Source organism: Struthio camelus, chromosome 3 (assembly GCF_040807025.1).
Source record: "Struthio camelus isolate bStrCam1 chromosome 3, bStrCam1.hap1, whole genome shotgun sequence".
Taxonomy (NCBI): domain Eukaryota; kingdom Metazoa; phylum Chordata; class Aves; order Struthioniformes; family Struthionidae; genus Struthio; species Struthio camelus.
The window spans coordinates 47,532,968-47,605,056 of record NC_090944.1 but is presented as its reverse complement, the minus strand read 5'-3'; the positions used below and the strand labels follow the sequence as shown (position 1 = coordinate 47,605,056).

Here is a 72,089-nt window from a genome sequence, read left to right as displayed (position 1 = left end):
CAAATAAAAAGTCAAAAACTACTTAGCTTCCCAAGTAAGAGCTAATAATGATATACGTGAACACTAGCACCTGCTTAGCAGTTCAACTCATAGGGACTATCCAGCAGTTACGCAGAAACTGCATCATGTTGTACTATGAGTTCACTTCCCACAGACAGCTATATAGATTTGAAAAGCCACAATCAGAGCAGACATGGCATCGGCAGAGAAAAATGCTGAATTATACCTCCTGTGACTTCACACGAGCAATGCATTCCTTATGCTCTCAAAAAGTTTCAATCTTGCACTGACAATAAAGAGAAAGCCCCCATGGGAAGTTCAGTTCCCACTTCGGATAAAGCTGCTGGGGCTTGCTCCCAGAACACACTGAAGAACATAGCTTGGTATAACTCCAGTACTTAGCTTGGTATAACTCCAGTACTAAAGACCTTAAAAATTACAACCAGACATACTGTCTTAAGACAGCATTATCTATAAATAATTAAGAAATATTAGCAATAATTCTATTTATTTCCTGCAGCTAGGACAGGATTACACAATCTATCCATCCTCAGGCTCTGTTGTATAAAGTTGAGCTTCAGCTGAGCTCGGAAAATATTTCATTTTGGATGGCAAACTGACATACTGCAAGCATTTACACTTCCACCCAAATACATATCTACAGAAGTGTCCTGTGGCTCTGGACAATCAAGCTCTTCGAGCATGACAGTTATTATAGTCGTAGCAGAAAACGACATGAAATGTCTTCTTTGAAAAATACATTTTTCTGCAGACAAATACATAAAACTACATCTGAACAACAGCTTCTTTTTAAATGGGAAGATTATCCTTTTAACAATCATTCCCAGACACACCACAGCATTTTACTGTGCTAAAATGCTTCTGGAGGCCTGTATGCTAGGAGACACAGCAAGGCTGTAGTCAGAAGGCAGCTCTGGGTACATCTGAGCCCATCTTCTTCTCCCCACTAAAAGTCACCTTCCTCCCACATGTGCATGCAAGGCAGCGTCATCACCCCAGTTCATTCAAGATCACGTTACATAACCATATTCAACACTTTCTAATAAAAAGGTTTGCCTTTCCCTCTAAAAAATCTTTCAGAAAATCACAGCTGTGTGTCTCTGGTTGATTTATTATAGAAAGTCTCAAGTGAAAGAGCAGAAAGAATGCAGCCCAAAAGCAGATACGTTATTTCCCTCAAATTTCAGAATTGAAAACTGGCACAGCGGCTTGGCAAGGCGGCCTTCATTTTTCTTTTATTTAATGTTTCTTTTATCAGATAGCTCAGTGATGAAACAGAGATGTTTTGGATTCCTTGCTAACCTTTAAGCCTGTCAATCCAATGTCCTATTCTGACTAGGAAGAAAGAAGAGCTTTCCCCCTTCTACACCCTTACCGACCACCCCACCTCAGGCTGGTCACTAATGGAACTGTAACGGTTCCGTCGTAAGATGAGCTAGCCTTAAGAGTTTATTTTCAAATACCCTGGATACGTGTTACGACAGAAGAAGCTATTAAAAAAAGCAATCTCCGTAGCAGGGGTGAAATGAACATTGTAACTTTTGTAACGAAAAGATGACATAAAATTTAATAGAAAGAAATCTGTTTGTGAAGAGAATTTCTGTCAATACATGTACAGGGTTATCAGAATATAGATTTACCCAAATCAGCTAGTCTGCAAATCATAAAGAAACACTGAAAACTTAATGTTGAGAGTAGCCAACAGAACAACTGAATCCAAGAAAAGAATTCCCAGGGAGTGCTTCAAATAACCACATCTAAACGGACTATTTAAAACACGGACAAGCCTTAAAGAAGCCACTATGCTTGTGTGATTGCTTCCGGAAACTCAGCTCTGAAAATAGCTGAAATGACCAGGGCTCCCTTCGTGTTAGTGACCTGAGCCTGAACACGCTCCAGGTCACAGAGCAGAGGAGGTGGTGCTACACAAGCCACCCTTAGCTAATCTGCATAGCAGCTCTCTGCAATTTGCTCTTCCCGATGTTTATACGCAGTGCAGCTGTTTGTAGAGTTGCACATTCAAGAAAACGGATGACTGCATTCAAGCCTCATTTCATAGCTCTGCTTTGGCTTTGCATCATTTAAAAATAAATAAACAAACAAACAAGAGACCCAAAGCTCGAGACTGACAGGCAGAGTCAAAACTGAGTACATGTTTTTCCCTCTCATTACAAGACTAATCCTGACATGATGTCCACCTGGTTTGAAAGAGAGGTCATAGCACATCTCCCAGAGCACCTCTTGACTTCTCAAGAAGATTCTGACCACAGAAACAGTTTTGTTGTTCCTAGTTATTCTGAAGCCAGCGGAAAATAAACTAACACAGGTTTACAAAAATGGCATACGTACACGTAAGTGATCTGCTTAGATTTTCATTCGCGCTTGGACATCTCACAGCCATGGCTTGAGCGTGTTCAAGGTGGAAAAATCTATGGTTTAAGCTCTCGCTGTAAAGCCACAGTCTCTCTTGATGCTAATTAACGCTTGAACTTTCCAATTTGAAGAGTCAGTTATGCATTACACTTCCTCGATGCTCAAGGAAAAAAAAGCAAAATACATTTTTTTCCTCAAGAGCTTCTAAGCATGTACGTCAAACTTTTTCTGAACTTTTATAGTTAGTGTACAATATGATGCAGAAATTTTGCTCTAATCAATTAAGATTTCAAATAGCCACTGAAACAAAGCCGTTTATTGAAAGGCAAAATTGGTTTGGGATTTTCCCAAACCAGAACTGCCAGGGTAACTAATCTGTGTTTTCCCATCTTTAGAGCTGATTCTTCCCTCTAGTGCTGCTGAAGAGGCAAACAATTTATTGCAGCACCTCAAATACAAATTTTGGGTAAACCGTACCGCAATATACCACTCACAAGCACACATCTGAATTCTCTCACGTCTCTACACTATACTAGGCTTTAAACGAGTAACTAGAGGCTGAGGAAACAGCAATACCAACAGTACACTTGCAACCCACTCCTACCCCAAGGCCCATCATGCAGAAGGCATCCTTCATTTATTTGCACTAAAATTTTGCCAGTAACAGCTTGTACTGTTGGTTCAAAGACTGGAAATCTGATTTAAGTTGTTGGCCAAGCTGCAGGAATATCACCTGTGCTTCACCTTACAATATTTTCTACCACAAACTCTACATAGGGAAATAGTAAAAAAATAAAAAATAAAAAAAGAGAAGAGAGAGAGTAGTAAACTATTTCACCCAACTCCTCGCATTACGGGATGTTTTTGTGAAAGACAAGTTCTCTTGTAAAAGCTTGACTTTGAACATTTTTTTGCTCATGACCAGCATGCCCAGAACATCCCACTACTTTAGGCAAGAACGGAGCCAGACCGTCATCAATCGCTAGAGAGCTGCCATTCCCCCAGCTTTTTTCTAAGCATTTACTCCTGCGCTGAAAACTTATCTTTGACTGTCTGATTAGGCATCTGAATAGAAAATCAGAAACAGACATGAAAAACAAGCAGCACTTGAGGCAATTACCTGATTACCGCAGCGGAAAAAATCGAAACAGCTATTCCTTTCCACAGCAGTTACACAAACCTGCATCTCCCTATATACTATCTCTAAGGAGCTCAAAGGAGAATAACAGATGGGAACAGAGGGAACAGTGAGCCAAAATTGAGCAGTAGGTAGGGAAACACAACCAGAAAGAAAAGTGCCTTAGGCATCAACCAAACTCTGACTGGCCTTGCTGAAGCAGTTTGAGGCAGTTTTGCCACTGCTGTCCGATTCCTCTAACTGGCTCGTCTGTCCACCCGTACGCAGCCAAAGTAGCAAGCTCATGGTGTGCCTACACTCACCGTCACCACCCAGCAGTTAAACACAGACCAAACAAATAGGTTGGGATGGGAAAGGCACAGGTGAGGGAAGGGATACTGTTTGGAGGACAGCTTTTGCCAGCCTGGTCGCCAGGGCGGACACCTCCGGCAAAAAGACGGGCAGTCAGCTCAGGGTAAGGACCTGCTCTACTGCTCCAGCTGTTTTCAGCAGGCACTGCTCACCGGCACCCTGAGCAGGGAGGAGAGAGGGCGCTAAGGTGCAGGGAGAAAAACGAACAGCGTGGGGGCCAAGACAGGACTACGGAAGAGCACACAGGGAAAGGGGACTAGGCAAGACCGGGAAGGGGCAGGCTACTGTAAGGCTGCGGGGGGGAGGGGGGAAGCCCTCCCTCCCCTCACTCAGAGGGCATAAAGAGAGATTTCCTCTGAAAAGGAAAAGCTACTCTGCGTTTTTCACAAACGCTTTAGCTTAAATTTTAGCAATCATCCAAATGCTCAGCAACCAGAGTTTAAAAAAAAAAAAAGAAATGATGGGGTGGGGTTTAAAAACAACGTTAACGCTTTCTTCGCAAGTTACCTGTTTTCCAGAGCTGTTTGTTTTGCTTTGGGGCACATGGATCTAGCACCATCAGGAGGAGTCGCTCACTCACAAATTCAGAAACGCGACGCCGTACCTTGCCGCAGGTAACAATTCCCGAGTCATCCAAACAAACTCCGCAGTCTAAAGCCTTTTTAAATAAATAAACAGATAAATAAACGAACACAAACATATATATATATATACATATGAACACACGCACTCGTACACACAGATTACAGAAGCACGTCGTAGCTTCAGGCTCGGGAAAGCCCGCGGGGTCTCGGTTCGCAAACGCCCCGACGCCCGGCCCGCTCCCCCCGGCCCCGGCAGGACGCCGAGCCGAGCCCCGGCCCCGCAGAGGCAGCTGCCGCCCGCGCCGCCGCGGGACGACACCCAACCGCCGCCCCGCCCTGCGCTCCCCCCTCACCTCCCTCCTACCTGCCGGCGGCGGCCGGGCGGGGCGGGGCGATGCCAGCCGCGCCGCGCCCCGCCACAGCCAATGAATCAGCAGCGGCGGCGGCGGCGGCGCTCGCCAAGCCAGCCCGCCCGCCCGCGCGGCATGGCTCGGGCACGTGACGCGGCCAGGCCAATGGGCGCCGCGGGCGGGAGCGGCTCCGCCGCCGGCGGCCGCAGGTGCGGGCGGTGCGCGGCACCGCGTGTCCGTCCGCCGCGCTGAGAGGGCGCCACCGCCGCCCCGGGTTGCGGCGAGGGGACGCCCCCCCCCCCCTCCTCCCGAGGGTCCCCGTCCTTCTTAGCCCGGCTTGAGCCAGGGCGTCCTGGCGTCGAGGGGAGGAGCGCTGGCCGCGCCAGGGCGGAGTGCCGTTGGGGCGGTTAACGGTAACGCCGCGAGCCGCTTGCCTCAGCCGCGCGCGAGCGGAGCCGTGATAATCGCACAGGCCCCGTCACCCCGGCCGCTGCTTGGAAGTGAGAGAGGGGTGAGAGCAGATGAAATCAATGCAGCGGGACCCCACTGATGAGGGCAGAAGGGGGCACTCCGCACCTCTGGTCCAGACCTCCAGCAGGGTCAGCTAGGGCAGGTTGCCCCCCTCAGGTCCAGGCAGGCGTTGAATATCTTTGAAGACAGAGACTCCACAGCCTCTCTGGGCAACGTGCCCCAATGTTCAACCACCCCTCACCTTAGTAAGGTGTTTCCATACGTTCAGATGGGATTTCCTGTATTTCAGTTTGTGAGCATCTTGTCCTAGGCACCGCAGAGAAGACTCTGGCTCGGTCGTCTTTACTCTCCCACCAGATAGTTATACTCACTGATCACCGCACACCTCCAAGTTAAGCGATCCCAGCTCTCTCACCTTCTCCTTGTATGCAAGATGGTTCAATCCCTTCGTCATCTTCACAACTCTTCGTCATCTTCATCGCGCTCAAGGGCTGTAATGAGTGACATAATCACTTCACTTTTTTTAATCCAGTACTAGGCAACAGTAAGTCTTTGCGCTTTGTCTCAGACGCATATCCAACACAGCCACTGGCCTGCTGCAATACCTACCCTGAACCATTATAGTGAGCTCTCGCTAGTGCTCTGACACTTACTGTTTATCATTAGTATTCTCTCTGTATGTTTTATATTAATTTTGTCTTGTTAGACTTGAATGCAGGTCACATGCAAAGTAGGGCGTCAATGCAAGCACAGTTCTTCATCTCCTCTTTCCTTCCTCTCAAGGCAGGACTGTGACCTCAGGCAGTGCTATCCCCTTGCAGCAGCAGTCATAAAAGCTATAGACCCTATCGGCTTCATAACAAAAATAGGAAAACTTGTGTTTATGCATCATCATGATCAGAAAAGTGAATAAGCTCAATGAAAAGTCAGGAACCTCCCTTTTCCTACTAATTTCTCTGCTGTTGAAAAGGCAGAATGACTCAGGCTTTTTGTTCACGTTTCTTAGCCTTACAAATGATTTAGCATTCAAATTCTCTCTAAATAGGGAAGCTTCATATAGTCGCTACCACATTTCCAACACATCGCCTGCACTTTTGTCTTTTAAGGACGCATTTTACAGCTGCTTTTTATGCCGAATGCCCCAGAGGCCGAACAAAAACAAACCATGCTTAGACTACTGAAACAAAATTGTAGCATTTTTTCTAGGTTCTTAATCTAGTTAGTTTCTAACACTTAGCAGCAAAAATATAGAATTGATGATTATTCAGTTAATAGCAACACGGTTGAGATGGCAACAGAAGGAAAGTAGTGTTCTTTCCTGATGAGAAGGGGAACTCTGCAGGTGCACAAACCCCAAGTGTAGATAAGGGTGTTGCAATAGCTTTCTTCATTCCTCCTGTCATTTCATTTTCTGTCTCTTTACGCACATCCGTAATGTCTCTTTTCCTTGCAGAGCCAACAATGGGAATTTCAAAAAGGCAAAGGAATTCAGCTGCAGAAAGAGAAGAGGCAATGCACTGCGCTCACACTGCAGCTGACCAGGGTGAGGATTGAACTTTATCTGCAGCAGGTGCCCTCTTACAGCTCAGCGTCTGGGGCTTCAGTCCAGGGTTTAGCAACACTCACTAGAGACTGCATTTGCAGTTAAAGCAGAGATTCTGCAGAAATTCATTCTACCAGTCCTTTGCACTTGCCAAATCATGTCTAGATGGCAGCAGCCTGGGATTTAGCAGTCATCTAAAAAGCAATAGCAAAGGAAAAAAACTCTTCACTGTAGCTTAGTTAGAATTGACAAAAAGAAAGCAATATTGAAAGGGAACGTTATTACAGTCAGAGCTAAGAGCCTTGCAGCTCTCCCAGATCTTCAGATGACTTAAATGGAAGGCAGAGGGACTTTCCTGCACCACTTATCACAGCTAGAACTTTATTTACAAGAATAGAAGTTTTTGTTTGCATTAGCATGTTAGTAAAAATGTTGTAACAAAACTGAAGCTTCAGCATACTTACTGGTTTTCCACACCACACTCTTAAAAAACTTCTCAAGATTGCAGATCTATGAAAAGGCTATCCTAATGAGCTTCCAGTGCTGTTTATAGCCAAATAGGCTTATAAATTGAAAGTTCGAAATGGTCAGAAATTGATTTCAATTTTATCTCAAACTATATTGAGTTCCATTATCTGTCATATTTTGAAAGAAGTAGTATTACTAGTGGAAAACATTTTATGCACCTTAAAAATCAAACTTAATATTTATATTAAACCCAAAACTAAAACATCCATGAATGGAGAACGACGTTTAAGACAACCCATCCGTGCAGGTTTGATTTCAGTCAGGTTAGTACAGATTAGATGCAAATCCACAGATATACATAGCACAGCAATAAATGTAATGAGCTATATTCACATCTTGTAGCTGTCTGTATTTTCTATTTTAGATGGAATTAATATTAAGTTGGGGTTACAGAAAACTATTAGGAAACTCCACACAGTGCAAGTGGAATAGCTTTCTGACGGATGCTCCTTGGCCACAGCAGCACTTGGAGGCTCTAGCTTCTTACATTTTAGCTTAGTTCAGTACTCACTCACATTCACTATTGAAAAATGCTCTCATTTCCAGTTTGAGTTTGTTCAACTTCTTTGTGTAAGCTTGTGGTACCTCCTTTCTTCGTTAGAGAGCAAGTCGTCTCTTACAATACTTGTTTAATTATAATTAATGGTCTTTGGATAAGGTGCATAGACTTGAACACTAGCTCTCAGAGTGATTTTTTCCTTTTGGTAACTCCTTCCAATTTTTTAATAAAGGTGGATGAAAAGAGTATGCATTATTCCAGCATCAGCCACACAAGAGGGAAAAATCACTTCTGTACTGATTCTAAGTATTCACTTTTTAAGTAAGGCATAGAGCTAATATAACTCTTTCGTAACATCCACAGTTTTGTCCTTTAGAACTTACTCAGAATCACACATTTCTAGCATACACTCCTTTTTCTTTGTGTGACCTTCATTCGATGTTTCTTTCTCCACCATCTGAATGTTCTACAGTACCTTTTAAAAATTAAAATAAATCAAGTAATATCGTGCCTATTTCAGCTTGCCACTGACAGCTGTTTAGAATTTGAGTCAGCTGACTGCACCTAACATGTGCTAATTTGGCATTTTAATGTGATTAATCTTCTTACCTGAACACAGACAGATATTACATATAACTTTCAGTTATTTTTATCAGTTATTTTTTATGAACCGAACTTGTCATCTAATTTAAAAATTGAATATAATTGTTAGAGAGTGCCTTAAATTATCCAGAATACGTAGAGTCCATGTTTTAATTCTTTTTCACATGGATCATGTGCCAGCCTTTCTACTGTTTTGCACAAGTGTGCCCAGCTACCTAGCCTGTTGCTATCCAGATCATCTCAACTAGTCCTTTTGTTAATGCGTTAGCATAGCATCACTTTTTTGATATTTTGATCACAGAATAGAATCTTTTCAGCCAGCATTTTTCACTCTAATTTATGAAGCATTTTTCCTCATTCCCAGCACAGTTCCATTTTCCAGGAGGAGTAGGGAAAAAAAAACTCAAAACATTTCCAGTTCAGTCCTATATGCAAATAGGGGGAGGGAGGAGAAGACTTCATTCCGGTAAGTTGCATGTACTGTTTTTTAAATATCATGTTGCATATGAAGCAGCTTTATTCCAGCAAAACTACTCACAAGTCACAGGCATTATATCCTAGTTTATTTTACAGATTATGATCCAGTCATGCTTTAGCAAAATAATACGCAGTGCAGAGCACAGCATCACTAAGTAACGACACAGAAATGTGCCGTCACTGAAATTTGATAACCTACAGCATATTTTTTAAAGCCTTATCAGAAAGCCGCGTTCACTCTCTGTATTTGGTATGCCACGGCCACTGGGAGAAATCAAAAGTATGACTAACTGCCCTCAGCAACAGCTCTTCCAGGTGACGTATACTTTATTTTGCAGACTTACAAATAGACAAATGTATTTTTTTTTTTTACGGCACCAATTCTGCTGCACTGTGCAGAGGAGCAGTTCTGCAGTGCAATCTGAGGCAGTTGCGTTTTTCCAGGAGCTCTGTATCAAAAAGGAATCGTGGACCTTAAGTTCGGTTTTGCCTTCAGGCTTCAGCTCAGGCTCACAAGTACTCACAGACCCTTCCACTGAAATTCAAGTGTCCCCGAAGTTGTCTGTAAGGAACTGACTGCTGTGAAGCTGGAGGAGAGGAAGTCTTTCTGCTAGAAGTATCTCCGCATTTCCTAGCAAGGGCAGCTCTTTTTACCAGCTGGGCTCTTCTGTTCTCCTTTCACAGATCCATGTTCTTCACCTTTGATGGGAAGACACGCCTGGAATATTGATATTGGCTTGCCTTACAAATATTAACACAAAAGCTTAGATCATCACAAACTTTACTTCACCCAGCTCCCTGTTCAGTTCATATTCTCCCTGTTGCAGCTAAAGTTGCAATTCAAGCAGGCCTGAGCGCTATGCCTTCTCTCCTTGCAGGATAAACGGTAATGTGCTCAGATAGATGGACCATTGCAAAGACAGTACATGAAAATGCTTCTGCATTCCCTTAGACCTAAGAGAGGACCTTATTCCTACCTTAGTCCTATATAAGAGCTATCTGTCACGTCACGCTCACCTTTTACTCAGAGCAGGTTGTGAAGCTTCAGTTCAGCGTAGAATTTGGAGCAAGTATTTCCCTTCCTGCCCTCCTCTACTAAGGGTTTTTCCCTTAGTAGAGGAAGGCACATAACTTACAGCAGGTATCGCTCTCTGCCAGAAGTGTGTTTGCTTTTAGGAGAAGATTCACAATACCCTGTTCACTGCTGAAAGAGGACCTTTATCAGCCAAGGCTACACCTCTTGAGAAATAGCATCATTGCATCACTACACAATTCACCATACAAAAGTACTACAAAACTTTCAGTGAGGCACCATTAGCTGCAAGAGGCAATTTCTTTTATTGGATAAACTAATAGAACAGACAAGCTATCATGCATAGAAGCCCTTCTTCTCATCTGAAATAGAAGCTACATCCTCCAAGCTAAGTACAAGTGGAACAAGACTTTAACTTGATTTATGTTAATCTACTACATGTTTTGGAAGAGGAGAAACGGGAAGCAGAGATGGATAAGAGAAAGAGATAAGGCGGTAAGGTTGGTAGCTCCACAAGAGAAAGAGAAGTAGTTAATATCTTGTAGATCTGTGAGTGGTAAACCAAGGGCAGAAAGTAGGAAAATCCAGTAGCATGCCACAAAACTAATCTTTCTTTTCCGCTCGTGGTGTTTAGTATGCATCAGTTATCAACTGTACTTGCCAGACTGATCTGGTTAAGCTATTTCCTTTGAGTGTCATGAGAGAGGTGAAAGGAGCACTTCTTTGTGTAACTGTGGATAGTATAACAGTAAGCACGTTTGTCCTGTACTGATTGAAAATTCAGCCTAGAGCACAGGGCAGTTTGATTTCTTCATAATTCATAGACCAATTCACCTTTATCCACAAAAACAGCAGCTAGCCAACATACCAGTACAGATGTTACAGACAGTCACTGTAAAGACAACCTTAGTTTAAGAAGGATGTTCCTCTATGGAAACACATCACATTTGTTGGAAGTCCCTTAAATACAACATTACAGAAACAAACCTGTTTATAATACATCTGCAGTTGTCACATAGCACCTGTACTGGCAGGTGTATGGAAAAAACATACAATCAAAAGGTCTACCATTATACTGAAAGACAAGACCCTTGACAATCTTTCTAAGCATCCTCTCCCCTACTCCTTTTATCCCAATTCTTCAAACAACAGTCCCACTTCACTAAAAGGGCCGTAAGAATTTTTTCTGCAGAGCAATATGTCCTGAGTGAAACCAGATTGTGCTAGAAAAGTAGCAAAACATCCCCCAAGGTACACTGAAAATCCCCCTTTACCACTCCCACAGATTTACATGTTCCAAAATCAAGATCCACAGATCCTACAACTGCACCTTCCAGACTTCCCAGCCAGGACACTTACTGGTATGCTTCACAGACTTGGTACACCTCACAGCCAGGATACGTAATGCCTCTGCAGAAATTGTGCATGTAAAAAGCAAACCTATTTTGCTGTACAGTGGTTTGTCTCACTTAGATGGCCACAAAAGAGCAAAGCAACCAGGTACCCATGAGAGCATTTTCACTGAAAAGCAAACAAACCACCCCCACCGTTCCCCATTCCCTAACTTTCAGATGTGAGCTATAAAGGAAAGTCTATAAAGGTCTTCAGCAGCTGTGCCTTCAACTGAAAACCTGCAACTTTCAGCCTTCAACTCCACTGCGTACTAGAATTCAGACATTTAAAAGCTCTGTAATTCATTTTGTCCCTCACTCACCTCGCACTCCCAGGTAATTCCTCACTGACCCACAATGATCTCTCTTTCCAGTGGTGCTAATCACCTTACTGCCTTCACATCCTAGCCTCCAGATTTGCTCAACAGTTACAAAACACTTTTCATTTCAAACACTTGAATAGGTTAATCTCAATTAAATTTCCAACCTGCACTGAGCTTAAAGGTTGCCACTTCTATTTCAGATGAGGAGAAAGTCTTCTGCGCCTGAAAGTTTCTGTGTTTTTCTTCCTAACTTTATCAGTTGGCCTCTCAAAAAATTACCAGTGCAATACAAACGCAGCTTTGCTTATATCCACAGACCATCCTAGTTACAAAAGTCTCCGTTACCTTTTGGCTGTCTGTCTTGTCCTCAGCTACGCTCATGTTTCCTTGTATCACTGACACTATAGAACTAACACCAACTTCTTGTATTTTCTGTGAATAATATCAAAAGCTAGCAGGGAGGCCTAGGTACTGTTCTCTGTAAGGTTTATCCCCTGACCAACCCTGACTTCTAAGTCAGTTAACAAAGCAGTTAAAATCACTTTATCAGATAAACACTTACTGAAGCACAAGGGGGACCAGACAGTACAGCAGTTGGTAGAGGGGTAGAATCAAATAGAAGGAACGTATCTACAATGAACATATTGCTTGACTCACTACCTCTTGATGATTTCTCTCCTGTAAAATAGCCTCTGTGACAACTCCCTGCCATGTTTCTAATTGGACATATTAATATTAACATAAAAAAGGGAGTCCCAATCTCTTGACATCACGAGGAGTTACCAAATTTGTTTGGCATGAATACAAGGATCATGAACTGAAGGAGATTAAACTGACAAGGAATATAACAAAACTTCTCCCCCAACACAAACTAAAACAGCAGATTATATGAAGAATCTCACATTGGTAGGTCATCTAGTTTAGGTTGCAATCCAAGAACAAATTTTAAAAGCAATCTATTTTTGAATGTCTCTAAAATAGTCTTCCATACTTTCCATATCTAGAAGATGAAGTGCTGAACCTGTCCCCAAGATAAATGTATATAACAGAATATAAACATGCACTGCATCACTGAAGAAAATCTGCTTCCTTTTTTGCCAAATAGCACGGCTATGATAAAAAACATTTCTCTCTCAAATAATACTTTTTTTCCTGCAGCAAAAATTTTAAAGTTCATGAATGTTAATGCAATATTAATATTATGTTAATGATTCACTGTTTGTTTGGGTTTTTTTTTTTTTACTAATTTGTCCAGCTTGTGAATCCTCATGTACTTTTAAGTACCTCAAATCTTTAATAATTAGTCTTAGATGAGAAGAAATTGCCTCTGTCCCTCAAGGCAATTAATAGGGACTCCTAAAATTTTAACAGTTTCCATTTCTGTCCATTACATGACTTTATAACTTAAATCTCATTTAACCTTCAATGAGAATTTTGCTTTTTAACCAGTCTGCTGCTTTAAAAGAATCATTGCAAATCTGCAGGTGGTATTAATACCCTAGCGAACTGAAATCTGAATATAACCTTTTGTCTATCAACCACCTGCAGCTATGAAAAGTTTTCTTTGATAAAACAACTTTAGACATACTTTCACAACGATTAGTTTTTTTTGCCTCTAACTGTAGTGAGTCATATTTCCTCAAAGAAAAAAAAAATCTTCCTGTACTAGGCTAGGTCTCAGAAATAAGTGTTAATATTTAAGTAAATGCTATTTGAATAGCAAAGTACTTTTCATCTGAAGGCTTCAGACTTTTGGCCTGCTTCAAATCTGACTCTAAGTTCAGCAGAGTATTTTTAAGCTGGCTACTGTGTCAGAGATAAGTTTCCAAGATACTGTTTTATCTTCTAAATCATGAGAACTGAATTGCTCCAGAGGTGAAATCTTCTGAGCAGATGTAGAACACGGAGAACAAGGACGATCATCATAGGAATGCTGCTAGCCAGCATAAGGACAGCCGGTCAGAGCTTTTTACCAGCAACTAAGTGAGGAGTATTCGTCCCTGCTCCTTTGAACAGGGCTGGCTCCACCGTAAGAGTGCTTGTTACTATATCAAAAATACGGAATTTGCTAACCTGCAGGCCTTTCTCCAGTAGACTTTGGTACTTGATTCATCCAGATGTTTAAAAAGTACTAAACAGTGTGGAAAAGTTCTGCCCTGCAGCTTTCAAAACCCTGCTGTGCAAGATAGCATGCGACTTTACTTCAGTTAAAGTATCTTTTATGTTAGAGGCTAGACAAGTATACAGGATATAAACCTATACTCACTAAGAAGATTTTGCATCCATCCAAGATCTTACTTTAGCAGGGGTACCTACTGTACACCTCTCTTTAGCTCACTGAAGTCAAATACACAGTCTACTGCCTTTGCCAGAGCTATTAAAAACAACACTTCTGTGTTTCTACGTCAGTACTGTTTCTGAGATGCTCATTGGCAACTTGTCCTACAATGGAACTTAATGGAACAGAAGAGTGGTTCACAGAAGTGGGTGCCATGAGGTTCAAGAACAATTTAGGACTCTGTGTACTCCAGACAAACACATTCACAACCATTCCCAAGAAGGAGTGAAACAAAAACCACCACCGCAGGAATATGCTATAGTCAAGCATATGGTTCAGAAAACTTGTCTAAAAGTTAAAAACTGGGTTTGTTTAGAGTTTCAAACATGAAAAGGCCCTCCAGTGGCAATAGGCATAATATGCTAATTCTCACGCAAGACTGGTCTTTGAGGACGGAAATTTGGAAGTGAGGTTCAAACAACTCAATAATATAAATAATAGGCAGTTTTAAGGAATCATACACCGCAGTAACACAACTAACAGACTTTATGTGTATTCATCAGAAGAAAAACAGATTTTAAATCTTTAAAAGAACATAGCAGTCATAAATTGGCATCAGCTTAACAGCGATACAATTGTGAAACAATTCACAGTAATGGTTTTACGATTAACGTGGACGGAAACGATATGCCTGAAGTCTTTTCACAAGAGACACAATTAATGTTGAGGTGTTTCTCTCCAACAAGAGCTTATTATTAACTTCTTCCCCCTTTTGCGTATCTTTAAGAAAAATAGTTTCTGGATTGCATGGCAGGGAATGAAAATAAAACTAATAATATCCCTAAATCCCACTATGACTCAAGTTCCTGGTGAGCAATAATTTAAAGTGACTGATGTCCTCTACAAGATCTAAGATTACAATATCCATACAAAAGCCTGACATCTATGAAAAAAAAAAAAAGCTATGGAACTCCAAATGAAATTGAAGAATCTCTGTTCTTCATTTCCACTATTATTTTTATTACAGAGACCTTGGCAGTAGCCCCAGATATTTAAGTTTCATTGTGCTAAACATCCTACAAGTCCATGTAAAGGGGCAGGCCCTGTCATGAAGCACTTAGAGGTTAAATGGTGGGAAAGGGGGGAGCAACAGTGTGATGCCCAAGGAGAGAAAGAGAGGCCCAAAGTAGAAAATATAGCCTCACCTTGTGTCCATGGAAAGACAGAGTAACACCCAGATGCGCCAATTATCAGTCCCAAGGGGGAAGGATGAAAAGGCACTATAACGTCTTTTTGTAAATCTGGTACCTTGTGAGTGTGATTGAATCTTCCATCATTAGCAGTGTGAAAGTAAACATTGGTGAGTTACCAGTGGATGTATCCTGTCACTGGTTTCGTTTGGTATCAAGTATTTCTGTGACTTTCCAGGAGAAAAAAAACAAGTCTAATTTAGAAATACAGAATTTAAACTTCATTTTCTTACTATCTTTACAGAAGTAACAAGGGTACAAAAGCAAGATAGATTGGGAGAAAATTAGACTGAAGATACCAGCACAATCCCATGCTTAAGAACATCTCGGATTTTTGGGACATACAGGCCACTCAGAGCCTCAAGCACCTCCTCTCCTGCCCCTAAAATCTTCTAACAGTAAGTTGCTTGTACTCTCCCTCTGTGTCTCTCTCTCTCTCTCTCTCTCTCTCTCCCCCACATCTAAAGGATAAGGCATAAACTCCCTTTGCTGCAAGCCAAGCTTGATGTTTTGGGATGTTTTGACTATGAAAACTTTGGCAAGCCTACCATGTGTTCACTTGAATTTCACTGTCAACAGTACTGTATTGAAATGACAGCTTCTGCTTCAAATTGAGCTATGTGATTTTCTGAAGCACTGAAGCATTCTGAAGCATTTCCACCCCACGCAGTAAATAAGACAACTGGAAAGAAATGTTTATCTGAAGAAACAATGTTTATCTAAAGTTAAAAGCCCCCCATCAGTATGTCTACATACTTATATGCCCATAATAAGCATATTTCAGCTAGCAGCACCAGTTGAGCTGCTAAGTACACACAGCACTAATTTATATCCCAAAACTGCATCAGCATGGCACTGAACCTGACTCATTAGCCATGTCTCCTACGAAGGCTCATTAGTCCTCACACGTGGCCAGACCAGCGTGGCTGCAATGTTTCCCTGTCCCAGAGGTAACTCATACTCAATATACTCCACATCATTGGATGGAAGAATAATCCCTAGCACGTAAAAATAGTATAGTAGATAGGAAAGCCCACTGTTGAAGCCAATTAACTCTTGTAGGACCGGAACCTACCAATACAAAGACAGTTCACACACAAAGCAGCTGTCTTTGGCAACGGTCATGTAGCTCCTGAATATAAATGGACATAGGCATCTAGGCACATATGCCTAGACCTAGGTTCTACTCACAGCTGTGGACATTGACTTACAAAGCCCCAGGCTTCTTCCAGTATTAGCTGCTTCGGAATGACCACTCCCGTCATGCCGACACATAGGCCGTGAAGGAAAGAGAAAAAATGGTCTCAAGTACCAGCTGGCTTCAGCTCCTAGCTCAGCCATGGACTGCCTGGGCAAAACACTTCAGCTCTGTGCCTCAGTTCCACATCATCTGTTCCAACGGTATGACAGTGGGAGAGTCCCACAGAAAACCCTGATATTCGGCTCAAATAGTCAGACACATTGCAACTTCAAATCATTTTTCGCCTACACTTTGAAGCTGACTTGCCCAAGTGGCATGCTGAATGAAGGAAGATAGAGAGGTCTTTATCTTTTTCTCCAGTCTAGTAATATTTTTTTTCCTATGGTTTCATTTTTAAATTAGGGCAATCTTAAACCATCATCTTCCCTGTGTAGTTTTATTTCATTTCCAGCCTCTTGTCATTTTCCTTTTATCCCTTTCTGTCTTCCTCAAAATTCGTCATGATTTTTACTATGATTAAATTTATTTGGTGCTTTACTTACCACTTGTTTATTGTCTGACTCGCTCTCTTCACTGCTATTACTTAACTCTTAGCACACATTGTACTTCCCACATTTAGCAATCTTCTCTCCATCTTTTGGCTGTTGTCCAATATTTGCTTTTGAATTGTTTTCATGAGAGAAATTCTTCTCAGTACCCTCCATCAGCCTTGGAAACCTCTGACTATGCTAACTTGGATAAGAAAGTTAAAGTCATCGTACCATAGCTCATCAGCTTCTCAGCCAAGCAATAGCTTTGCACCCCCCCTCACCCCCCCCAGTTTTCAGCATGCAAGTTCAGCTACTCCATTTCTTTCTTTTCTGAAACCAAATATAAGATTTGGAAAAAACATGACCATACATACACACACACACACACACACATAAAGACAAAATTAAGAAAAATAAGTTCAAATCAGGTCTCAGTATGAGAGCATATCAGTGGATTCTGGAACTGGTAATACCTTTGCTGAATACGGAACGTGTCTTGAGAGCTGACAGAAGTCCCTGCTCTTGCAAACCAATACTTGGAGCTTATTCTGCATCTATTATTGATGGTTATGTTAACCTCTAGTCCTTAACAAGGGCTTAACTTGTTAACCCAAAGACTGCATGTGAACTGTTCACTTAAGCTATATCTTCAAGATAGAGAGGCATCTTAGAGATATTAGTTCATACTCATTGATGTACTATCATGGCCGAATGATTTCTGATTAGCTTAGTGAGCTGGTAGAACATGGTCTTATTTGCCTGCAAAAAACACGTGGACATGCCTTTAACTGTCCTAAGTCGTCTCCTCATGGAAGATGAATGTTACTCTAAGGGAGTCTAAGTTCTAACAAGACCAGAAGACGACAACAAAATTATGAAGTAAATGTAGAATATATTTTTTGAAGCATAGAGTTATGTAAGTTTCCGAAACACTGGCACGATACCGGCAATAATACTTTTGTATTCTGGAAGGGATTCATCTAATTCCTACATTTAGCTAACTAGTCTGAATGATTCTTCTAGGTCTGCTCTACAGAGGAGAGCAGGGGAGGGATACATGGGACAGATTGCCTAGCAAGACATGCCTGTCTACAATTAAGTGAAACATGCTCTGCAAGTGTGCTTTCTCCTTCTTTTCTCCATGACTATAAGGAAACGTTAGCTGAACACCTTAGCCATGACTTTGAGATAGTTAAGGAAGATGAATCGTGCCTCTCATCCTTCTGTCACTATGCATTAGGAGAGAATACTTTTCCTTTCATTGATAATTTTTTTTTTTTGAAGGCAGACGTTGTGGCAGAGCAACACTGGCAATCTACTGGAAAAAAAAAGTTGCTATGGGGGAAAAAAACTCCATTCCTACAACACGTTTAAGCGTGAGGATTGTCGCAATTTTTGTAGGAACCGGCTCTAAAGCTACAGAAACTGTGCCAATGGTGCTCACTTCATAGCCTCCAGCTTGATAGAGCATCTCCTGTAGTTTTGGACCAGAAGTAATGCTAAATCCCAGCTCTGCTGGGAGCTGAATGGCATGATGGAGGTGACAGGCCATTAGAAATCATCTCTTCAGTCTGAGCCTACTGACACTAGGGCAACCACCTATTAGAAGGTAGTGAAGCTTCCACCTGTTACGTACTCTTAATCAGAAGCTGATTAAGAAACTGTAATGCTCACACAGCATCTGAGAGCAAGCAGATTACATTGCTATGCAACTGATAAAGCGTTTCAAGTCAATCTGTCCTTCCCAGAAGGGGATAGTATATTCGATTTATTCTTGGATAAGCCTTTCTTTACCCTGCTGTTAGGAATATCGTAACACGTATAAAGGATCAGGGAACGTTGTAAAGCTTACGGTAGTGGAAGGGAAAATTTTTCTTAAGTCGTGATACAAAAATAGGAAGTTGCAGTTCCATTAAACCATTGATTGATTGCACCAAAAGTACCTTTTTTTGCTTATCAAGGGAATGCTAAGTTTAACTCACAGATGCTTAAATGTTATCGTTGTGACTTTTCAGCTAGCAGATTCACATGCAAAGATTTTCTATCCAATTTAAAAATAAAAAAGCAGTTGTCCACTCATCTGCTTGCTGAAGATGATTATCTTCCAACCAAGTTAATCGAGAGCGTCTGTGTACTGCCTAACATATAGCAATGGCAGATTTACAACTCTTAACAGCTAGAAATAACTATGGCATACAATTTGCAATAAATAACTCTTCAAGATACAGTCTGAAAACAGCTGATGAAATGGTTGTGCGTGTCCTGGCACTCAGCAGGTTTTCATTGCTTCTACCTTTTCTTGCCAACATCCCAGCTCTTTGTCCAGATTCGTCTGTCTGTTTCTGTGCAGAGCATTGGAATGTTGTGGAAGATAGGTGGGAAGATGGAAATCAGAAGCAATAGCAGTAAATGCCAGGGAAACACTGGCAGTTGAAGATCTACCCTAAACTAAGGTTCACCTCATTACTGAAGGCTCTCTGAGGAACAGACTTCTAGAACACTTCAGCTCCAGTTTGGCAAGACTAAATAAATAGATTGTCAATAGTACATGCTACAGACCTACGATGACTTTGGAAAAAATATCTCAACCTGAAAAAGGACAGAAGAAATTAGCTAAAAGAAAACTTCTTGCAGATGTCACTATACAGCAGCAACCAACCAAAGGCTGGTTTATAAGAGGATCACGCCGCACAGAAGATATGGCAATTTAAATATAAATATGAAGCTGGCATTTCTTGGACAGAATTAGCAGCAATATCAGCCAAATAATTTTATTTACCAGATGTTTTAGAAAGTGACTTCGCATGCAAGCAGTAAAAACTACGGTCAGAGATCAAACTGAGAATAGGTGCATGATATCAGAGATAAAGCCGTAACGGTGAGTTACAGAAGCAAAGAGCAACGTGAACACACTCTTGACATGTTTGATCTATTATGTTAAGGACCTCATGAGAGAGATGAACATAACAGAGATATGTAGAGTAACGAATAAATACAAAACAGCTTTCCAGAAGGTGTAACTGCACTGCAGAATAAATCAAGGCGTTTGGATTTTAGCTTCTTGAAGAGACACAGAGGCTGATTAAACAAGCTGAAGAAGAGCTGCAGGCAGACAGGACACACAAATATTATATTCACCTCAAACTGCCAGGCTCTTTTAATAGATCTGAATTTCCTGACAGCGGCAATAAAATATAATAGCCAAGATTCAATTTGAAAGTACGGTGGAACACGTTACGAACGAAATCCCTCATCTCTCTGGCAAGCATTTTTGCGAGTGACTGTGCGTCTGGATTGCTTATTGCCTCTTATCCAGTTGAACATATTGTATACTTTGATCTTGTTGCACAAGCAGAGACTCCATTTTAAAAGATGATGTAGATAGAGCCCATTTTCTGCAAACTCCTCTATATACAGCCAGATCCTTGCAACTACCTGCAGCTAAAGCTGAAATGAAGGCTCTGTACCCACTGATGGCTTCTCCCTGGGCTTCATGCAAACAATCAGGATTATGCCTTGCAATGCTCCTTGGGATGACAACAGTCACCTACTAAACAACAAAAAAAAAAAAAATTAAGAAGCCTGTACTTCCTAAATAATAGGAATGCTTATAATCACTAGTTCCTTTTCTTCTGTGAGATAACGGACTTAAATTGTGCAATTTTGGCAGTGTCTGAGGTAATTATATGCCTTTGCAGTACAGAACACATTAATTTTGCAGACAAGGTATCTTTTGTTAAAAACTAGTTTTGAGGTTTGTTTTTAATAATAATCTAGACTTGAAAAAATGATATTCTTACAAAAGAAAAGCAGAGGAGCCTTCAAACAAATGGTAATGTGATTAAATTCTGTCATACCAAAACAAATTTTCTCCAATGGGAAGAGGAGAGGGGAAGGTATACGTTTATTTATGTTCACCAAAACATTCATTTGAAGGCCCACATGCAAGCGATGGAATATGTATTGAGGGCTTGACCTCAAGCTCATTGATACTGAAAGAAAAAACAATCTAACTTTTTGCACCTTGGAATCACGGATTTTGTGCTGGCACAGTACAGTATTTCATGCACATTTCATTTGATTTTTCAAACATTTCTTGGGCCATCACATTCTCATCTCTAAATACCGTGTGAACATCTCAACAAAATAACACCCATTGATCAAAATATTTACATTTATCTCAGCTTTTTGCTAGGAAAAAATGCCAAGCTAACCAGAGAAATATTCTGGGGCATATTGAAATTGGGGGTTGCATTGGGTTCACGTTTTCCTCAACTCCTGTCTTTACCTATGACTTTGCTATTCCTTCTCTTTAGTGAAGGTTGAAGTGGAGGAATAAGAGGGAAAGAGTATGGTGTTTGTTACCTTTCCCCTCCACCAGCACATGAAGCCACCCCAAACTACTAACAAGACAGTGGGCAATGTTTTCGTGTCCACATTTTCGGAAGTGACAGACACTGAAGGGCCTATGCCAAATTCAGAGAAGCGCACTGCAGCTCTCAGCATTACATGATTCTGACTTTACATACCAACCAGGCCGGTGAAATTCCCAGTCCCAGAACAGACATATAATGTTCCTCAGACAGCCAAGAGTGTTTCTACAAAAAGGATTCACCAAAATCGGTGTGCTCAGCAGGAAATGAGCTAGCTGATAATGCCATGGAGAAGACACATTAAGCTAGCCCCTCTCATAAGGGCACCGAAAGATAGACTAACTGAGGGAACATCACCTCCCCTAAGGAGTCACGGCCATAGGGCCTCACCTGACCTTAGCTCCCCACATGTACGCTAGCACAGTCCCAGTACAGAACCCACATTTGAACTGCTTTAAGGACACAGGTTAGTCACTGTTGTCCTACAGCACGATGGTCGCAACTGCTTTGAGAAGCAGGATATGCCAATCCCACTGCTTCACAAGCAGAAGGGACTGAAGGTCTCCCACACATAAAGATGGTGCCCTGCACTCTAGTGGCTAATAGGTTTCCTACCCCGAAGGAGCAGCATTTTGAAATTAAGCGGTTTCACACGTTCTAGGATAGACATTAGCATAGGCTCAGCCAGTAGTTTTTTCCAGTGCTGAAAACTTCACATTCCAGTTAGTAATGCCACCATCACCAAAACCATTTTCACTGTTTGGCAACACACAAGCCTGGGCAAGAAAGGAGAGCTCACTCAATCTTTTTTCAGTCAGGAGCATCATTTTTAGGTCTAAAGGGATGTATGACTAGTGGATATAGACATAGGCTAAGCCAATTATTCCTCAGTTTTCTTTTCCAAGAATCTGAAGCCCGAAATATCTACTGAAATACAAGGTGTTTTCCTTCCAAAAACACTGCCAGAGAAGCATAGGCCAGCCTAACCTTCCATCATATAGAGCAACGGGCACAACAGCTGCTCTAGCAAAAGTCTTGCTAACCTTTATTTCAAGCACAAGCAGGACAGGCAACATAGTTCACTAGCAACAGCATCAGCTATCTTCCTTTGGACTAACAGAAACAATCTTTAACGAGTCTAGGGGAAAAGCTTCCTCCACAACAGGGCTGTCTTCAAGGACTCTCTTTCCAAAAGACTGACCCCCTCTCTTTCTACTGAAATCTTTGTCTGGGGCCTGATTCTTAAGACATATGCAACTTCACTGACAGGATAACAGGCACTCTGCAAACCATCAAAAGGTCCTTTCATCGCAGCTTATTCTTACAATCCCAGAAAAGTTCACCAGTGCTGTTGGTCCCTTGCAATAGCAGCTAATTTTCCTCTTTTCTGAGGAACAGATAGCCAACCTGAGAAGACAAGTATGAGAAGACTGAAGTAGCTTCATTAAACAAAGATCAAGACCTAGCTTTAAAATCTCAGAGGTGAGCAGGTTAGGCCTGGGGATGAAACAGGGATGTCCTGCCAGCGTTGCCGTTTGTGTCCTTGCAGAAGGGCACCATGGGCACAAAACCCACGCAGAGCACGGACGACTATTGCTCTCCTAAAGATTCAGTGGGCATTGAGCCCCAGCCGAAGCAACGAGGGGATTTTCTACAGCTGCAGGATCACTTACCTCCCAGGTGTAACAGGAAAGGCAAAAGCCCTCTGCCTTACTGATAGATTTATCCTGCATGACGCCCATGCTCACCTATCATTGAGAGATACTCCGACATAACCCCTCCTTTCCAGGTCTTGTTCTGTCAGCTCTTTTTTCTAGTGTTCGGGTTCTGTGCATGTCCCAATACACAATCCATAAGTTTCCTTGCTGAGCTTAAAATTAGATAAACTCAAAATGGCTCTAACCAAGGGGAAATTCTACTGCCTAGAAATGTGTATAATCATTATCAGAACTTCAGTCTTCTGGATTTCATGGCACATAATTTAAAGGGATGTGCATTTTGAACTTGCCTCACACTCTTGTGAGTACATAAAATTATTTGCAAACACTGCCACAATACTGGTCTATTTGAAAGGAAATAAAAGCAAACATACTTGCATTTAGGAATTTGGCTGGACTGCCAGAAACACTGCGTATTTTTAATAAATACAACTGTGCATGTAGTAGAGACAAAAATTGTATCAGGTGCCTGTTTCTGTACGATTTTTCCCACCTGAGGCATACTATGGTCTCAACAGTGCCCATATTATGGAGCACAACATTTTTCTGATAACTTGATTCCCAGTGTCAAGTACAGAAAATAAGTGTTGTTCTAGGTGTCGTACAAACCACCCATGGTACGCTCCAGCTGTATTCTCTCTTATGGTGAACACTTTCATTACAATGGTAACTATCCAGTTATTAGAGGACTAGGGTAGCAAATCACTTTTGGTAATCACTTCTTAATCTCCTCATGCTCAAGGAAACTCTGTTTATACATCTACTTATGCTCTGGTGACTATAGATACTCTCTGTAGTACTGCACCTCTATATAGCCATGACTGCAAAAGGAAAAAAAACCTCTGCAAGAAATACACACCCCATGCTATCAGAGGGATCTCAGCTAAATGCATTGGCGTGGCTATTTGCATTTTCCAAGTTTATGGCAGCAGGTTGGTATCAGGGTTGGATTAAAGAAACTAACATTGAGAATCAAAGCCAGATCCCTTAAAAAAGCTCTGGTATGTACAGTCTGCCTGTCAGATCAGGAACCTCACCATCTTGCTCTGAAATACTGTTTGGCTCTCCATTGGATTATTCTGTGCTAGTATGATCAAAGCTGTCTCTGCTTATAGCTTTCAATGTAACAACTACAATACAGTGATACCACGAAACCAGCCACTGCAAATCAGCAGAGACAAAACCAGAAGCATTAAGTCTGACACCTGATCTTGTTGGAGGACACCTTGGGTCCTCCAAGGAAAGTAGGGTTCATCATAAGTTCTCTCACTGTTAATTGATGGACCATTCAATCTGAGACAGGTGTGCTCTTGTAATATTCATCAGTCATTAAAAAGTTAACAGCTGATGAAAACTTATTTGAAGCAGCTCAGTCATTTTCAGTTCAAGTACCATTAATCATTTTTAATCATCCTTAACTCATAGCATAAACATTTCAATAATTTTTTCAGCTGCCTTGAGGAATAGTCAAAATGAGAATTTCTAATTGAAAAATAAGCAGTTATGCCCAGGTATCATGGGCTTTCTTCACTTCCCACAAAGAATGAAAAGGGAGAGGAGACATGCACTCAATTTTTCTTTGCAGTCACTTTGAAATAGTCATAATCAGGGAGAGATTACATAAAAGTTTGGTCACTACTTAAAAGTTTTGTTATCACACCTTTATTAGTTACAGATGTTAAAAATAAAACACAAAACTTTCCAAACCATCGTGCTGGCAAAATCTCTTCAGTAGCCATAGATATACTGACACACATTATCACAAAGTTATTCTTATTTTTTTTGTCTTTTGCTGTTGCTGTCGTTAAGAGAATGGAAGGGAACTACACAGATTTAAGTGTTCACCAGGGTAAGTTGCGTCTTCATTACAAGGCCTTATTAAGAGAAAATGATTATAGACAAAGCTCCACATTCTGAAATGATATACTTTTTTTTTTTTTTTAAAGTCTTAACGAGATACAGTTTGCTAGGAGATGCTATTTCTTCTATTAGGATAACAGAGATACTTTGGAAAAAAAATAAGGCTACACAAGCTTTATGACTCAAGTAGGAGACTTCAAGTTGAAATTTGAAGCAGTTGGTCCCAAGTTTAACCTGATCATGTTCCTCAGTTAGGCACTTTATGAGAAAAGGAAAATAAGCACTGTTGAGCAGAGGACCACACTAGGGAGTGGAAAGGTGAGAACGCTGTTAGTCACAGGGGACAGAGAAACACACAGATCATCAGTGCCATTGAACATAAAAGCTTCATGTATATTAGGTGGTTGGAGCCTTTAAAGAGTATGAAGTTAATATAGAAAGACATTTTCTGACAAGAACACTGACAAGATGAGCTCAACTAGAGATTACTCTCCCTGGACAATGTGGTGTATAAACAAGAAGTCCAAAAAAACAATTCAGCAAAACATGCTGGATAAGCAGAAACTGATAAATTATTTGATTCAAATTCCCTTCCTCCTTTGTCCTGCTTCATTGACCATTTGTGGTTCTACGGGACCCCTCTGAGGCATCCAGCGCTGGGTAAAGCATGAGGCAAGACAGTATGAATTACTGGCCAGCACTGGCTCAACAATTTTACGTGCCTAACAAATTTCTACCTGTGTTGCCACAGCAACTCAGCATGTCCAATTTGTTTGAAGACACTAATCGGTCTCCATAGGAACAAAACATCCAGGCTTGTGTTGAAACTTGAGCTTGCTAAAACATGAAATTGTGCCAATAAAAGGAAAACTATAGAATGAAAGTCAGATAGTTAAGAGGAGAGTCTGTATTAAATACGCGTATGATGGTGTGGAAAGACAACCAGGAAATATCTGCCGAGTAAATTTGGACTCTGACTGGAATGTTAAGTCATTGATCACACACACACACAAAGACAGATCCACTGAAACATGAACTAAACTTTTTCCCAGTTATTGATGAATTAAATAGTTAGAATCTCTGACCAAGAAGTTGAAATGAAGCTAAGGATACCTGTGGGGTTTTGTTTTGTTTTGTTTTTAATGCTAGTTTCTCCACATGTTCATCCTACCAGCTTAGGAAAGTCACTTAGCCTCTGAGTAGATTTACATACCTATGGAAAGGAAAAAAAAAAAAAGTAAGATTATTCTTTCTAGTTGATTGGATTTTGTGAAATTGACTATGTTAGTAAGAGATATTAAAGTAAGATCAAGAAAACTACAGAAGTTGTTGATCTTCTAGTAATGTATTCAATACTCCCTTCTTTTAATAAAAAGATACGGAAAAAAAACTGTCTTGAAGACAATTACAAACAAAAACAAAAAAAAAACCCCACACCCAAAACCTAAGCCTTACTTCTCTCACATCACTGTACAAGTGCCATCACAGAAAGACTCCAAGAAGATGCATTTAGACTACGTTAAGCCTGGAAACATCTCTGCTTCAGTTCACACATATCTAATCAGATACTGTTATAAGGAGGCAGGAGATTCAGCGACATATGCTGGAAATCTCACCTCCACACTTGGATAATAGCCTTCCCTCCCCTTGTTGAAGCAACAGGTTGTGGATGTTTTTGAAAAATTCTTCTGTCAAAGACAGCAAAATGTGATAGGGAATCTAGCAGCTCACCCCATCTTATATAGAAGAGGAACTGCCACATCCCTTCCTCACTGATGCTCACTCTTATCAAAAGAAAAAAAAAAAAGGGAAGGCGGGAGAGGAAGAGGCGGGAGAAAGAGTGCTCATGATAGCCTAAAGCCTATGGGAATTAAGGGTTGGCTATGCCCTAATATGAGTAGCTCAGGTAGCCACCACCTACAGGTGGCTGAGATTAGCATTCACAGTTACTGCATCCCCCTGTGTTACTAAACTGGTCAGTCTCTGAAAACTGTTTCCATTTCTCATACAGAAGGGCTTTTATGGAATCTTGTAAATTCAGGGGAAAATAAAGAGTTCTGAGGAAGCCAACTATACTTCAAACATACGAAAACATTTCCCAGTGGGCATGAACAGAACTTACATCAAAAAATAAAGCCTACACCTCCAGCAAAAGGATCCATTATTAGATTAGCACTTAGACAAGCCGTACAGTTTTTGACATGGGGTAGGATTCAGCTCCAGAGTAAAACACCAAAATCTGGGGGTCTGTACTCCCATTATAGTCTATAGAGCAATCCACTTCATTCTGAAGATGACATCTACAGCAGGATACATGACACTAAGTGTCTTTGTATGCACTGTGAAATACCTCCTGGCCACAAGCAGCCGCTCCAGAAAGATGAAGGCCTTCCAGATATCCTGTGACATCTCTTCCAATCCTGTAAATGGGTGTTACCATAGGACACCTCAAACAGCAGTGAGCACCCTGAATCTCATACCTAGCAGCTACTCAGCTGAATCAAAGCTCTGGACTACACTGCCTATTGATTTGAGTTCCATTAACTACAAGGAGAGCTGAGAAACCTAGTTCAACTGCAGACGCCCCAGTTTAGACATCTTAGTCTCAAGCCAAATCCTATGTTGATTCTTAAAATACACACCAAGCCTCTGAACCATAAGCATCTGTGTTTAATCTCTTTTATTTTTCCCTATACAGTTTATTTTTAACAAGTAACAACGTGCCTTGACAAAAGAATGGGAAAATATCCCAATTTGTCAAAGGTACTTTCAATATCATCTTAAGGAAAAAATTGCTACAAGTTGAAGTGTTTATATGAGCCAGAGATAATTGTTTTGTGTGTAAAAGGCATGCTAATGTTCATCTAACTGTAGACCACGTCCCATGCAAAAAACCAAAAAACAAAACAAGAACAAAAACCCCTCGATTGATGAGAACATAACTGAAAAACATAATGTGCATTTACCTCTCTGTTGCTAGTTTTCCTGTTGCCTTTGGAATTAAACTCTTACTGGGCTTGTGATGAATCAATCACAATTTGAGCACTGAGCCTAAAAGATGGAAAAGATCCATGTGAGCTTGACTATTTTGCCTAAAACATTGCTGCTGCCAAGAAGAAAGGTTCTGTTTGATCAAAGAGTGCAACGTGGCCAGAGCTACAGAACTTTTTAAAGTGTTAAGTATGAAAATCAAGCCTGTTCTTTAGTTATAATTTTTGTGGAGCAGGGTATCAGGGCTGTATCTGTCTGCACACACAGTACACTTGAAACTAGGTAATTAACTGAACCATCACTATTACTTATTTGACTGATTGTTAGAGGAGCTCTGCAGGTGGAAATTTTGTATGGTTCTTGAAATTCCCCCAGGCAGCTCCCACTGCGTCTAGTCTAATTTGTATGGTTAAACATGTTGATTAACATCCTGGGTGGCTCCTGCTATAGAAGTGATCAGACTATACATAGGTAAGACATTTGCAAGCAATCAGGAGAAACTATTCCTGCAGAAATGGCCACATAAGACTGAGGACCGTCTTTTACATAGTTAAACACATAGAAAACATCTCTTAAATATCTTAAGATAATCAATAGCGATGAGTTATGCATGTTCTGGAGCATTCAAATAGGGCCACTGGCCAGCTGGATTACAAGGTGCTCAGAACCAGTTCTCAATTCTTATCTGATCCAGCAAAGACATTGCTGCAAAACCATTGCAACAGAGACTCCTGTCACCACCCAGTCAGCAAGTGATTGCACAGTTTGGGAGATCTGATTCCTATGCAAGCATTACCCTATGCCAAGCTCCCAATAAATTAGTTTCTGTTTTTAAAGAAACACTGCCTGTGAGCACCTGTGCAACACTGCCACGTGATCCCAGCTACGCGTACTTGCCTTTCACTTGCGTCAGCCTTGATGTTCATCTCGCTCCTCTTGGCGAGTTGATTCAACTCAAACTGACAAGACTAATCCAGAAAAGGAAACAATCAAAAAAGCACTAGTTTAAGGAGCTGAACCATCTCTAAGGCACTGAGCAGAGTTGACCACACCTTCCAGGGGAGGCAGAGGGGACAGCACCACCCCTTTTACAATAGCTAGCTATTAGATCAGCTCAGCTACCTTGACTAAATACAGACAGCTCATCTGTTGCAGCCAGCTGGCATGGTTTCTTACCAATAACCCTCTTTGTTTTGATCCAAATAGTAGTTAAAGATGCACACATTGTACCCTTCACTGTTTAATCAAGGGATTACTATTCAGCTGAGTTCAGTGACCCACTAATATGGGTCCCGCCTCCTTATTTGTTTCTAATACATGAATATACAGTTTCAAATAAAAAGCTAACGCATTTCTTTCCGGCTATCTTATCTCATTATTACTGTCTCTGTAAACTTTCACCTGCAATCTGCCAATTCAGGTGTGTTAGCACCTCATTTTGTAAAAACTTTTCATCAATATTTTGTACTTTTTATGTATACATAAATAGTATTTACATTCTATTACTTGAAACATATGGAAAAGAACATGACTTAAACTGTGAGAGATTTTTTCCAAAAATTTCCCTAGAAAATACTTCCCCATCTTCTATTAACTACTTCTACCTCTAAAAGCCATTAGATACAATGCATAGTCTTAGTTTGATTTGCTTGTATTAAACCCCCCCCTCAGAAAACACACACACACACCACCAAGCAAGCCAGATACGCCACTGAATAGCCACACAGCTCTAAATTGTAACAATTCCTTGGTTTTATGCCACGTTATTGAATATAATTTCTCCTAAGTAGGCAAACCACCATACCGTAAGTGAAAAGATGTTATGCAGAAAATACATTCTGCACCCTTTGGACGGACACAAGAACCAACTTTACAAATGTTGTCCAGTAATTCAATAAGATAAAGTCCCTTGTTACTTATAAAAACACACATATCTCAACAACTTAGGAACTATAACTGCAATGGCTATATGCTTTGAGGAAAAAGCCTCTGCTGCTATTGTCAGTCTTCTTACTGCAAAACAATATATTAAATGCATACAGACATGAAAAAGTACGGTAAACAGAGCAAAAATGTGATCTTCAACACATTATGAGAAGGTTATACTCTGCAACTTAGTTTCACACAGTCTTATTACAGATTAACAGGAATTGATATCAAGAATAAAACAAGTTTTTGAATAAATTCATAGAATCATAGAAAAATTTAAGTGCAAAGTGACCTCAGCAGAGGCAGCTATGATATCAGACCAGGTTGCTCAGAGCTGTATCCAGTCAGGTCTTGAAAATCCCCAAGGATAGGGACCCACAATCTTTCCAGGCAGGCTGTTCCACCCAGTATTTGATCAAAATCCTATCCAAGAACAGAAGTTCTTCAAGAATTCATCTGAAGATTTGGTGTACTTTATTTCTCAAGCACGTTTTATAAAAGTCACAGAAGCCATTTTGCAAAAGTGCCTTATAAAACACAAGCTCACACAGTAAAACAAAACAGCTGCATGACTCCGTCTTTGATCACACGGCCAGCTATAAAGAAGGCTAATTACAACAGAAAATCAGATTGTCAGTAACTCTATTTTAACAGCCACGTAAGGCTCTCTGACACTACCCAAATGGAGGCAGGCAGACCACATTCAAAAAATACTTTCATTTTTTCATAAAAATTAATCTTGATTTTAGAAGTTCCGAAGCAAGTTATGAGTAATATCGAATCTATTCTAAATTACAAAGAAAATCAGAGGCTTTTTGAAGTATAGTAATCAGTTCTGAATTACTTCTTAAAAATTCTCACAAAGTGCCTGAAGTTTTGGGAACCCATCTTGGAGGAAACAAGCAAACCAGTAAGTATCTCACCAAAAAGTCAATTTCAGAGCTTGAAAAATAACATCCTTCCACTTAACTCCTCTACAGAAGTCAATTATGACAGCTCGCAGCTACATACTTGCATGCAACCCCTCTGCCAACCACTCCCACAGCAAACTATCCCGACCTCTTGGCTCAAGCTGTTAGAGAAGGTAGGTTTGAGTGAAGCTGGACCAAATGCCCTTTAATCCCGTAACTTATCGATCAGAGGATGTCCTAAGATGTCAGAGATTTAGTTCCAAGGGCAGCATAAATCTGAAGAGTCAAATCCACATCTTTCACCTACCCAGGACATGACCTGGCCACTGGGTGACAGGTTATTTGAACCAGAGCATTTTTCACCCTTCCCACACACCTGTGCCACTTCACAAAAAGATGAAAAGAATAAAATAAAATAAAGACTTATTCAGCCAGAAAAGAGGTACTCAATTTTAAGAGAAACAGGTGATCTAGATTTCAATCTTTATGAAAAGATGCTTAAGTAGATATTTTTCTAGTTGGAAATATGGAATGCCAGGCTTGAAGAGGACCTCCTGAAGTGGTCTAGAAGAGCTACCATCACCTTCAGGATATGATCCTTGACAAGATCACAGCAAATGAAGTCTGTTGGTGGAACTGAAACTCAGGGCAATTCTTTCACAAACCAGCCAGCTCTAAGAGCCACGTTACAGACCTATCTGCACAAGAAGAACAAGGGTGCAATAACAGTGGGGAAAATCTGTACCAGTCTTCCAGAATAGCATTTTATGAGATAGTGGGTTCATACAGCATAGTTTGCTTCTGAAAGTTCCCATTCAAATTCTGATTTAATGTGCAGACTTCATGAGTGTAATTTCCACGTACCTGTGTGGTGGAATTTGTTTGTTTGCTTTCCTTTTTAAGCTGCAAAACCAGAATGCAGTCTGCTGTAAAAGGCACAGAATGTTTTCCCAGGATATTGGTAATAGACCTTCTTGTGAGGGAGGGGAAAGAAACTGTTTATTTCAACAGCCTGTAACGTGAGCCACTACTGGTAAGAGGTCATTGATCTAAGCATAACATTTATCATCATTTATGGGAGGTGCACAGCTTTGTAACGCAGGGATTTTTCTAGAAGAACAGTGACGTGCTGGTACGATAAAAGATACACCTACACGGAGGTTTCTGTGTCTTTCCAAACAAGTTAATTTTGCTCAGAAAGATCCACGAGAGGAGACCATAGCGCTCAATTTTCTGCCTTACTGTGTAATGAATATCCTCCAGAACACAGCTGGAACTATTCATGCGCTGAAACAAGCAAACATTGTGTAGACAAAACATTAGAATGTTTTTTTCGTTAATGAAGACCTACTGAATGATTGCATTCTTCAAATTCCTTATATTTACTGGCTGGTTTTATTATGGATGCTTTTCTAGACATAATTCTCTCTTAACGAACATACAACTACCCCCTGAGCAACAGCAGAGAAACGATAAACAATACAACTTCATACTGGTTCCTCTGAGCCTGCTTTAATCAGTCTTTGCATATGTAAGTATTCCAGACTTAGAACTGGCATATTTTCAAACTGAATTTTCCTGCAGAAAACTGGGAAAAAAAAAAAGTCTTCCTTGCTTTGGAAAACTAAAAAAGGTTTGTTTCTCGGTGAACTAGCATCAAAAGATAGTATAGAGTAACAATTCGAGAGAAAGTCAATTCATGAGAACCTGACAATAACCAGGTACTTGATAAAAAGCAGTATAGGAGAGTATTCTTCCAATGCCATCTTCCATTTTTAGTTCTGTTTCCTAGGAAAACGTAGCTGTCTCTGCACAGCACATGAAAGCCTATTCCCTCTCTCTTCTTCCCACCCAATAACACCGAATCTGCAGGCCAACTTCAACAAAAGATGAAGAGTGTATCATTTTGATGAGCAGAAGCTTACTGTAAAAATCAATTTAGCCAACTGAAAGCTTATGAGAAGATACTTTCAATATCACCAAGGCAAGTCAATGAAACAATGCTAAAGAATTGAAAGTCATATACTGGTACAGAACAAAAACAAAACAAAACCCTCTAAACCCCATCCTTTTGGAAAACATGCTACAGTTCCAGGGATGCGTAAATTCTTAGAACTTATGCCAGAGGCTGACAAGCTAGCGACAGAACCACTAGCTACAAATACTGACTACATACTTCTAACTTCCAGAAGTTTTCTAAGAATTGATCTCTTCCTCTGTAACAAACAGTCATAGGAATACAACCACCTGAATTTGCAAGATCACGTTAGGCACTTGTTGCGAACTAGATGTCACCCCAACACAATCGTAGCACAGGTACACAGAAAAAGCCACTTCAACAAACAGATGAAATTAAATTAAGTCACTCACACTAATAAACGGATTCTAACCTGTCTGATACTCTCTTAAAACACCAGGGAGCATCTGAAGCTCTACAAAAGAATACTAGCTCTGTATCACTTAAAACAGATACTTTGGCTAGTCTTTACATTAATAAAGTCAAAGAGAAGTCATTCAGCCCCCATTCTTCCATCTCCAAAGAAAACAGAAACAATACTCACTCACTATTTAATGTTCAAGGTATTTCATTTCCTAGGATCATCAGCCTTTTTCTCTCCCACAGTGGAATGGGATCACCCACTGCATACCGACCCAAATGATAACTTGATGCTGATCATGGATAATCTCATGCAGGAATCCCCGACCCTGCTCCCTTACTTGACCAGATTTAGATATGCCCTTTCCATTGTAAACAGGAACACTTCTGAATTCAATGCTTTGTCAGTCACTGACATAATGAAGGAACCAGAAACCAACCACCAAAAGCAACTGTTCAAAAGTTTAAGTGCAACACATTTGCATATTGAAACCTCCAAGGATGCGTCTTTCACATGTCACAATCCCCTTTTGTTCCTCATCTATACCACCAGCATATTCAGTTTTGATTGAGTGTTTACATCTCCAGGAGAAATACAACTGTAATAAGCCCTCGAAACGGACTCCTCTTTTCCCTGCAGACAGATGGAGCGCAAAGTCCAGGAAGTTTTCTCCAAGCCAGGGTCAGAGTTACGGGAAGAACCACCACAGCAATATGCTTCTGCACTCAACATTGTTAGACTTCCAAAGCTAGCTATTAATTTGGCCCTTTTCCTTGCTTCATTTTTATTGTATCATTCATACCATATAAGCTAAGTGTATAGACAGAATAGCTCATTTCTTCTCATACAGATTTTAGGAGATGTGCAACAGCCTTGGGAGCTATTAAGGGCAAAGAACCCAGTTCTAGTCAGCTTCCTAGCAATCATCCTACTAGGGCCCAGTAACACTGGGATTTACACGTTTCCAAAGCCTCTGTAGAAACTTTCCATATAGTAGAATCCCGATATACTCTCGCAGCACTGAAGTGTTCAAGATCCACATGCCTTCTGATGCTGAATATGGCTCATTTCATGAGGATCAGCTCTCCCATCCTTCCTGACAGTCCAGATGCCTCCAAAAACAATTTCCTTCATGCTGCAACTGTAAACAGCCGCTACCACTATTACACCAGACTGGAAACAAACTTTCAGAAACCAGCAGGAATATGCACTAAATACAGCCTTCACAAGCTTCTCAACCTCCTTTGAAGTAGTTCCACTTCTACATACACAAGAGTAATTGCTCTAAGCCTTCAGGACGTCATAGTGTGTGCCTGAATCTGGCCTAAGTGCTAAGGCAAAGGATAAAGTCACTGAAGCATTGTGTCACAACAACTACTTATCCAAAATGCTTTCTTTGCCTTTTTGGATAAATGCGAAGAAGGATGATGAAAACACAAAGGACAGGCTAGTGGCAAAGTAACCCGTTAGAACTAAAAAGCCTGACACAGCAGCAATTAATGAAATAATTTTACACAGGAAACCAAAGAGTTTCTTTCAGCACAGCAATCGCATCAGAGATCTGGGGTGATGGGAACATAGCAATTTCTCAGTATCCTAAGACAGACACAAGGTTTATTTGTTAAAACCAAAATGGGATTTTTGACGTCGCAGCAGCAACCTCATGTCTGCAACAGAAAAACTCAGTGTTACGAGTGTTTTGTTTTTCCAATGTACCACTGATGTTTCTGCTCAGAGAAAGAGAAACCCATTCAGAGCACCTGTGCTTTATAGTACAAACCTCCACAAATGCACTGCAAAATTATAAGCCACACAAAATGATGACAGGATTACTGTCTTTTCTGAAACTGTGACTATCACCACCAACGGACAATGACTGACACCAGATCCTTTTATAGTATTATTTTCAAACCTAGCAAATGAGAGTGCACTGAAAATATAACAGTGCAGTTTAAGTTAGACAGCCACTGTCACATAGCAATTTCACCTTTATAAAAAGATATTATTAGAACATTTTTTGTAAATGCTAAAGTATAGGTGCTACAATTGCAAGCCTGGCTTCTTAGGAAGAAGAAATAACCATTCAGCATCATAAAAGGAGGATGCAAACAGTACTAGAAGTCGTAAGGAAAGAATAACTACAGATTTTACAGACAACATCTAGAGAGGTAACTGCTTTGCTCTTTTTTTCCAAACTACTATGTGACAGCAATTTACAGTTTTATGATAACATACTTTTAATAATGGGGTGAAAAAACTTCAAGAATTCAAGTATCGTTAGTTAATGGTACTGCAACCTGTCAGAGTATTTTTAGGTCCTTACCATGGCATCTGCAGCCCATAAGCTGTCATGCTTTTACCCTCAGAACAGCTGGACAAGGAAATGCCTGATATCAATAAGGTCACATAGGAAGTTCACTGGGAGACCAAGACTCTCTGCCTCTGCTCCAAGTTCTCAGTTGCTATCCTAAGCTTGTGGAAATTTTGGCATCACATTATCAACTGAAAATACAGAAAATGTACTAAAATGCACATAATTAATGTAAAATTTTTTATTTTTTTATTTGACGTCAATTTTTTATTTTACCAAAGGTTCTTTTAAATTTTATTCTCTGTAAATGTGTACAAAACCAAGAACTTATCGGGGTCGCTTGCAAGTCAAATAGAGATTTAAGTTGACAAAGAACATATTTCAGTGATCAGCTACCTGAGTTATAGTACAATATTTTAAATTCAGACAGTATTGCTCTTAAGACATTTTACAGTAAGAAATAATAACCATTTCAAGTCAAAACTTAAATCAGTGCTCAACCTAAATTTCAAAATTCTCTTAAGTCAACAACATTATATAACTAACAATGGGTACTGCACACTTTTGCTTGCCTCTACAATAAATTAATGTCCTGGATGAATTTTAAGTATTAGCAAAAATATTTACAAAAACACGATAAAACACAGTATAAAATTTTTTTTCAAAGATATATTTCTTCCAAGAAACAGTTTGGTACCAAGAGTGAAATTTCAAGTCTTAAAAAATTACTTCTCATTTAAATAAATTCATGAAAGTAAATAAATTAGATTGAGTTATACGAACAAACATTGATATCTTCACATTGTTTTACGCAGTAAAAGCATGCATCTCTTCTTGGGAGTATCCAAGATCCTTTAGACACCTGAAAGCCAGAAATAAGGTTTGTAATATTAGTATTTGGAAACTAAAACCCACCACAGACATAGCTAAAGTACCACAACTTCAGCACTGCCATCTTGCTTTTATTCAGACATGCAAAATGAAGTTTACTTTTGCAAATACAGTTAGAAAACATTTCATGTGCAGATGTTCATATACACTGCACAAACTTTTAGCATACTACAACAATTTCTAAAAATAAGCAAAGATACCATTTTAACTATCTCAGATTTCTCAAGGGGTGACATAATTGTTGGCTAGTTTCACTCTCCTTTATATACATTTCTGTAGCCCTACTGAGGTCAGCTGCATGGAAATGATGTCCATATTGGTTCAACATTTTGAAGCTGGATGACAGAAAGTTAAAAGAGCCTTTTATCTTTAAATATATGGTATGTAAAATAAGAAAAGCATGAGGTACAGATGTAGCAAGAGTATAAATGCAATAATAAAAATCAACAGAACTGTCTCATAAAGCAGCTGGTTCTAATTCTACTTTCAGTAACTCAGTTTGTCAAGCTAGCACCAACACAGAAAGCTTATTTCCTATAACTTTTCTCTGAACACTGAAAGCAGTGTTTAAAGTATTGAGAAAAGTCATTGTTAAAAAGATGCCCTTAGAAAGTTGTTTTTTTTTTACTAGAGCTCATAAAATTTACGTATTGCTGATATTCACCCATCCACAAAGTATAGTCCTAAAATATGTCAAGTGTTTTTAAGAATGCAGTTTTCTAAAGTTAAAAGTTTTCCTCACGAAGCAGAAAACTGAAGGTCATTTTAGAAAGGATGTCAGAAATGCTGTAGCTGACTCGGAATTCAAAATAAATGATAAACAGAGAATGAAGAAACTTTAAAAACAAATAAACAAAAAAAACACCACTCACTGTACTCCTTGTTCAGTAAAAGCTGTTGGACCACAGATGCAAATAAGCACTTTGGAGTCTTTTCTGCTTCTTTTCATAAACCCAGAGAGGAGAGATGAAGATATTCTCCCCTGTTTTCCCACCCAGTCCTTTGTTGGTTCTGAAAGAACGAATTGAACCTCAAACCTGGAAAGTAGAAAAATATTTCAGAAGTACTGCCCTGATTTGAAGTCGGCTGTACAACATTAGCGTTTAAGATACTGAGGTTCCCCATCACTACTTTCTTGTTCTGCTCTACTCCCACGGCACAGTATAAGACCTCACAGATATTTAGTATTTCCCATCAATCAAGCAAGCTAACCAGATCACCTCCAATATTCTGCATGTAATTAGTTAATCCAATCTTTAAATCTTAAAAATCTTTTAGTTATATATTTCACGTGAAACAGAAAACCAGCTGGTACCAGTTAAGACACTAAAGCACATTTTCATTATTCACTTATACAACTTTGGTGTAACTCGATACATAAGCAGCAAAACAAGAATGTTTAGCCACACTGGTGAAAATGTCAGTATAATTTCACTACCAAGAAAATACTGTAACTGTTTTCAAAGACCTGTTATCAGGGTAGTTACTGAGTTTAAAAAAAAAAAAAAAAAAGTCAAGCACATATCTGAGGCTCTACTGAAAAGGAGAAATGGCTTATGCTGTAAAACTGCACAAGGTCTAGAGTATGAAGCTTTGGAGATGGCGACGTCATTATATTCTGAAATATTATTGACTTTTCACTCGCACGTTTTGAAGGAACACATGACATTTGTTTATGCTTATTTATTCTTAGCTGAAATTGTGTGAACAAACTAAAGGAACTTTTTTCACCTCCACAAACCTACATATTGACAATATATGTAGTCACAAAAGCAAAGATACAGAAACTAAAACAAACAAAAACTTGCTGTGTCTCCTGACAGAATTTGGCCTGCCAGTAAAGTAATATTACATGTCTACTAGTGCATTTTAATACATACTTACACTGTAACAGAGGAAGCAATTGCAATAAGTAAGGACTAAGTAAAAAAAAAAAAAAAAAGTAACAGAATTTAAACTTTGAACTTCTAAATAAGTATTTTCTTGAGCGGTAACTAACAGACTTTTCAAGACTCCTCTGTAAATTCAGAATGTTGCTCCAAAGGTACGCTCTCCTTGTCTGTGACTTCTTCTGTCCACACTTCTCTTTGCATATCTGTATTTTCTGTTGCTAAAGCTAATTTTCTTCACCTTCAAAAACCTTCTCAGCCAATCTTAGTTATAATCTCATCTAAAATATTATCTGCAATAAACACTTAATTAAACATCATATCAAACTCCCGACCTACAGAATATAACGGCATAGCCTGCCGATACATACCTGCGATCAATACACCCTAATGTCCTTCCACTTCCCATGTCTCTTGTTAAATTCTAGCTAAAAGTTTCCAGAGGCAGGATCTCTTTGTGGCATAGCTGTATAACACAGTCCGAGTCCTAGACCTTTTTCTCCTGTATACTAGGACAATACAAATTGTTTTCCAGAAGACTTTTAAATACCTTTCATCTCTAAGAGCTAATTGCTCCAGTTGGTTTCTCCAAAGTATGTCATCTTCTGTTTTGTTGAAGAAGATCAGCTTTGCTGTCCTTAAAAATAAATACAGAAACAAGCTGCAGTTAATTTATTTTTTTTGTTTATTTATTTGAAACAAGTGTTAAATAATCAGAATTTATTTAATTATACAAAAGCATTTGACCTATGAAAGTCTGTTGGACTGGTGACTCCTCTTCTAAATGCCAGGATCCTACCTGAACTGCTGTCCTAAGGAAAATAAGAAACTCTCTCAAAGAAGCTACATTGTACTCTAAATCAGGCCTTAGTATTTGCTTATCAAGTTTTACACAGTGGTTTCTCAATATCGTTTGAGCACTACTACTGCAGGTAATAGATGTTTTATAAATTGTGCACACCTTTTTAATATTACTCACAACAGCTTGTAGAGATGAAGTTGGAATTTCAAGAAGGTTATGGCATAAAGAGGTAGTCTAAGCATACAAAAGTTAGAGAAAGCTTACTCTCTCAATCTGATTTTGAAAATATTTAGGTAAAAATCATCCCCATGAGACACTCAACATCAGAGCACTGTACAACACAATGGGTCTTGCAACTTCCTTTATACCAAACCTTTGCAGGATCGTTTACCAGATCACTCAGGTACTGCTGTCCCATATGGGGTGCTGCCCCAATAATTCTAACACCTGCACAGATAATCTGGAGACACAGTGAGGCACACAACAAGGGAGTAGAGCGCACATGACGACTGTGAGTAGCCATGGAGCACCTGCTCTGCCCTTTAACCTCTGCTTTAAAGAAAAATACTGGCCTTCTCTGTCAGGGACCTAACTCAGCAACTTGAAGAGCAAACTAAGCTACTGGTACTCCGTACCAGGTTATCTTCTTCCAATTTCATCGGTTTATAAAACTAATTTTCCTGTACAGAAGGCTACTGTTTAAAAGTGTTACATTTGCCAGATAGTTCATTTAAAAACCATCACTAAGGCGAGTGCTATCATCTCTTCATATTTTTATGCTACAACAGTGGTGAAACAGCACAAAAACACTAGCTTTGCAGTCAAAGGAGAATTTACTATTTGATAAAGCCACATAAACGAGATTCTTCCTTTATTGCTAATGACAGATTAATACACTGGGGACAACTGATCTAAGACAGAAAACGAGCTGCTAAACAGAAGCACTTCCTGGACAGCACCCTACAGGGCTTTAGGTTGCTGTTGGTTTTTCAGCCTAGACACGGCCCTGAGCAAAGAGAGCATGTTGCTATGGCTCCAGAAGTGAGTTCACATAGTGCAGCGATGTGCCTGCAGGAAGCAGGAGCGCTGGGACACATGGCGCAGAAATGCACATAGGTGTGCATGGGTATCTGTCAGGACCATCACTGAGCCTGAGCTAATAAGCCTGCTGGTCCTTCATGCCACACAGCCCAGCAATTCCAGTTTGAAAAAACAAGGTACTGCAATACCCAGCATGCGGCTAGCCTTGCTTCCAAGAGCCTGGCACCAAGCATGGTGTTACATTTACATGAAACTGCCCTATTGATTCCTATCAACCCCAGTCTAGCTTACACAAGCGTGAAAGACAGCTCTGTGTATCACATATCCTAGGATTTCTGTGGACAGCTCATGACCTCCAGCCGTTCCAAAACTGCAATTAAGAAGCCTATATTCTCCCAGTCTGAAGATCCCACTTTTTTCAGACTTGCAACTTTTCCCTTCGCAGCCTGGCACATTTCAAGTTACTGGGAAATCTCTTCCAAGCTATATATAGCACTAAAGATAACAAATCATGTTTCTTATGAGCAGCATGCTCATTTTTGGCTGCCAAAAATATAAAACTGAGGTATAACAGTTGCGTATAATACACATCAACAGAGTTATCATGAGAAGGAAAGAGTTCTAGATTCAGTGCAATTCAATATCAATTATAGTATACAAGCTTTGGAAAACTTGCCTGGTATAGAACAAAACACTACCCCACACAAAACCAGCCACACTTTTGTCTTTAAGTACTAAAAATCAAGTTATTCAGAAACCAGAACGTGCCAAAATTAGGTTTCTTACATTCTTCCCAGAACCTACTTCCCTGAAAACACAGAAAAAGCTCACTTCAAGAACATCAAGCTCTCAGACCTGGAACGATGCACCTCAGCAGCCAGTGCTACTCAAGTGGGAAAAAAACACTACCAACAGAAGTGTGTGAGAAAGCAATGCATTTTGTCCTTTGAGCACAAAGATAATCTTGGAACAAGCTAATGACGGTTTAGCTACAAAAGGAGGAGAAAACAGCTAAAAGGAAGATGTGTAGACTTACATTTGAGCCCACCGCTACCAAGAGCTAATTGAGAGAATGAGAACACAAGCTTAGGTAACTGAAATAAAAAACTTTATCAATCCCTCAGAATGAAATGGGGGAACTCCAGCAAATACTTAAAAAAAAAAAAAATACTTCAAGGAATGCAGACTTCAATAAACTTAAAAAAAAGCACGCAAGAACTGATGGAAAGCTGTACAGCGAGAGGAGTTAGAGGTCCTTAGATGTTTTCAACACTGAGGAAGACTAGGCGGTGGAGAAAGTTACAAAATCGACTTCAAACACAAACAAGGAATGATGAAAGTAGACCAGTGTATTAAGAAAGAATATAAGAACAGGGTGGGAGCTTAAGAATGAAAAGCTGGAGATAAAACAAGGTACAACTATCAAGCAGAATCAAGGATAGACTGCACTTCTCCACTTACTTGAGGACAGCGTGTTAGCCCTCTACCTAGTGTTGCATCCAGAACAAGCTGTAAGCATTGAGTTCCCATAAGATATTACAATTAAGAGAGTTAAAATAAGCCAGTCTGGTCATCTTTGCAAGGACAGAGCAGGTAAGAGCACTCACTATGCACACAGCCGTAGTCTTTCACATATCTCATCTACATAATGTTTACTCTGGTTATAGACAAAAAGTCACCATTGGCAGCTTTTACTATAGCTGTCCTTATTCTGCTTTCATACTATCACAACAACCACCTTTACCTCACATGCCAGTCTTCCCCTCAAAAAGAAAAAAAACTTATTCCAAATGCACTTAGCAAGAGCTTCCCCAGCATTTTTTCAGATGATAAATTTATCTTTCGGATTTCACAGAGCCAGACAGCTGCATGTTATCTGCTACTGACAACACATGACGCTTTGGAAGAGCTTGCACTCAAACAGTACGCAGTCCCTCTCCTCACCAAACAGATTATACGCAATTGCTAGACAACAAGCGATACAACAATAAAGTATGTTTTTAGATTTTTTTCTAGAAACAGATTACTGCAGTACATGTAATCCTCTTTAACTTTACTACAAAGACTAGCCTCCCATTTAAATCTATTATGAAGCACGGTTTGAAACAACATAAAGACGTAATGAACGAAAAACATCCTGTGTTTATATTGAATAACAGTCAGTATTACAAATTAAATATGTATTAAGAGACTCTGAATTCAAAGGTACAAACTACAGCAAGTCTGTAGAACCGTCTTCAGCAACAATTTTAAAGAAAATAAAGGTCAGGCTTATTTTCCATTTTTATACTCTTTAAAATGACAGCAGTTCACACTGACCAAAATGTAATCTGTTAAGAAATTCTAGAAGACGTCATTCTGGAGACAGACTCTTGCTGAAAGCAATGCAAGCCCACCTCATCTCCGGCAAAGTACAGCCCTACAGTAATATTTGGCATTTTCTTTAAAGTTGAACTGTTGCACTCTCTCTTCAGCTAAGACTTACAGCGACACTCAATGCTACAGCTTAGTTAACTATTCATCCTGAAAGCGTTTGTTACTTTTTAAATACAGCCCCATGTGCACACCCCAAAATGTTCTTTCAGGGACTCCTGCTGCTCAGTCTTTTGCAGTAAGAGCCTGCATCCCAAAGGCACAAGAATCTCTTGCACAGTCTGCTTTTATTTGCGCAAGGAGATTGTTTATTGGTCTGCCAGACCACAACTGAAAACCAAACTTAAGATAAGCAGCACGGTCAGACTTCAAACAGTTGACTGATCTAGTGAAATTACAGCAAGAAGTAAGGCGATCCTAACTAAATCACTGAAAGGAATGACAAAGGAGAGCATATGCACTATCTACAATACTCACAGGAAGGCCTGAGTACTTTCTCTAGTACAGAGAAGACTAGAATCAGCCAGGCAGAACCACGTACGCGCGCACTAGCGTACACACGGACAATCGCTGTCAAGCAGAAGCACTGCTTCTGCCATTCTGAATGATGAAAGCGGTCAAAACAATCCGTTTGCCGTTTCACAAGAAAAAGTAAGGCTTCCTTTAATAAATTTTACAGGCGCAGCACAAAATACATATCCAATATACATCATCTTATATATTTACATATATTTGATTTAAATATAAATATATTAAATTTAAATATAAATTTAAATATAAGTAATGCTATGCTTACATGAGCTGCACTGGCATGAAAACTGGAATTCAACTGGTAAAAATGTGTTACTATTTCTTAACAGGCGTGAAAACTACATATACACAAGTATATTAGCTACTCTAACACATTAAAGAGAATCCATATCTAAATTAATGTAAAATTCGAAAATGTTAGAAAAGCAAAATTTACATTGAAATATTTCAATATTAAAAAAAGCACTCAAATGCAGAGCTAGGTATTAAAAAGTCAAGTTTTCTGCCTGTTGGGCTGATTTATATCACGATTAAAATCCAAAAAGTAAATCAGTTCATTTTGCTGATGGTAGCCAATAACCAACTACGTGCAAGCTCCCAACGACTGTGACAATCTTCCCTGAAGCATGATAGCTTTTCTCATAAACCAAGGAAAAATGTTTCCATACCAATTTTTTTGGCATTTTAGTAACCCTGAGGTTTGCCCATTACATTTTGTCTTATCCTTCCTATGGATTACTCTAGCTCGGGGATTAAATCAAAAGAAAGTGTACATACCGGAGACTACTAACTTCAGTCAGAACAAAATTCAGCACTTTAACCATTGGTGTGAAGCCTGTGCCTGCTGCCAATAAAAAGAGATCTTCTAAAGCTTGAACTTGTGACTTCTTGAAGTTACCTTCAGGATTACTGATAGAAATATAGTCTCCTATGTAACAAAAAACAGAACGGAAAGCCTTAAACGAGACGAAAAATCAGAACACTACTTAACTATTTTCAAAGGCCCTTAATATTGCCTTTATCTTTGTAGTATTAGGAATCCTTCCAGAGGGTACTATATATCCATGTCACACATGGATCATTTTTGTTAAAATAAACGGATGTTCAATTAAAATGTCTTGTTTTGATGGATTTTTACATGGTAACACTGACTTCACAGATGTGCATATATTTATACACGAAGATCTGCCTCGTATGTGAGGCAGAAGAGGAAGTGCATCTTAAGCCTAATGAAATACTTAGATTTCTTTATCCAAAAATACAGAATGTATGTACAGAATGTTGTTCTAGGAGTATATACTGAATCAAATGCAAAGTAATCAACAAAAATTAATATTTGACACAGTTGCCATATCTAAACAGTTATACTTAGATATTAACTCATTTGGAAGATTACTCAAGATAGCCTTAGATAATGGGCTGTTCTTAATTACAGTGAGGATGAGGCCGCAGGTTTGGGACACAGGAAAAAAAGATTTAAAAAAAAAAAAAAGTTGTAAGCATGCACCGATTTATAACTGAGGAAACAACAAGAACTTCACAGTACCCACGACAGTGAAGCTGCAAAGATAAAGCAACTGCTGCAAAATCAAACAAAAAACATATGCACTTACCAATTCGTAGGTGGTCAAGTGCCTGTGTGAACAGTCCACAGGAATAAATTTTAATCATTAAATATATATTTGCACCATCATGGCAAGATGTTTCTTGGAAATCCAGTGGCAAAAAAGGCAATACAGGTGTGTATGGTTTTACTACCTCTGTCCCTAAACAGGAAACAAAACAGCTAGCTGAAGTGTCCCTTATTCAGCAAATTTCCTGCCAATATTACAAATAATGTATATACTCTGTACAAATAACACATACTGTGCACATAACATACATATTTGTTAACACATAACATACATAATCGTTACTGTGCGCTTTTAAGCAAGTATGTTATTTTCCACCGCACCATTTCTTATCGAAACAGTCTTCCGTTCCCCTGACTAAAATCTTCAGGCCACAGGTCGGTATGTTATTTCTGTAGTACGTAGCACTTCAAAACATTGGAAAAGGAGATCTAAGGTCACCCCCAAACATGAAAATCTAACTATTACCGCTTAGTTTCAAGCGCCACAGCTTCCTTTTTTTTTATTCAAAAAGCAGGTTTTTAAACATTGCATGATTATATTTGTTTCCACTGTCATTTCAAAAAACTATTGCATAATAGTGATAGAAAAAGACTGTAAGAGTTGGACACCAGCATAGAATTGGAGGAAGCGGAGGGAGGACAACAAATATTTTGGAATTAAAGGATATTTAATAATTCTTCTCAGAGCTCTGAGAGTCTCTCTCTGCCATGTATAAATAGTGCAGTACAAGTATCAGCATCACAGCAAAAATTTTTAAAAGTACTTAAAAAAAAGAAAAAGAAAAAGAGGCATTACTTTGTGGGTTTTTTTCCCCTCTGGAGTTAGCCTTATCCAAAATTCTGAAGAGTAACACTTATACAATGCTTTTCTCAAGACACATTCCTCTCCATGGCTACCTCCTCATTTTAGTGTTATCATTAATATTGTCCAGTTGGAGTAGAAAATAATGTTACTGTGACTGCTGTAAACCCCTTGGAACAACAAAAAAAAAAAAGACAGAAGCAACACTGAAATGTAATCTCACACAACATGACAGAAGTTTCAGACTAAAAGGAACAGACTAATTATAGATAGCATACACACAATGAGCTTTCCCCCACTCAGAGTGGAACAGCACTACTTGAATAGAGAGAATGTTTTAAAGGAAGAGTTGAAAGAACAACATAAGAGACAATAAGGTCAACAACAAAACACAATGTCAGATATCTTGATATTTAGCATTTTGGCAGTATTAACCCACTCAGCTCGTTACTGAGCAGCGACTGTGATCATAGAAGCGCAGACACTCTTTATATTAAACAGGCTTTATATTAAAATATCCATGATTACACTCTATTTTTCTTACCTGCAATGATTTGTTTGAGGTAAACATGCTGCCCAGTGGGAACCTGGAGATGAGTGCTCTTAGGCAACAGAAAGCGGAAGAGCTTGGTGTCATGGGTAACTTCTGTCTTAGAAACCAACTTGCATTTTCTGTAGAACAGTCCTAAAAACATGTTTTACTTTTGATTTAAGCCTTAATCTGGTTTTCTGTTCTTATACAGCTTTTGAATAAGAGATAGAGAAAGATAAAGACATATGTATTTCACTAAATACAGTTATAAAAACATTATACAGATGCTTCTTGGATCATTACTTATAATTAGTTTCCCAATTTGAGGGTAGGGATCCCATTTATAGCCTTATATTAGGCTCTTAACAACAGACTGAATCTTTGAGTTATCAGTTAGCACAGATCGAGAAGAAGTAGAAGAACTCCCACGTACCAGAATATTGCACACATTAATGGAAAGCAGAACCACTTGTACCACATTGTATCAGCACTAATTTCACCGTACAATTACAGTATGAATGCACATACTCAGACTAAAAACAGTTTGAGTAACGCAAGGGAAAAGTAATGAAGACATTGGCACCACGATCTTCAGGAAGGGACCATCAAAATCCACCCGCATCCTGGCTATTTATTCAGCTGACTATCCTGCCTTGCTGCAGTTTCATCACTATTAGCGCAAAAAATATTTCTAACACAGCTAGCAATGCAGGAGCATTTGACACTTTTTGTGCAACAGAGCACATGAGCAAAAGCCTCTCTCTTCTCCAGCTCTATTTCATCACCTACTACTTTAAGTCCACCTGCAGTTACAATGTTGTTAGTGCTACAATATATAAGAACATGTTGTAAATGCCAAAAGGAATTTTTACAGTATACTTTTCAAAATATGAAACATGTAAGAGCAGGTACTTAATTACTGACACTATTTTAAAAATTAAAGTGTCCACATTTCCTGTGGAACCTTTTAACCTTTAGATATACAAGTTTAAAAGCCTATCAGGATTCAAAAGTAAAGAACTTTGCGTAATTTTTCAGGTATACATTACTAATAGGATTCTAACATTTCCTTAAAAGGATAAAACTTCGTAATAGTTAGAAGTAGAAACACCAAAACAGAGGTGTTCAATTTTAAATTTTGCTTTTTGTTAAGTTGCAGAATAAGAATTTCTGGGGCAGGGATTAAAAAGAGCTGTATATATCAAAATACTTGTTGGATTCCTCACTTTTGAAATCATGGCATCAAAGAAACTCAGGTTCAGCGAGCCCTTTCACTGAAGTCTTCCAGTGCTTCAACTTAAATCAATCTGGACTCAGGCAGTGATAGATAATAAGACTATCAAATACCTGCAAAACTTACGTTCTGTATAACATGACAGACTCTTCTCAGGGAAAAAAGAACTGTGCAATAAGCACAGAGGGCCAAAAGGGCTTTTGAGAAACAGGACAGTGGCAATAACGCCAGGAGCATGCTTATATTATACAACGTCATCGTGTAGAAATTTCTAATTTCGCTCTAAATAAGAAGCACAGTGATCACAGCAGTGCACCCGGGTGCTGTGTCAAGCTAATACTTAATGCAGCACTAGAACATTATAACGTTACTACAATATGAACATCTACTGCTTCTTGCAGACCCATCAGCTCATTCAGAGTTGCCTTTCATGTCCTCACATGATTTGCAGGGCCTATTTTAATCATGGTTCAAGCTACAAAGACGCAGGCTGCTGGAGCATTACCTTTGAAACAGGATGCATCTAGAGTAACAGCTGGAACTGGAGGCTTTCATTCCTTTGCTAAAGTTATTCCCATATTGACTGACACAAGATCACCCACTATCTCCTCAGGGTCTACTGAGGTTTTCAGATGGACAGAAGGGACATTAAGCACGCAGGTAGTCTCATGAGATGCAACATCCCTCAAGTAGCCTTCACCTTCTCCCATCAGGTTATCCAGTCTTTCACTAAACCTGAAAGATCTTCAATTCCACCATGCGACAAAAAAATGAAAACCCTTCAAGTTGAACTCTTTCAAGGAAAATTCCTGAACAGCTTTCACCAAGACCAGAGAACATCCCTGAAAGAAATGAAGTGTGACTACAGAAAACAAAGAAAATCCTGGGAAATCCAAATATGCCCAACATGCTCTGAAAAGCCTTAAAACAATTGGCAACATGGGCATTCAACTGCTTACCTCTGTTCTTGCATTTGATAAACGTGTTGTGACTCTCCAAAGGCTGTCCCAGCATTTTCCAATGAATGTTATCTTTTTTCTTTAAGATAATTTCTACCTTTCCAATTTTTTCAGCAATATTTACTAAAAGAGGAAAGAGCTTAATATTATTAGTTACATTTTTGTACAAATACATTATTTTATTCCCCCCTTATAATGAAACCCTAGAAGGACTGGTCATTTTTCAAGACTCACAGAATTCATGTGTTGAATTAAAATACCAAATTAAATGTACTTCCAGCTGTCTCCTTATAATATTATTCAGCACATTCAAAACAACAAGCACTAACTTAATATGCGTAATTAACACAACATATTTACTAAATACACTGTGAAAAGCTTCACAGTCCATCTGGTCAAAAAGAACGCTCAACGATTCAGAGTTCTCAATTCCTGGAAATTGGTATAGACTACTAATATCTACTTCCTCCTGTCTGTGAAAGGCCATTTGAACGAACAAATACATTCTACGAAAATCTCAATCTAAGCAAAGAAAGTTTTAAATATACAACAGAAATATCTTCTAATTATTTTAGCATTAAAAAGGTATTTGATTTAATTGTTTAATGTGATTGTGTCAGAAACTAATAGTTAGCAAAGGTGTATCCGATAAGTGAATACTTGTTAGAGGCAGAGAAAAATAAACTGACATGCAGCACTGTCATTAAAACAGATACAGAAGAAAGAAATGCTGCAAGAGACATAACTTACCAACAAAGTCTTCCTCAACTGCATGATCCAAGTCTGAAATAAAGAAAAACAACCCCTTTTTGAAGGAGACAAAAAAAGGTAGGTCACATTCTAGTCTTCATATATACATCCAGTTTAAGGCTAGAAATACCAAGTGAACTAATCAGCCTAGCACTCTATTATGCCCTGAAATTTCAGTCTGTTGCAATGTACCAATCCCAGTGACTTCTGTGGGCTAACGCGTAACATTAAAGCAGGCATCTGTTTTCTCATTATTTTTACCAGTGACTCATTTAAAGCTACTAATCTACGTTTATCAAAATAATTTCATTTGCCCTTTTTGAACACGGGCATTTTAACAGCCATCAACAACTCAACAACACACACTTCATATCAAAGTCATGTAAAGTTCTTCCTCTTCCATTTCTTACTACACCTTATTCAACATAGCTTGCGACATCAAATGAGAAACGGTATTAAAAAAAAAAAAGTAGTAGTATATGTTAAACATGAAGATAGGTGAGTTGACAGTGTATTTCTTTTACACTGAGGCATTTTTTAAGTAATCCTTTCCAATGGAAAAGGAGTAAAATGCAAATTGGTATATGTAAAATACACTCCATGTGGTCTGTGAGAGGGTTTGAAAAAAAATAACAATTAAAAAAATGCAAATTCAGTATTTTCAACTGCAAATTAAAGTACGTACCAACTTCTAAGACATATGAGTGGTCATTCATGATGATCTCTCCCCTTAATCTTTTGTCTTGACAGTCAGCTATCACCAACTCTGTATTCATATCCTTGTATCAGCAAGGAAAAGGAACATTATTTTATTAAAAGTTGTCCCAGAATTCAAGCTGGATCAAAAGTGGATCTTGTAATTCTCCTTTTCATAAAATACATTTACCTTCTGCTTAGTATATAGAACAATGGTGATCAAACCATCTGTTTGGAACCAGTCATAACTGTAAAATAAAAAATACAGGAAAGAAAAAATATATATATACTTTTGGGACATGCCAAAACACATCTAACAAGCGGCTTTCAAGCAGAGCTTCTTCCATGAAGTTACAAGCTTAATAAATCATTTATTGTGTTTTGAAGAGGTAACTCCAGAGACAATCATTTTCAAAATAATATTAAAATAAGAGTAGTGTAATTGCCCATCTTGACAGTTAGCACACTGTAGTTAAAATTACACAGTATTGGTTTTACTCTACAAGCACATGCATCCTCTTTGCAACACGTGAGCCCTCCTAACAAGATGGTCAAAATCCTTGATTCCACACAAAATTATTAAGTGGCCAAAGTGGATTCCAAGAGCTCTAAGTTCCACCCCCCACACCACACAACAGCAGTCCCTTTCGTCTCCCCAGATCAAGATTTTACATTCCTATGTTCCCAAGCCCTCCAAACCTTGCAGTAAGTCTGGGGCAAGCCTAAGAAATAGAAAGCACATCCTTCCCATGCTAATCGCCTTACACTTGCCAAGAAGTTTCCAGCATCTCTTTCGCTGGTCAGGATACTGACCTCCATCCCTAGAAAAGCTTTTCCTTTCTTTTCCCCTTTTCATGAGGGCCATACACCTGACAATCAGATGACGTCTGCTCTCTACCATACAGCACCCACATTGCTCATCTGACTCCAGCATCACGAAGGCTGCAATTCCAGTCAATGAAAGTCAACTCTGTTTACATAACAAGGGTAATGCCTCACGTCTACATACTACCATCTTCTCCCTTCCTTCTTCTCCCGATTACTGCTGTATTACAATTGGGATCTTGGAGCAGGAAAGAAGGTGGGGAGGGAAGACACCCTCTTCAGCAGATGCTACTGGTAGCCAACATGTTCTAGGCTGCCAGCCTGCCTGCCACACACCTGAACGCACCAGGCAGTAAAAAAAAAAAAAGGCAGGGATGGTTGGGGAGCGCTCCAGAAGATAAGCCACGTTCCAATTATTCACAAGCCACAGTTTACCCGCACCATTTTACGTGACTGCCTGTAACTGCAGAGAGATTGCACACGCACAAGAGACCCTGATGCAAAGTGAAAAAGTGAACCTCAGCGTCTCAAGGCGTCATGGAGTAAAAAGATATCTCTGACAACAGCAGGTATGCCGCAGTAATTTATTAGGGCCTGTTTTCCTTTGTATTTGCAAACTGTAGAAGCCTGAATATGAAACTATCATACCTTAATATATTCCAGTTTGAAATGAGGTACTTTTCCAAGGCGTGCTAACTCATATGTTTACAGACAAATAACTGAAGTAAAAAAAACGTAACCAGCCCAGGCAAAATCACTTTCCAGGAGTTATCACAAGAAACAAGGTTGAGGGGACTGAATATGAACCATGTGTTTATATGTAATGCAGGGCAGTACAAATGTTAGAAAACAGCAGAGCAAGCCAGGAAACATGCATCACCTTCTGCTTGTAAGATCAACATGATATTTGGGCAAGTTATTTAAATGTGGAACCTCAGCTTTCCTACATTTAAGAGAATGATAACGACCTATATCCATTTAGGTAAAATACAGAGCTAAATATGGAAGAAATTGCCTGCATTCAATCAGAACTGTGTAGAACTATTAAATAGACCGTTCAACAGACAATGAATAAGGAAGGTATACCTTGGAGTTAAATCTTTAGCAGAAGCACCCAGTAGTTTCTTTTCAGGAAGCATACCTACAAAGGACAGACAGTCATTACAGTATTTGCAGTGACGTTCACTTAATAGAAACCATAATCCTAAGCGCTACTTATGTGCTAAATACCCTTCCTCAATATTTGGTGGTTTTATTTCCACAGAGAGCCAAAGGCATTCACATAGTTCTTTTGGTGTTTTTATTCAGCACATGCTCTTGCAGAGCAGGCTCCTAAAACACGAAGCTCTGTTTCAGAAATTAGAGTTCCATACCCCAAAGAATTTGTGTGTACAGGCTTTCCAAAACATGCAACTTAGTCTCAGTTCCACCTGTCATTGGTTTGTGCTTTCGCATTTTCTGATAGCGAAATAGAGAAAAAGTTGCCTGAATTAATTTACTTTAACAGAACTATTTGTTTATAAAAATATAGATCAACAAATTCAATCCTGAATGTCTAATCTAATTCACAAGTAAAATTTCACTTTAGTCAATCAAGCAGAGATTTAGCCTTAATCGTTCTACTCTGTGCTTTTATAGCAATCTTTGCAGAACTCAGCTACTTGCTTTAACTGTTAAGCATCACGAGACAGTCTGAATAAGCCTTTACTCGGACACAACACTTGCTCAGTCTTTGCACAGGTAATTGTACTCATTTCTGGCTTAAGGGAAACGGAACATATTTGGCAAGAAGTTGAGCAAAGACGACAGGTTCAAGCAATTGCACTCCTCCATCAACTTTGATGCAAGGGAATTGTACAGAATCACGATAGAGAAAGATGCGCAGACTGAAGTACAATATGATTTGTACCATCACATGTATAGCAGGAATTTTCCTGGACAGCGGTTAGGCAAAGGTCTAAAATAATAGCTGATAAGTTATATTCTTATTGCAAAAGGATGGTTATTTTAAATCTTAAGATAAAGAGCAGAAATTTCATACCAGAGATGGCCTCTTCTATGAGGTAGAGCATTTTCCTAAAACCATTTGGACCAATTCTTTATTACATTCCTCTAAGAACAAAGGTGATCTTGGGCTGAGCACTCTTTTTAATTAATCATACTGTAGAAATGCTTGCTTTCTAGAACCTTTTAAGTAAATTCAAGGGCAAATCTTGTAAACCAGAAACACCTGTGCATAAAATGCAATTAATGCATGAATATTCTCGTTGACCTAGATCATTATCTTCTAAATGCCAGTAAGTCTGTAGTCTGACTGCAAGCTAAAATAAAGAAATTGCATGCCTTCACTATGTGGGAAGTACATAAAAACAAAGAGGCCCATTCTGGTCTAATCCAATCTGTCAAAACAACAGGTTACCCAGACGGGGGAACTGGCCCATGCCAATTAATACTTGCTGGAATTTCTTACAGTGTCATCCTTAATTTCCCCTATGTACATGCTATCTGTGACTCAGCAGCTGCCAAGGAAGCTAACAGCAGAACAGTCAGTCCATTGCAAAAGGAAAACAACCACCTAATAATAAAACCCTTGTCAATGGCTAAGCCTTTCTTAGGGACACCGATACCATAGGCTAAGACTGGCCTCCACAGTTAAAAGCAGATAAGGTGCGTGTGCCTGCACTGAAAGAGGAAAGAAGTCCCAATCACGGAAAGATATTTGGGGAGTTCTGAGTAACTTTGTAATAAACTGTATCTCACTTTGGATTAGCTATAATTAGGTTGTAACACCACATTCACCTGACATGTATCAGTCTCTTTGACTGGACTTCTCTCAAGGGATGCAAAAGCTACTATTTGACATGAGTAAGGTTATTAAAAATATAGACAGTATATTATTTCGAAATGTCTTTAGAAGTCTGGTTTTGAAGTGAATTTGTACTGTAATTCACAGTCATACCCACTCCTACTTGCTTTTGCAGGGCAATTAAAATATGAATGGACAGAATAAAACAGAATGATCTAGCAAAACAGGCACTTTGTGAATTATTCTGAAATACTGTAAGATGCTGCATGCATACCACAGGACCAGATGGGATACATGCAAGGATGACAAGGAAGCTGGCCATGCATTAAAAGCCTAATGCAACAAAACAGGCTGGGGGCCTGGCTGCAGAGAAAGCAGCTTTGCAGAAAGGATCTGGAGACATAGCACACAACAAGCTGAACTTGAGCCAGCGCTGCACCCTTGTAGTGAAGGCGGCCAACCGCATCCTGGGCAAGAGCGTAGCCAGCAGTTTGAGAGGAGCGATTCTTTCTCTCTATTCCACCCTATTCTATCCTTCTCTATTCTACTTCCGAGACTGCATCTGGAGTGCTGCGTCCAGTTTCGGCTCCCCAGGGCAAGACAGCTGTTGACATACCAGAGCAAGGCCAGCACAGTCACCAAGACAGTCAGCAGCTGGAACACAGGACATACACAGCAAGACTGAGAGAAGTGGGTTTATTCAGCCTGCAGAAGAAAAGGCTAAGGGAGAAATCTAACTTCAGTCTTCAGCTGCCTAAAGAGAGGGGAAGGGGGATACAGAGAAGACAGCCAATCTTCTCAGAGGAGCACAGCAGAAGGAAAAGAGGCAATGGACAAGTAGCAGCAAAGGAAATTCCACCTCTGTGTGTTCGGGAGGGGAGGGGAGGGGGAAAACCTCTTTCCCATAAGAGTAGGGGTACTCCTGAGCAATCTGATTTAGCATCAAAGCTCACCCTTCTGGTTCCCCAGAGCAGGGGACTGGACCAGATAATTTAGGTTGGAAGGAACACCTGGAGGTTATTTCAGAATTCCATGAAAGCTTTCTGTATCTCGTGTTTTCTTTATTCTCAGAAGGCTCAAGAACAGACCTGACCCATATTTGAATACTCCAAATATTACTAAGAAAAATAGGAAAATTTATATCACCCATGAGCAAATCTGAATAATTCCAGCTTCTTGAACCACAGGAGTGTTTTCTGTACTTGTAGCTCGACAATATCTCCTCCCGTCACCTGTTTCCACACCATATGTTTTTTCAAGTTCTGAGGCGCATATTCTCAAACACCAGATTGTTTTCAGATGGTGGAACTGCCCAAATCATTTATTTGCTGTTAATATTACAGAAATCATCATCCTAATAGTTTGCATACAAGGGAAGCCTCAGTTTAGCTAAAAGGTGCAAGGCTGAAAAGATCATTTTTAGAAAATGTATTTGAAACTGTGCTTAAAGTTCCTGGGAAAGGAAGCATTTTGAAATTCTGATGTCTTTTGTTGGAAGCTAAAGTATCAACAGACGACCAGGAGCACATTAGGCTTCACCTTCAAGACTGCATCACTAACAATATATTCTGGCAACTTCAGCCTAACTTTACGCATAATCGATACACTTAAAAAAAGGCGGCTATATTAAATAAATATTTAAATATTGATTTAATAAGTATCTATTTGTATATTATATTAATATAACTGACCTGAGCACACTAGGCAATACTGTATTATTTATACATTTTAGATTAGCAGGACAAAAATGTCTTCATTAGTGCCAACAACTTCCTAAAAAAAAAACACAGCCTAGGCCACAGGCTTCTCTTTCCCACCTTCAGTCATCGACGTGTATTTCTAGTCTCATTTAGACTTAAATTTACAAGTGCTAGACAGTGAGACACAACAACTGAATAAAGAAAAACTCTTAGAATGTAAAATAAAATAAATAAAAGATGTCCACAACTGCTATTGTCAGTGCCAAAATCTTCAGGGACTGACTTTTCCTATTTAAAAAAAATGTCTTGCCAGACAGGTACATTGAATACAACAAACAAGTTTTATTTATAATCTCATCAGTTTTTTGGAACTTTTGTAGGAAACTACAATCAGAAGCTGGAAATACACAACATTTCCTATGTCTTCTGACAATTCACGTGAGCTGCATGAAGAAAACTCAACATATCTAGGAGCAGGCAGGGAAGCAAGACAGGAAGAGAGAAGGAATACCATTTGTTTTTCTTTTCCTGGATCTACCATCAACATGAAAGAGACAAGCATAAAAAGCAAGAAATTCATGAAACAACATAACCAAGCAGAAGGACAAACACTGGAGTAGATGGTGCAATTAGTAGTCACTAAATAACCCATGAATATTTTGATTCTAGTAGAAGACTAACTGCTGCATTGTGATATAATTCCGATGATAGTGAAGCAGAGTTTGTTTTCCAACTCCTCCTGCCCTTCAAAGCAAGATTAGCAGGTTCCAACAACTTGTTCAGTGCTGAAGAAAAAAAATAAATAAAAGAAGAGACAGAAAGCAGGCCCTGTCACAAAGTTTGTGTAATGATCCATAAGGCTATCAGCAAAATAGGAGCAAACAAAGTCAGTTTTGCTTACTTTTATGTGGCTTATGCATAACTGTAGTATTAAAGATCTTTTTGTGTAGTTCAATGCTTGTACATACTCAAAGGTAACCTGCCTTTTAAATGTCAAAGACAACATTCACAGAACATGGAGTGAGGGCAAGAAAAACAGTATGAAAACAGAAGAAAACAAATGGGAACTCAAAGGTAGCAGACAGAGCATGAATGAGTAAACTTCCCTGCGCTGTTCCTAGATGTGCTGGGACATCACCTCAAATTCTCTGCTTTCACCCCAAGACACATCCAGATTTTTGGTTTTCCTGCTGTTCCAAAATTTGACTGCCCTAGTTTTCTTTTCCTAAGTTTCAGCCTAGACTTTTTCATGACCAATTTGTACCCAAAAGGTCAGCCTTTAGCTCAAACAGTATTATTTCCCTTCACAGGTACTCATCTTATTTCCTCTATCAACACACCTCATTTGACTGGATTCAATAAGCCCAAGAGGCTCTTTTAGGGAGCCTCTTACACTAAGATGACTAATTACTCTATAATTTTTCTTCCTTAGAAAGATCAAAATCAAATACATAGCTCTAGTCATTTTCAAGTGATAAACTCCCAGCTCTTATGCCCCACAAAATTTCATCCCATTTCTCTTATTCCAGCTCCATGGCCAACTAGCTTTCCTAATACAGGGGAGGATGAAAAAGCCTGATAATTTTGCATTGGCAAATTTCAACAGCAAGGAGTTACTTGCGACCTATCTTGTCTGACTCTAGCAGAAGGCACGTCCACAAAGGATTCCTCTGAGACCCGGCCTCTAACCTCATACCTCCCTTTTCCGTACTATTCCACCGCCATCTTTCAATACTTTTAATCACTGAATTCACCATATCCGGCTAGGATTTTGCCTACTGCAACTCCCATGGATTGCTACCACCTCAACATCAGACTGAAATATACAAACAGAGAGAAGTCTCATAAAAGCTGCTCACTTAATAACAACATTCACATAATCCTAAGATTTGCTCCCCACCTTGCTCAAGGTCAAATACTTACCGTTAAGCTGTTTCTTCTTTTCAGATATAGAAGTCTCTACAAGCATTAAGAAAAATAACAGTGACCAAGACAGTAAAGCTGGCAGGCACACATCACACTAAAGAAATAAGCCAAGTTAAGACCAGAACATTAAAAGATTGACAAGGATGCTTCAGCAATCAAGATATAAAGATTAAATATAGCACTGAATACCATTACAAAATACTCTATATAATTAAAAAAATTCTATGTTAAAAATGCTAAAACTTCCCACTCAAGGGTGGGAAATGCAAGAATTCTTACTCAACACTTGAAAAGTAAACAGCACAAATTCCCTTGTGCGATTATAAACTTCATAGCCAAGAAGGCTACAAAACGTCAGACTTTAAACATTCGTCTCCAGTCAGCACGTAGCAGGAACTGAATCTGATCTACAACTATCTAAATCTACTTTAAGCCCAATCCTTGGCAGAAACCCAGGGTAACAATCTTCCTACAAGCTCCTTCTGTCAAGTGGTTTTATTATTTGCAAAGTTACTATCTGAACTTTCATGAAAACTATAGTATTCTACAAACTATTTTCAGATAAACAAAAAAAAAAAAAATACTCGGAGGAGAACGGACAAGAGGGCAAAGGCCAAGTGTGCAAACACAAACTGTCAATTCATATGTACAATACTCAGCTCAAGGGCAAAAGCATAGTGCCTCTCAGACAAGTATCTTTCTCCTGCTCACAGCAGTATCTGGGGGGAAACTAGCCCTCTGGATGTACCCAAGCCGCTTTCTGCCGGGACCAGGACATTTTGAGATATGCAAATATATACACAGGTATATTCTCCTTTACGAGAGCCAGGTTTGGTAAGTGAGAGAATCTAATCTGTTCTTCCCACTCCCTTTTATGAAAACCAAGATCTAGATGGTTCTGCCTTACTATGGGCTTCTGAACCCCCTCCCACTGCACTCCATCATGTCAAACAGTTTTTGGGGGGAGAAAAAGTCTTTGTGAGAGAAATTAAGGAAAGGCTCTCAGAGCAATGCACCAAGCATAGCGTATTGCAAAGGGACTTCAGAGCTGGCCAAGACCAACCTTTATCAGAGGCCTTCATGTTGTGAGACTGTGGGATGAAAGCACTCTGAGATGAATGAGACAGTTTCTCCAAAACTTTTGTTTTGCTCTCTGTTTCTCTATGCATTCTGCCACATCCCATTTTAAGCATTTTGCTAAGACAAGCAAGCCACTCACTGAAACTTGTTTCTGACTAAAGGTCAATTTTTGTGTTCAAAATTTTACTCTCATTTCACTACATTTTAAACATGCTGCACTGAAATTAGCATTTCAAATTTAAGCAGAGCTGTTAGAGACATTTTCAAGATGCAGTCCCACACCTCCCTTCCTCGGATCACACTATAGCTCTCAGCCCGTTCTCACTGACTTAAGAATCCAAACTAGTACATACGTTCCAATATACAAGTTATGTTACCACAGAAGTAACAAATGGGCATATGCTAAGCTGCATCTGTGAGGAACGTTAGCAGGAGTAAATGATACCAGAAAACAAAGTAATGTCTGCGCTAATATCTGACATAGCTGAGTACCCCGAACACAAGGCAAGTGTAACAATGGCAAAAAGTGTGAAACTGTAAAGGATTGCTGAGGGAGAGGGAAGGAGGGAAGAGATACTGAAATCATCTCTCTCACATTTGGTTATTGCTACAGTAACTGCACAGGCCTTCACACCAAGGACACCGGACACGTTCCAGTGCACGGCTATAACCCTCCACTGTCTGTAACGTTACAGAAGAATCTCCTATTAGTCACTATCGTATCATCCAGCAGCATTCCCAAAGACAAGCCGGCAAAAAGCTAATGATCACTAGCGTGTATGAAAGACAAATCTTCCGCAGAAGAACCCTAGAATATGCAAGGACAAGCTTAAGCTTCCTTAGAAAGTGCAGTGAGTAAATAATGGTACTATCTTCCAAAAATATACCTAGAACTGAGGAAATAAAAAACTAAGCTGAACAGTCACAAATCTTCCAGCAACACTCCCAACAAACCAATATCTGACTTGCTGGCACTCTATTGACACTATACCAAACAGCAGGCAGCACTGCCTGCAATACTGTCAAGTGCTCACTCTGTGCCACAAAAAGAAAACAATTTATACCGAAATTCAAAGTCCCGTTTTCCCTCTATACATATTGCCCCATTTAATGCTATACTCAAAACCGTATACCTTAGCTCTGTACTTTATTCATCCATTTTCAAATCCAAATTTTGCTGAACTCAGTCTTATAGAAGGACATAACATGGGAATTATTGCTGTCCAGTAGTGAAGTTCATCAGTCATACTCTTCACAACTCATTCTTCAGAAGAGGAAGATACAAAACCCACCACGAATCAAAGCAAGCTTTTAGAATTTTGCACTGAAGAATTTTCCTTCAAGCAGGCTGCCCCTGATGGTCATTTTTGCCTTTCTACTTTTAAGTGGGGCTAGTAGTAATCAAATTGACAAACGTAGTTTTGCCTGGGTATGTATTAAAGACTCAAATTATTAAACAATAAACTGTACTGCTGAAGCAGATCCATTAATGCTGCTTCTTACGGTAAGCATTCAGCAAATCCAGTCCAAAAGGTTTCACTCTTAATTAAGTGAACTACTTTTTTTCAAGCCTAAAACGGCCAGAAAATACACAGACAACAGAACCACTTTCATATAGCCGGCAACGTTTTAACTTGAAAACTTTACTACAGCTAAATGGATGGAGCAGTCCTGGAGAGGAAAGTAAAAGAATAATAAGTAAAAAGCAGAAAAATGGACTGACATAGCTGGGAGAAGCAAAGATTGCAGAAAAGCTAGACTAATGAAATCAGCAAAACCACGGAGATTTACTTTTAAATTTCTAACACAGCTGACAAAATGGCAGTAATTCATCTGTAATACCTCAACTCCATTAGCTATGAAGCAGTTATGCCGTCCTGATTTGTTCATGCATTGCAGCATTTAGCTTAAAAACTCCACAACAGAATTAGCTACCCAGCCACATGGAAATGTAAAATCCTTTTTCCCCACTCATAACAGCAGAGATACAGAAATTCAACCTAACTGTAAAGCAAAGCAATTTAAGCGCTGAGCAAGTATGTAACGTGTTTTGTCAGAGCTTGAAGAGCATCATGCAAGAGCTGGCTTAATTTGTGAACTAAAGCATGCCATAAGATTAGAAAAAAACATCACCAGCATTTTAGGACAATGAATTACATGTCCTGTTGTCCGGGCTCAAAGGAGTCTGTCTTATCAGCGAAATTTTCTCCAAGTTAACTTAAACTCTAGAAGACCCAGTAAAGGATTCTGGGAAGAACTACCATCTATCACGCGCATTCAACTATCTTAATACATATGTAACTTCGCAGACACATACCCAGCACTGAAGTCACTACAGTGGAAATACTGTATGAAAAGCCTCACTTTTATTTCAACATGCTCTAAATTATACCCCAGAGCTGTCCATGACAGCTTGTCCTCCAGGACTTGAAGAACGAAGTGGGTTGCTTGCAGGGAGGGAGAACGTACACACATTCATACCCACTCATTTGTTTTACAGGGACTAAAAACAAAAGAAGAAATGTAGAAATACATTACATAAAACCATTTTTATAAATGAAGACTTTTTTTTTTTTTTTTATCTTCAGCTACATGCTGTCAGAAGACTAAATACAGGCAGCGGTCTTCATCTCCGTGTCAGAACACAGACTCTCCTCATAAATATGACGATTTAAAATTTTCCACAACTTCCTGCTAACTTTGGAATAAAACACTCGAAATTTAATTCTAAAAAAACACTCACCTTTTGGAACAGCAATAGGCTTGAGAGCAATTCTCCCGACAAGACACTCCTTCAACATGGATTCATAATTGACCCAGCGGTGAACCTGTATTAAAAAAATTAGTTTTCATAAAATTTGTAATTCTTACTACGTTGTTCTTCTATGCACTAAACTGCCACACCAAAAGGGTTCATTTTTTGTACAATGGTCAGTATTAATTTAGTAGAAATTTTTTTAACCCTGGCACTTATTGTTCAATTATTGTACAATCTTGAGCTACAGGAAATTATATCAAAGATTCCAGAAGGGCTTATTCGTAATGTTTACAGCCTCCCAACTTGTGCTTTATGTAATTAAAAGAACCTGAACAGGTCTTTACAACAGAAGAAATTATTTTTTTCTAGATACAAATGAGGAGAAAATGGAGCAGCTGATGAAGGAAAGAAAGATACTATATAGCAGTTTAGATGCATCAACATCACCTACAAGCTTGGTGTATTTCTGTTTGTTTCTTTCTTATAAGCACTGAATCACTGGTAAACAATTAATTTTAGAAAGTCAAATAAAGTGAAGAAAAAGCAGTAGCTTTACAGATCAGAGCTGGAGAGCTTCCACAGGAAACAGATGGCAGAAAAGCCAATTCTGATACGGCATCCAGGAAAACATCACGAGAAAAGAAATGAAGGATTTTCAGCTAGTTAACTTTTCAGAACTTACTCCGAGAAACACTAGCAACCTACCAAACATTTAAATAGATCAGTATCTGACCAACACAGAATGCTAAAGGAGAAGGGGTAACAATGGAAATGCCTCCGTAACACAAAAGATAACAGCCAGAAACAGAAGCGTGAAGAACATATGTTAAGAATCTGAACACTGTTTGCGCTCCTAGGCAAAAAAAGAGTAGAAAGTACATATGTGAACTCAGGAACAATTTGATGGGCTTCTGAAAAGGCATTATGAGTAAGAAGTACCAGAATGGCATTTCTCTGCTAATAAGATTCCTATTTCTGAAGATACCATTCAACACCTGACAAACAGTGATCCAGATTCAGAATTTCAGGCCACAACTTCATACTGGATGAACTCCAAATTTCTTTAAATCAGAGACGCTTTGTGACCAATAGAGAATTATGCCTGAATTCAACACTTCATTTGCGAAAAGATTAACCAAAAACAAACTGAACAAAACCAAGCAAAAAGGCTTCACCACATCTTTCCTTTGTTTACGTGCACTGTTAAAAACAGTTTGCAAATAAAGGCATAACATACTGTGACGTAAGACTGTAAAGAGATAAAAGTACTTGTCCTTTCTGCTCTGACCCTGTTTCTCAAAACATACGAACGAAGGAGACTTAAAGAATGTCTGTTTCTAAAAAAAATAGAGTGAATCATCACTTACAGTTGAGCGTGTTTGTAAAGCACTAGGTTTGCATGCAAATGTGCACTCATGTTGCAGACCCTTTATTTTCAGAGTTTTTTCCAAACAGCTAAAGCAAAAGGTAAATGAAAGACCTCAAATGTCACGTTGTGATTTGTTTACAGCCAGTTTATAGCAGTGCCAGCAGTTTTTTTAGTACTTTGTTAAATGATAATGCAGTAAAAAAGTTAATAGACAAAAGAATCCTACAAGTATTTGTCAAAAAGTGAATACTCTGAGAAGACAATGCCTCTGAAACAACAGCAGTAAGTCGATGTAGAAGTTTATTATGAAGGAGGTATCTCAAACTGCTGCTAACTTTATTGCCTTTTCAGCTAAAAACAAATAATTGAATAAAATGGTCAAACTGATGGGTCACCTGAGCAACGTAAAGCGACATCTCTGCTACTGTCTTCTGATACCAGATTTAAACTATATGCTGCTTTCAGCGCACTTAAGTTTAATTCTAAGCACATATCCATTGACTTTCCTTAGACTTGAAAAGCTTTAAATCGCCATTTCCACCGAGATGCCATAAAAACAAACAGAAGACAGGCATTTCTCAAAATACCTTTTGGCAAGCAAGTCATTCACTGCCAGTTGCTCTCACCTGATCAAAGAGATCTGTGCCATCCATTCCAGCTGCTTTCATTAGTTCATCCTCGCCACCAGGATGATATTCCATGTATGGAGTGACATTATATACAAGTCCTGTGGCAAACGGAATATAAATACATGTAAGCAAATTCCTAAGACCAGTATAACTATCTTCCCATCACATAGCATGTAATGACAAACTGTTGGCCTCATCAGAATGAACGGTCTGACTTTCCAAAACAGAAACATAAATTACAGTCATATATATCACAGGACACATCTTATCACATGGAAATGTCGACCCTACCAAGTCATATCATTTGTCCCAGTGAATGTCTGGGGAAACCTGCAGGGTTAAGACTTTAACAAAAAAAAGCACTTGAAGCTGAACACATTGTATCCTGCTGTGCTGTAAGAAAGCAAGACACTGATTTAGACAGGGACATAACATTGACCCCATTAGTGCACACAATTGTCTTCCTTTTCCCTTCCAATTAAAGTTACTCCTAAAACACTTTCATAGTTGTTTCCCTGCCACCATTTAAATGTGGAATCAACACCCACAGAGAAGAACAGTCTCCCATAAGGAAAAACAGCCACCACCAGCAACAAGAGTTCCATTATTCAGATTCAGCAACATAAACTACACATACTCTGTACTCACTAAAGGCTTCTAAACACTGATAACATTCACGTCCCAGTAAAAGCACATTCGTTCTACATGAATACTACTCTTAGTATTTCCAGTGAGATAAAACAATGCTTCACGGGCCTGAAAAGATGAAGTCTAATTATTGTTGCCAGGCAAATGAAGTAATTAGAGCTTGGAGGATGCAACTAGGAACAGGTTTAACTGCAGACATACTGCTGCTTAGAGAACTAATACAAGTCTACCTAGCAGAACATTTGTATGACGTCAGGAAAACAGGAAGCTACCAAAAGTGGAACTGTGCCACTGCTGATACAAGAAGCTTTTAACTCATTAAAATCTGTGCATTACTTCAGAGAGAGTGGTTGGCACGGAACACTGGGTGGGCTGGGGGGCAGTCAAGGAATATAACACACACCTAAGACTATCCTAGTTCATAACAACAGCCCTCCAAGTTCTCCCCATTTACTTCTCCAAGAAACAACAAAGAAATTATTTTTGCACATTTTACTGACCTGGTCTTCTGATGAATGTATCCACTATGCCATCTTGTGTGCGGCACTGATTACTGCACACAAGAAAATATATTTGTAAAAATCTACATAGTTAGGACCTCCTGAATGTTAGCCTAACATTCAATTTACCAAACAAACTTGCATGAGCAAAAGAAATCTCATTTATATACTCTTCACTCCCTTTTTAAACTCCTGACATCCCACTTTATATACTTGTGGCCTATATGACAATTTTCTTTGATGTTCATCTGACTAGTTTCTGAACAGTGGCAGTTCCTGATCTTCTTCTATTTCTATCTGATCTATTCTAATCTATTTCTATTTCTGATCTTCTTCTTTCTCGTCAATTTCTGGGGGTTTTTTTCCCCTGTAGAGCTGCAGCCTAACTACAGCAATGCAAAGAATTCATTTAGTTTTTCTGCAGTGGTGTTATTTTACAACTTGTCCACATATTATGTCAACAAATAATCCACCTGGATTTTCAAATGTGCTGTGTTTTCATTATTAGTTTTAGGACAAAGAAAAGGTTGAAATGTGAAAATTAAAGACAGATGCAGAAGCAGCATGATGAAGTTTTTGTAAAAATAAGCCTCAGAGATGCAGCCTAGGGAAATAAGAGATTAAAAACTAAACAGAAATATTTTTAAGCAGTCATCCTCTCTGCAGTAGTATATGTCCTTTTCTGTGAGGGAAATAAACACAGATCTCCATAGTAAATAACCTTTCTTCAGTTCTCTTTCTGCTGCGTTTTTGCTAGTATATGCAAGATCAGCACACACAGGGCATTAACAATTTTACTAGTTTGTTCAAAAAGCCGGTACTGAGTGACATTCTACCCTCACTTTCACTCTCATCTCCTTTAACACACAACATAACCGTGCTGTCATCCTTGTAAAGAAATTCTTAAATATATTTCAGTAGTTCAGAGTTGACATCACGGCAACTCAAACCTGTCTCCTACCAAGTGAAAGAAGGTACCACTGACATGAAGCACTTTTCCTAAAGAAAGATCACATTAGCCACTCTGATCTTTCTTAATTTATCTTCATAGAAGCACTGTTATCATAAAAAAATGTTAAGGTCACATTAGCATATTTTAGTCTCTAAAGAATAGCTAAACTGGAGAGCAAATATTTTGCTTCTTTCTATAAGACAACTGCAAACTTCATTTTCGGCACTGGAAAAGCTCTTTTAGCCAGGGCCATTGCTCCAAACCACCTTTAACACATTGCTACTTCTATTTACAATTTCAACTTTTGAGCTAAAATTTCTTAAAAGTAATCACATAAAAAGCATGGCTCAGTTACCACAGATATTTGTTCTTAGAGGCAAGAACTGCTCTGCATGGCAGCTGTCATTTGCCTTTCTGAATTTTACGATGAGGAAGTAGCGTATGGGTTTACACACACTTATTTTCCAAAGGCTGTTGTACAGATCTGAATAACATCTTTACAAGTTATATCTTTAGACATTTTAAAGCGATCACTAACACTCTTCAACTGCTAAGGATACTAAACGCTTCAAGACTGAGGACTGTCAGCACATGTCAGCACTTTCAATGTCTTATTCTTGCTAAGCTCCTGCTGTTTGAGAATCACCTCTAACTGTATGCTTTATCATTTTAATATACAAGCATACAACAGGAGTAAAATATGCTCACTTTGAAAACTTCTTAAGAAAGTCTTGAAAAAAAAGAAAAATTTTTGTTATGTAAGATCTCTCACTCAAACGAAATCACGTCCTGTCATGTTGAAGCTGCAGCTGGCCTAAATGTAGTAGTGGTTGTTGTTTTTTGGTGTTCTTTTTGTACAGAAAAGACACTAGGCAAAAAAACGTAGACACAACATCACAGCCACCAACCTCTTATACATATCCAGCAGTCCTCCTTTTTGTTGTGCTTAGCAAGCTCGTCTTCAGTCACTTCAATCAGCCTCCCTTTCAAACCAGCCAAGTCTTTCCCACTTTTAGTTAGTCGAATCCAATCCATAAGACTCCTTCCAGGCTTTAACGGTACCTGAAAAGTAGTAAACGTACAAACGTTGGTAAACTCTAAAGAAAGCAACAAGCCATCCAAAACACTTTTCTAAACTTTCAAGGAGGACTCGAGCAAATGAGAAACAACACTAGCTGTATTCACCACTGACATCTGGGACCCCTACGTAGGCTGGTTAAGCTTGTTTCCTGTTTAGCAACCCGAGCAAGGGAATCCTTAAATATCAACAAACATTAAGACAACTCTTCCCATAGCAAGCTACAGATACCAAATCCTCAAGTAGCTGCAGTAGTAAGAAGTTTTATCAGTGTCATTTTAGCTATGGCCTGGAAATCTGTGAGCAGCAATAAAATAGCAAAAACATTTACAAAGAAAAGAAATTTCAAAAACAAGGTTAGGTAGGAAAAGGCATTTGAAAGCTCACCTTCACACTGTTCAGACAGACCTTCTACAAGCCCTACCAGAAGTCTCACCTGGAGGAAGCTGGGTGAGAAGTTTACCAAAGGTGTGCTAACCAGCGCCTGCTCTGCAGGCGGAACAACGTCCATAAGGATGCTTTTTACCTTCCTTTCCAACAGCACCACAGCATGGGACCCCCTTTGATCCAAATCGGACAGAACAGGGTTAAAAAACTGTGGGCCTCTGAAGCTGCAGTGGAACCCCGAAACAAGAAAACCAAAGAGCGCACAGAGGCAAGTCACTGGACGTTATTCTAGCCTAACAGACTGGGTCCCAAACATACCGAGCGCAATTCCCACAGACACACGCCACCACCGAGCGCCCTCAACACGCCCCACAGGCGAGCGCCCGAAACGTAAGCCTCAAGTTGCATGCTGTAACTTTAAGTTAAAAAACATCCCCGGTAGAGCTACACAACAGGAAAGCCAGGCCAGGCCGGACAGGAAGTGTTATCATCACCATCTGTAAAAGGAGAAGCGTTAAGCTAGGTTTTAAGAGGCAGCTGAGCCAGCCTGTGGCCTATCACCGCTTCACTTTTCCGCTCGCCGCAGCTACCGGATTACGAGAAGCTTCAAGTAAAACGGCGAGGGGCAGCGCCGCCGCGGAAAGGCGCTTGCGACACACGGCAGCCCTGCCGGGGCGCTCAGGCCGAGCGGCCAGGCCAAGTTCAACGGGACGGCGGCGGGGGGAGAGCAGTGCTCGTAGCCGTGGTAGCGCCGGGGCGCCGGGCCGGGCCGGCAGCGCTGAGGTGCCCAACGGCCGGCGGAGCGCCCCGCCGCGCAAGGCAGGCAGGGCCCAAACGGCGGTTGGGCCCCGCGGCGGCGGCCGCGCCGCCGGGGAAAGGCCGCAGCCAGCGCCGCCGCCGCCGCTCGCCCGCCCGCCCCCTCCTCCTACCTTGCTGCGGCCGCCCGCCACCCCCGCCGCCGCCGCCGCCCGCTGCTGGGAGCGGGGGGCGGGGAAGGCCGGCGGCGGCACGTTCAGCATCGCGCTGCCCACCGCGCCGCGGCCTGCGGGCCCCGGGCGCGCGGCGAACGGCGCACGCGCGGGGCGGGGGCGGGGCCGGCGTCAGCCGGCGGCGGCGGCGTGGGGCAGCCGCGGGGTTGGAGGGTTCGCGCTCCGCTGCCGCCCGCCAGGCCCGCGGGGGTTCCGCCGCGGCACGGGTCCGCTGGTAAGCGCTCGGAACAGGGCAAGGCATAGCCGGTAAGGTTTTCCCCCCCACCCCCTTGGGTGGCTTGTATGCCGTTGCACCGCAGGTATTCTTACAGCCCGCTCTCCTACCTTCAGGTGCCGTGTTCAAACCCGAGACTGCTATAACAGGGAGTACAGTAGGCAGTGTAATTGTAGTCTTTATAAAACATAGATTACAGTATATGTAATTATGCAATAGTCACTCAAATATACAATATATAGTTATATATAATATAACATGTTATATTGTAATATGTAAATGTATTGTATAATATATAGTAATATAACTGCTTCCTGCGTTTTGAACATAAAATCCTAACCACTGCTTGTGAGGGATTCGCTTGTTCCTGCCGCGTTGTGCCAGGCATGCTGGGGGCGTATATGGTGGGTAAGGCCACAGCACAGCCCATAGCGACGCACAGTGGGGGTCAGGCAAGGACAGCTGGGGTACGTACACAGGCCGTGCTGGACAGAGGCACTAAGTGCTGGTATTTGAATTAAAATTTTGGATCTCTGTCTTCTTAGGGGCTTTGGCCTGAATGATTATTACTGTAGTTGTTAAAGCTCATTCTTTATATTACCAACACAGTCCAGACTTCACTTTGATTATAGTAATTTAAAAAACACACACAGAGTTCACATAAGGCTTTTTCCTCATTTCTTGATGTCCACTCACACACACAACTAATAATAATTTTGCACTGCATTATATTTAACAGTACAGCCCAGGTATATGAGACCATATTAGAGATCTAAGGCAAACCCTTTAGTCAATTGCAACTGAGAACTGTTAAATCAAATTGTCATATTTATAAATAAGATTTGGACCCTCCTCTCCAGCTGGAGAACAGCTCTACTACTTTTCTTCCTCCCCCATGTTTAAAACAGCAATCACAATATTAGAACACTTGATCCAAATTGATTCCATGATGTTTCTCTACTGTGGGCCTGCTAAACCACAACGAAAACCTTTCCGTGTTTTCTTAAGTATTGAGGAAGGCACATAACCATAGAACCATTTAAAGCAAGACATCCAGATCTTTGCTCTGGTGCCCAAGTTCATAGCCTACAAAACGTAGGGCCTAGACCTCAAATATATTACCTTGGGGATAAAGAAGTTATAATGAACACCGTCCCTGCCTAGAAATGGGACAGGACTGGAACAAAATAAAAGGTTCATATAAAATTACAAACCACTCCAGTTTTATTAAGAATAACTTACATACAAATAAATTATCTGTAAAAAATACTATAATACACTTTATATTTTGTTTAAATTAAAATGTCTTGGAAGTAGCCTTGGACTTTCCTGCAATCAGCAATCTGAATCTGTTCTTGAATCTTGTTCAAGTTCATCATCATCATCCTCTTCGCTATCTGAGTCTTCATAAAAGGAAATTGTAGCTTGAACTGGAAAGTTTTTCAGAAGTGCTTCAGCTTCCTGATATAAGTAATCATAGCACCTCGATTTGGGCCAAAATAGCCTGAAACAAGTATACAATAGGTTTATTTATTGTTATTACATATTCTGCTTGGAAGCTGACAGACAAGAAGCAGTGAAGTTCATCTAGCAGACAGCTTCTCACATGAGCTTTCCCCTCACAGTCTCAGTCGTCACTAAGTGACTTTCCACTTTAAACGTATTTTTTTGTCTTTTCTCTGGATTCTGTATTTTCATCTGAATGTTTATATTAAAGCCTGGTTTTCTAGCAAAACTACTCTAAAGCCCGAGATCCATTGCATCTCAAACTTACAATTAGTACCTTAATAGGAGTCCTGGGACCTGATCTGGATACTACTGACCTCACTCCCAAGAACAACTCCCAAGAAGTTTAACAGGTGCTGAACAGGATCCCTGATAATATTTGGATTAAATGAGTGCTTTTGTTGTTGAGGGTCAGATCCTGGCTCTGGCTTACAGTGGTCTAAGGCAAGACTCAAAGTGGAAAGGAATGATAGTGTCTAAGATTAGTGTTAAGCGGATTAGGCCTTAGAGTCCTGTCTTTCCAAGAATCATCTGCTTCACTTCTTAAAGATGCCCCATGGCTCTAGATTTCAAAGTCATTTCCATGTTCTACCCAAAAGTTCACACATGAATTTCTGATAATATCACTGCTTAGCAAGGGCTATCTGACAGTGTAATTCAACTAATCTAATCCATATTTCCCATTTCTTTTCAACTAGCAGCCTCTTCTTCTTACAGTTTTAAAGTACCTGTTAAAAAGAATATACAATAGAAGCCTCCAGAGATCAGAAACTAGCAAACTGTGACAAAAGCAATTAAATACAGATTGTTCATAATAGAAATACATCAAGGAGCAGAACCAGATGGTTTTCTAGCAAGTACAAGAATGCTTTCTCAGTTACTGTTACAACATGACTTCCCTTACAGTACAAAGTAACTGATACTTGCTTCCTACGATTTCTCTACTCCCAGTGTTCCCTGCGGTATTCACCCATACCTCTAAGCTTGTAAGCGGCCTCAATGAAGTCAGCCAGTGCAATTGCTTAGGTAGCATATGCCTCTGCATTTGAGGGATCAGAGCCTAGGTTTGGGAGAAAACTGCATCTTATCTGAAATAATGACCCATTTAATTAGTTCAGCCAACTTGCAGCCAACCACTAGTACTAGCTGAATGCAGATTCTCCTGTGGATTCAACTGTAGTCATTTTCTTTGTCTTCATCAGAACTGACAGTATTGTTCTGCTTAGTTCCACATTGCTGATGAGTTCTATTTGCAAGATGACTTTGGATGCTTTGGGATTAAGTAGTTTATAGACTTGGATACTATCATTACCTTCATAATTAAAGCAGCAGTTACACAAATATTCCTCTTGGCAATGCTGGCTCTATCACTTCATGTCCTCTCCTCCTGCCCCTTCCTCCCTCCCAGGGCAAAGAGGCAGATACAGGCATGGACATTAGGAGTTTGCACAGTGAAACAGCCCATGAACTAATCCAATTTATCAGTATTCCCGCTCCCTTATATTTTTCCCTCCAGGGCACAGGAATGAGCAGCAAGGTACTTCAGCCAGCCCTGCCATCACAAAGAATAGCCATAATCACTATGTAACTGTCTAGGTCCCAAACCACAGAAGAAGCATCTGAGCATCTTAAAGATCAGGTAAACCCACCAAGTGCTGGCAGTCATTTGCTCAAGGGCCTGTCAGTTCAAAACAATTTGCCCCTCACCGCCCCCATGTCCCTCTGAGGGAATTAAACAACTACATAAATATTTGATATATATATATACACACATATATATACATATGTATATGTATATGGCCCCACGGGCTTTGCTAGCCCAGCACTGCCGAGCAGGAGGCTTTCTCCTCCGGCTGCGGACCACCCCAGGCACCAGCAGCGAGGGGACAGCAGCACCCAGCGCTGTCCACGGGGCGGCCCGGCACAGCCACTTACCTGACAGGGTGCGTGTACTGCGCCAGCTTCCGCGAGGCTGCCGCCAGCCCGCAGGGGCTGTGAGACTGCGGGCGAGAGAAGCACAGATCACGTCCTCGGCCCGCTCGGAGCAGCGCGGCGCCCACCCTCACGGGAGCCCGGCAAGCCCTTTCCCTCCCCCTCAAACCCATACACGCAGCCACCCGGCGGGGACGCCCTGGAGGCTATAGAGCTGCGTTAGAAAAGCGCGGATGATGCGCGCTCCGCGGAGCCCTGTCCCTCCCTGGCGTCCCCGCCCCGACTCACCACAGCGGGGCCGGTGCCGAGCCGCCGGCCCGCCTCGCCCTGCGCCGGTACCCAGGGCCTCCAGAAGGGCGCGGACCTGCGGGACAAGGGCAGGACCGTTAGGGCCGGACCGTTGGCGCGCGCGCGGCCGTTAGGGCCGGGCCGGGCCGGACCGTTGGCGCGCGCGCGCGCGCGGCCGCACCACAGCGACGGCGGGGGGAGGGAGGGAGGGAGAAGCGAGTACCCGTGCGGGCCCTTGGAGCAGCTGCGGGAGGGCAGCGCCGCCAAGGGCGGGCAGCCGCAGCGCCTCCGTCCGCCCTCCATGCTCCGCCGATCTGCGCAAAGGCGGCGCTGCCGCCGCCGCTGCCGCTGCTGCTGCCGCTGCGCCTCAGCCAGGGAGGGGGCTGCCGCAACCGCTCGCTTCGCCTCACCTCGCCCTGCCCTGCCCTGCCCTGTCGGGCCCCGCAGGCTTTTATACCCGGCGGCTGCCGAGCGCGGCGGCGCCCACCTCCCCCGGCTCATCTGCCAGCGCGCTAAACAACAACGGCTCCGCGTGAAGGCGCCGCTGTGTAAACACGGAGCGTGGACGCGTGCATGCCCCAAATGGCCCGGGGCGGGCGGGGAAGATTTAGCAAGTGGGTGTTAATCACACTTGAGCAGACACATGGCTGCTGTCAGGAGGGGAGCCCGTGTGGGAACGGGGGGCGGCGGGCGCGGCGCGGCGCGGCTGCCCTGCCCTGCCCGGCCGGCCCCCGTGGGCAGAGCACCGGCCTCGGGGGCTCAACCGCCGCCCGCCCGCCCGCCCGCCCGCCCGCGCAGCCCTTGGCTGCGGAAAACGCGCTCGTTTATCCGCCGAAGCGGCCGCCGGGGAAGCCTCCGGCGGGCCCGCCCGCGGAGCGGGGCGGCAGGGCTGCGCGCTGGGCGTCGCCGCCGTGGGCCGTTCGGGCCGTTGGGCGGGCAGGGGTTCGTCTGCCC

General features: G+C 40.4%; 3 protein-coding genes across 17 annotated transcripts in view; all 3 read right to left on the bottom strand.

The window, feature by feature from the left end:
- Window positions 1–4,978, bottom strand: part of MRAP2 (melanocortin 2 receptor accessory protein 2) — a 25,138-nt gene extending 20,160 nt beyond the window's left edge. The window contains exons 1-2 of one of the 13 annotated variants that reach the window (XM_068937686.1): window positions 4,832–4,978; window positions 4,391–4,541 (exon numbers count right to left, since the gene is read on the bottom strand). The gene's annotated coding sequence lies outside the window, so the exon portion shown is untranslated. The other 12 variants (XM_068937692.1, XM_068937685.1, XM_068937693.1 and 9 more) reach the window with 12 other exon arrangements.
- A 30,663-nt stretch (window positions 4,979–35,641) lies between these two features.
- Window positions 35,642–67,277, bottom strand: CYB5R4 (cytochrome b5 reductase 4). 3 transcript variants are annotated; one of them, XM_068937671.1, is made up of 17 exons: window positions 67,136–67,263; window positions 65,650–65,803; window positions 63,790–63,842; window positions 62,639–62,739; window positions 60,629–60,713; window positions 56,803–56,838; window positions 51,460–51,514; window positions 49,739–49,796; window positions 49,538–49,631; window positions 48,853–48,885; window positions 48,103–48,225; window positions 45,922–46,062; window positions 44,556–44,708; window positions 43,720–43,870; window positions 38,746–38,832; window positions 37,179–37,343; window positions 35,642–36,277 (listed from the first exon to the last, which is right to left on the bottom strand). In XM_068937671.1, the coding sequence occupies exons 2-17, from the start codon at window positions 65,658–65,660 to the stop codon at window positions 36,223–36,225; spliced, it is 1,401 nt and encodes a 466-aa protein (XP_068793772.1). In that variant the 5' UTR covers window positions 65,661–65,803; window positions 67,136–67,263; the 3' UTR covers window positions 35,642–36,222. The 3 variants fall into 3 exon arrangements, with proteins under 3 accessions (XP_068793772.1, XP_068793770.1, XP_068793771.1); XM_068937669.1 differs by lacking the exon at window positions 63,790–63,842 and having other exon boundaries at window positions 67,136–67,277; XM_068937670.1 differs by lacking the exons at window positions 56,803–56,838; window positions 63,790–63,842 and having other exon boundaries at window positions 67,136–67,260.
- Window positions 67,278–68,071: 794 nt separating this feature from the next.
- On the bottom strand, window positions 68,072–71,784 carry RIPPLY2 (ripply transcriptional repressor 2). The gene is made up of 4 exons (XM_068937668.1): window positions 71,359–71,784; window positions 71,136–71,211; window positions 70,851–70,915; window positions 68,072–68,913 (listed from the first exon to the last, which is right to left on the bottom strand). Exons 1-4 carry the CDS (start codon window positions 71,634–71,636, stop codon window positions 68,745–68,747), a joined length of 588 nt encoding a protein of 195 aa, XP_068793769.1. The 5' UTR covers window positions 71,637–71,784; the 3' UTR covers window positions 68,072–68,744.
- Window positions 71,785–72,089: the final 305 nt, after the last annotated feature.

Coding starts and splice junctions, on each gene's coding strand:
- RIPPLY2 (XM_068937668.1), bottom strand. CDS start 71,636: ATGAGCCGGGGGAGGTGGGCGCCGCCGCGCTCGGCAGCCGCCGGGTAT. Junction 70,916..71,135: donor TCGGCACCGGCCCCGCTGTG/GTGAGTCGGGGC, acceptor TCTCGCCCGCAG/TCTCACAGCCCCTGCGGGCT. Junction 68,914..70,850: donor CAGTACACGCACCCTGTCAG/GTAAGTGGCTGT, acceptor TACTTGTTTCAG/GCTATTTTGGCCCAAATCGA.
- CYB5R4 (XM_068937669.1), bottom strand. CDS start 67,225: ATGCTGAACGTGCCGCCGCCGGCCTTCCCCGCCCCCCGCTCCCAGCAG. Junction 51,515..56,802: donor AAAGAAGAAACAGCTTAACG/GTAAGTATTTGA, acceptor TGTCCTTTGTAG/GTATGCTTCCTGAAAAGAAA. Junction 46,063..48,102: donor TATCAAATGCAAGAACAGAG/GTAAGCAGTTGA, acceptor ACATGTTTTTAG/GACTGTTCTACAGAAAATGC.